Raw genomic sequence first — 72,089 nt, 5'->3', positions numbered from 1 at the left:
AGCTTGATTAGACTGTTGCGCAGCCCCATTGGATTGTGGGTGATATGCCAAGAAGAAGTAAAGCTGGATCCCATTTGAGCACAAAAGGAACGCCAAAATCTGGAAACAAACTGGCTACCCCGGTCCGACACTATCTCCTTGGGTTATCCATGTAAACGGAAGACCTCCCGGGCAAAAATCGAAGCAAGCTCCTTAGCCGTAGGCAGCTTCATCAAGGGAATGCAATGTGACATTTTAAAAAAACGGTCAACCACCATAAGGATAACAGTATTGCCATTGGAAACAGGAAGCTCAACAATGAAGAACATGGAAATATGTGTCCAAGGAAGCTCAACATTAGCAATAGGTTGAAGAAGACCCACAGGAAGACGTCGAGGAGTCTTATTCTGAGCAGAAACTGAGCAGGAGGCAACATATGCAGCAATATCAGAATGAAGACCTGGCCACCAGAATTGTCGAGTGACAGACCAAATCATTTGGTTCTTGCCTGGGTGACCTGCAGCTTTAGTAAGTGGTAAGTATGCGAAAGTTTAGTTTGAAGATTCTCAGGAACAAAACACTTACCACTAGGTTTTTCAGGAGGTGCATTGGTTTGTGCAGCCAGGATCTCCTCCCCCAAGGGAGAAGTCAAATTAGTACGTATGGTAGGCAAAATATGGTCAGGAGGTATAACAGGAGTATGCACAGACTCCTTGGACAGAGGCGAAAATTGTCAAGAGAGGGCATCAGCCCTAGCATTCTTACTAACAGGCAGGTAGGAGACCACATAATTAAACCGAGACAAAAATAGCGCCCATCTGGCCTGTTGGGGCGACAAATGTTTTGCTTCAGATGGATAAGTTAAATAATTGTGGTCAGTAAGAATGAGCACTGGCACACTAGTAACCTTGAGAAGATGCCTCCATTCCTTGAGTGCGAAAATTATGGCCAGTAATTACCTGTCGCCAATTTCATAATTGCACTACACTGGAGACAATTTCTTAGAGAAGAAATCACACGGATGCAAGGAACCGCCAGGCGTAAGACGTTGAGACAAGAGGGCACCTACTCTAGTCTCAGACGCATCAACCTCAAGAACGAAAGGCAGGACAGGGTTAGGATGAGCCAGAAATGGAGCAGCAGCAAAGGCAGTCTTAAGACTATCAAAGGCCTTAATGGCAGTAGGTGACCAATGGAGTGGATCATTCTCTTTACGGGTCATGTCTGTGATAGGTTTGACCAAGGAAGAAAAGTTTTTAATAAACTTTCTATAGTAATTGGCGAACCCCAAAAATGTTTAATAGACCGGAGACCTACTGGGCGAGGCCAATGCAGAACAGCAGATAACTTGTCAGGATCCATGGAGAAGCCTGCAACGGAGATAACATAACCTAGGAGGTTACTTGAGTCTGATGGAACTCACATTTCTTGAGTTTACAAAACAGGCCGTTCTCACGTAGTCTCTTAAGAACCTGTGTAACATCAGAACGATGAGCCTCAAGTGTGGGTGAGTGTATAAGGATGTCGTCTAAGTACACCACAACACACTGTTGCAACATATCTCGTAGGACATCATTAATAAATTCCTGGAAAACAGCAGGAGCATTACATAGGCCAAAGGGCATTACAAGAAACTCATAATGCCCGCTCCTGGTGTTAAATGCTGTTTTCCATTCGTGACCCTCCTTAATCCTAACGAGATTGTACGCTCCTCTCAAATCAAGTTTAGTAAAGACTGTAGCTCCCTTGAGGTGGTCAACGGGTTCCGTAATGAGCGGAATAGGGTAAGCATTCTTAATGGTAAGACGATTAAGACCCCTATAATCGATACATGGTCTTAACTCGCCACCCTTTTTCTTCACAAAGAAGAAGCCAGCCCCTGCAGGAGAGCAGGATTTGCGGATGATTCCCTGTGACAGAGCATCGGCAACATACTCCTCCATAACACAATTCTCTGCTACAGACAGAGGGTACACCCGGCCCTGAGGAGAAATGGCTCTGTGTTGCAGGTCTATGGCACAATCGTAAGACCGGTGAGGAGGCAACTTACCAGCACGCACCTTGTCAAACACGTCTAGGAACTCTCGGTACTCCTCTGGCAATTAAGATACCGAAGAAGTGCACAAGACTTTAACTGGTTTCCGAAGACAAGTGGAAATACATTGTGGGTACCACGACAAAATTTCGGACCTGCGCCAGTCAAGACTAGGATTGTGCTTTTGGAGCCAGGGATAACCCAGAACAACCGGAGAATGCAGAGAGTTTATCACCTGGAACTGGAGGGTTTCAAAATGGAGAGCCCCAACAGCCATAGATAACGGATCAGTTTCGTGAGTAACAAGTGCGGGCTGAAGGGGTCTGCCATCAATGGCCTCAATAGCAAGCGGAACGGACCGAGGCAAGACAGGAATGGAGTGCTTTGATACAAAAGCACTGTCAATGAAATAGCCTGCAGCACTGGAGTCAACAAGAGCCTGAGTGACTATGGAGGAGACCACCCAGGAAAGGACAACCATGACAAAAGGTTTCTCCTTAAGCAGTTCTGGGAACGAGGATAAACCACCCAAGGTCTGCCCCCAACAGGACCTTAAGTGTGAGTGTTTCCCGGCCATGTAGGACAAGACTTCAAAAGGTGGCCCTGTAACCCAAAATAGAGGCAGAGCCCCTCCCTCCTCTTAAAGGCTTTCTCCACCGCGGAGAGACGTGTAAATCCCAACTGCATTGGCTCAGCAGTACCTGGTGACTCGGGACCAGGAGGCATGAGAGGAGAGGGAGGCATGGGTGGGAATGAACACGTAGGAGACAACGGAACAGGAGGCTTCCGCAAGCGCTCCTTAAAAGAGGGCCTTTCTCTGAGTCTGATGTCAATTAGGATAAAAAAAGACACCAATGCCTCGAGGTCTTCTGGTAAATCTCTGGCAGAAACTTCATCTTTAATCGCATCAGAGAGCCCATGAAAGAAGGCGGCAACAAGGGCTTCATTGTTCCAACCTACCTTTGCGGCAAGCGTACGGAACTCAATAGCATACCGAGCAACAGATCTTGTACCTTGCTGAATGGACATGAGTCGTTTAGCAGCAGAGGAAGAGCGAGCCAGAACATCATATCCCCTCGAAAGGAGGCCACAAATTCAGGGTAATTTGAAATCACAGGTTTATTAGTCTCCCACTAGGGATTAGCCCAGGCAAGAGCTGTGTCAGAGAGTAACGAGATGAGAAATCCCACCTTAGCTCTGTCAGAGGGAAACGCCTGAGGTAACATCTCAAAGTAAATGCCCACCTGGTTCAAAAACCCTTTGCACTGAATAGGATCGCCTCCATATCGCTGAGGTAGAGGTGCAGAACCGGACATGCTCCTGGTAGGCATAGGTGCAGCAGCGGAAACAGGAGCAGTCATAACTTGCGGGACAATTTGGTCCAAATGTGCAGTGCGAGTCAGCAGGGTTTGCAGGGCTAGTGCAAATTGATCCAAGCGGTGATCCTGTTCATCCATCCTGGAAATGATGGCAGGTAAACGTGGATTATTAGCACCATCAGGATTCATGGCCTTTGCGTAATGTCATGGTGCCAGGAATCAGACTGAGACGAGAAGTGCAAAAACAATCACACATTTATTTATAGCAAAAAATAATAAAAAGTCCACAAGTCAAAAAAAAAGCCAGGAGTCAAAACCAGAGCTGGTAGTCAGACAAGCCGAGTCAGGAGCCAAAGCGAATAGTCAGACGAGCCAGAATCATGAACAAGGAAAACAGCAGAGTCATGAACAAGCCAGGGATCAGGAACCAGGAAGGATGTCAGGCAGCCAGGTAAAACACAGGAACTCTCACAAACAGGTCTGAGACAACTCAAAGGCAAAGCATACTAAACAGAGGCCCTTTAAATAATAAGTGATGACATCACAATTCTGAGACTGCATCCTGTCTCACATGGATGATGCACACCAGTCTGGCCATAAAAGGAAGTGTAGGAAATGAGCAGCATCCCCCACAATGCACCATAGTCAGGAAGAGAGGTGAGTAAAATGGCTGCCAACAGCACATAGCAAACAACAGGGAAAAAAAACCCTGACACAGTGTAAAGATGCAGATAATTACCAACTGGCTTCTCTAATGGGTACAAATAATAGAACAGTTTTAAAGAAAGCTGATATCTGGAAAGTATATACCACTCTCAGAAGTGAGTTTTCCAATGTCTGCAAAGAAGAACTAGTCAAACAATTCAGCCCGGCCTTTGGCTCTAAACATAAAAAAGTGAATATAAGTTATCATAGGAAAAATGTACTTTATGAAGGTGAGAAGGTGATGTGATGATAGTGGGGGGGGGGGTGATGTCACTGGAAGGGGGCGTGGCCTGGGGGCAATTATAATCTGCATCACAGTTATCAAGCTGAATGTGTTATGCAGTCTGTTACTTCTATGCTCTGCAATAAAATCGAGTTGTACCTTCCATTCTGTGTCCTGCATTCCATGACATGGTGTCAGAAATACGTACCTACGCTTTTCTGATTAATGACAATGTCAAAATTTACAAAAACACAGAAAAGTTATAGGAATTGCAGATGCTGAGGTCTCACTGAAGTTACAGTTGGAGGCTGAATTGATGTTAGATGGGACTATTAGGGTGGCCCACCAGAGTGAACTGGTAAAGAAGCAAAGTGCTGACATGAGGTCTGAGAGTATTGTCGATGAAGTGCAGCAGTTAAGGAGAGCTGCAGGTGACAGGCATAGTGTAAGCAGTAGACCAAGGGAAGCAGATAGGCCCAGAAGTGGTTGGGTGCAGCAGACTCATTGTACACAGTATAACCGTACCCATGAAGTGAATGTTATATGCTCAGCTAAAGACAAAAGATGTAGTAAGTGCAACTGGATGGGTCATTTTGAACTGGTGTGTAAAACTGAGTCTATTAAAGAGATGCAGGTGGACAATGACTAAGAAACTCAAGAGGTGTACTTTTTATGGTCTGTTGTAGAACAGTCCGGTTAAGACAAATATTGGTGGGTTACCCTTTCAGTGATGAGAGCCAAGGTTGCCTTTAAGATTAACACAGGAGCAGATATTACAGTTATGTCCCTGGCAGCATTCATGAAACTGCCTCAACAGCCTCAGCTGGTGAAAGTCACGACGCAGGTTCACAGTCCTGGAGGCTGCATCGATTGTGTGGGAAAATTTCCTGCTAGCTGAGAGTACAAGCAGAAGAAATTCACCATGTGGGTACATATAATCAGAGGGCAGTGTGTTAACAACCTATTGAGCAGGAAAGCAGACTGTAGTCTGGGCCTTGTCACCAGAGTAAACTAGATTATGGTAGACATGTTTGGGTCTGTAGAACTGCGAGCCTGTCCGAATATCACTTAAAGCTAATCCAGTCCCATACAGTATTACTACTTCTCGAAGAATTTCATTCCCACTCATGCCTCAAGTGGAGAAGGAACTCCTGCAAATGAAGAACATGGGTGTTATTGAAGAAGTGGCTGAAGCAACTGACTGGTGTGCTCCCATTGTGCCCATTGCAAAGAAGAACGGGAAGGTACGCATCTGCGTAAATTTGAAATGGCTGAATGAGGCTGTGAAAAAAAAGAGATATGTGCTGCCGACTCTTGGAGACATAGCTCTGAAATTGGCTGGGGCAAAATTATTTTCAATACTTTATGCTTCCAGCAGCTTCTTACAGATACCTCTAGACCTGAAGTGCCACAAACTGACTACCTTCATTTCACCGGTAGTTCAGTTTTGCTTCTGCAGACTCCCCTTTGGGATATCCTCTGTCCCTGAAATTTTTCAAAGAGAAATTAGTTCCCTCCTGAGGGATCACGAGGGCACGGTAGTTGTCATGGATGATATCCTGGTGTATGGGTCCACCCTGGAAGAACATGATAAGTGGTTGAATTGTGTTCTGCACACCATCAGAGAGTCCGGGCTGAAATTCAATAAAGAAAAATGCCATTTTAGAAAATCTGAATTATGCTATTTTGGGCACATCATTAATGGAGATGATATCAAGCCGGGCCCTATCAAAATCCTTGCTATTGAACAGATAAAAAGTACTTCAGATGTACATGAGCTGAGACAAGTATTGTGCCTTGTAAATTATGTGGGCAAGTTCCTACCAGATTTGTCTACAGTGTTACACCCTATCACTGAATTGTTGAAAAAAGATGTTGTCTGGGTCTGGGGACCACCTCAAGAAGAAGCCTTTACATGGGTCAAGTCCCTGCTGGGGTCTGCCCTGGTGCTGGGGTTGTATGACCCTTCCAAAAGGACTGTGGTTAGTGCTGATGCAAGCAGTTATGGGTTAGGGGCTGCTCTCCTGCAGTTAGATGAGAATAAACTACAGCCCATCGCTTACTGCTCCCGTACACTGATGACTGCATAATCAAAATACGTCCAAATTGAGAAAGAATGCTTGGCTGCAGTTTGGGCCTGTGAGCACTTCCAACATTACCTAGTGGGTTTGGAGAAGTTGAGTCTAAAAAGTGACTATAAACCATTAGTTCCTCTAATTAATTCCTATGATATTGACAAGACACCTCTAAGATGTTAGAGACTTCTGCCGAAGCTGCTCAGGTTCAATGTTCAGGCACTGCATGTGCGGGGCATACAACTGGTAGTGGCAGATACACTGTCCATGCTCCCGATGGCCGCTGCTGAAAGGTCTTTGACTGAGTCAGATGTAAAAGTGTATGTGTATTTAGTTCTGGCATCTAAATCCATCTCTTCGAGGAAGTTAATGCAGATAAGACGGGAGACACGCATTGACACAGATCTTCAAGAAGTTATCAAGTATATCAAGGGAGGTTGGCCCAAGAGCCAGACAGCCTGGATGTCATTGAACTCCTACCAGTCAGAAAGGGCAAAGACTGCATTCTTATACTTGTCAGCATGCGGCAGGAATTACTAAGCAGAATTCATGATGACAACTTGGGCAATACAAAGTGCAGGGAAAGGGCAGCTACTGCGGTTTCGTGGCCTGGGATCAGTACCGACATTGCAGGATATGTGTCAAAATGTTCCTTTTGCCGGGAACGCCAGCCCACTCAGAGAAGAGAGACCTTAATTTCCACCTCACTGCCTGCAGGTCCATGGCAGAAGATTGCCGCAGATTTGTGCGAACTCTATGGGAAGAAATACTTGGTCGTGATCGACTATTATTCCAGGTATTTGGAGATCACAGTCACTAGTCTGGCGGTCATCACCCGCTTTAAAAGTTTGTTTGCCCGGTGGAGCATACCGATGGAGCTAATGTTTGCTTCCAACGAGTTCAGTTCCTTCAGCAGTGAATATGACTTCATTCATTCTATGTCAAGTCTGCATTACTCGCAGGCTAATGGAATGGCCAAAAGGGCAGTTCAAACCACCAAGTTCATTTTAAAGCAATCTGAGCCCTACCTAGCTCTCCTAGCCTATAGGACAACCCCCATCCAAGCCACAGGTTACAGTCCAGCACAGCTGATGCTTGGACGACAGATCTGCGCCACTCTATCTTCTGTGGGTGTGTTCCTGTCAGCTGCCCCTGTTCAATGGGAGGAGGTCCTTAGGAGGGATGAAGAGGCATAACGGGACTATTGATTCTTTTACGACAGAAAACACTATGTGAGGCCTTTGCAGGAGCTAAATGTGGACCAGAGTGTCAGAGTTAAACTGGATGATGAAAAGAAATTGAAAACACCAGCCACTGTAATAGGACGCTCCTCAGAACCCACATACCCCTAATCTAACCCAAACCCCCCTTAAATAAACCTAACACTAAGCCCCTGAAGATCTCCCTACCTTGTCTTCACCACGCCGGGTTCACCGATCGATCCAGAAGAGCTCCTCCGATGTCTTGATCCAAGCCCAAGCGGGGGGCTGAAGATGTCCATGATCCAACGGAAGTCTTCATCCAAGCGGGAGCTGAAGAGGTCCATGATCGGGCTGAAGTCTTCATCCAAGCGAGAGCTGAAGAGGTCCATGATCGGGCTGAAGTCTTCTATCAAGCGGCATCTTCAATCTTCTTTCTTCCGGATCCATGTTCATCCCGCCGACGCGGAACATCCATCTTCACCGACGACTTCCCGATGAATAACAGTTCCTTTAAGGGACGTCATCCAAGATGGCGTCCCTCGAATTCCGATTGGCTGATAGGATTTTATTAGCCAATCGGAATTAAGGTAAGAAAATTCTGATTGGCTGATGGAATCAGCCAATCAGAATCAAGTTCAATCCCATTGGCTGATCCGATCAGCCAATCAGATTGAGCTCGCATTCTATTGGCTGATCGGAACAGCCAATAGAATGCGAGCTCAATCTGATTGGCTGATCGGATCAGCCAATCGGATTGAACTTGATTCTGATTGGCTGATTCCATCAGCCAATCAGAATTTTCCTACCTTATTTCCGATTGGCTGATAGAATCCTATCAGCCAATCGGAATTCGAGGGATGCCATCTTGGATGACGTCCCTTAAAGGAACCGTCATTCGTCGGGAAGTCGTCGGTGAAGATGGATGTTCCGCGTCGGCGGGATGAACATGGATCCGGAAGAAAGAAGATTGAAGATGCCGCTTGATAGAAGACTTCAGCCGGATCATGGACCTCTTCAGCTCCCGCTTGGATGAAGACTTCAGCAGGATCATGGACATCTTCAGCCCCCACTTGGGCTTGGATCAAGACATCGGAGGCTCTTCTGGATCGATCGGTGGACCCGGCGTGGTGAAGATAATGTAGGAAGATCTTCAGGGGCTTAGTGTTAGGTTTATTTAAGGGGGGTTTGGGTTAGATAAGGGGTATGTGGGTGGTGGGTTGTAATGTTGGGGGGGTATTGTATGTTTTTTTTTTACAGGCAAAAGAGCTGAATTCTTTGGGGCATGCTTCGCAAAGGGCCCTTTTCAGGGCTGGTAAGGTAAAAGAGCTTTTCTATTTTAATTTTAGAATAGGGTAGGGCATTTTTTTATTTTGGGGGTCTTTCTTATTTTATTAGGGGGCTTAGAGTAGGTGTAATTAGTTTAACATTGTTGTAATATTTTTCTAATGTTTGTAAATATTTTTTAATTTTTTGTAACTTAGTTCTTTTTTATTTTTTTGTACTTTAGTTAGTTTATTTCATTGTATTTGTTTGTAAGTATTGTATTTAATTAATTTATTGATAGTGTAGTGTTAGGTTTAATTGTAGATAATTGTAGGTATTTAATTTAATTTATTTATTGATAGTGTAGTGTTAGGTTTAATTGTAGATAATTGTAGGTATTTTATTTAATTTATTTATTGATAGTGTAGTGTTAGGTTTAATTGTAACTTAGGTTAGGATTTATTTTACAGGTAATTGTAATTATTTTAACTAGGTAACTATTAAATAGTTATTAACTATTTAATAGCTATTGTACCTGGTTAAAATAATTACAAATTTGCCTGTAAAATAAATATTAATCCTAAAATAGCTACAATATAATTATAATTTATATTGTAGCTATATTAGGGTTTATTTTACAGGTAAGTATTTAGCTTTAAATAGGAATAATTTATTTAATAAGAGTTAATTTATTTCGTTAGATTTAAATTATATTTAACTTAGGGGGGTGTTAGGGTTAGACTTAGCTTTAGGGGTTAATACATTTATTAGAGTAGCGGTGAGATCCATTTGGCAGATTAGGGGTTAATTATTGTAGGTAGGTGGAGGCGACGTTGGGGGGGCAGATTAGGGGTTAATAAATATAATATAGGGGTCGGCGGTGATAGGGGCAGCAGATTAGGGGTACATAGGGATAACGTAGGTTGCGGCGGTGTACGGAGCAGCAGATTAGGGGTTAATAATAATATGCAGGTGTCAGCGATAGCGGGGGCAGCAGATTAGGGGTTAAGAAATATAACATAGGGGTCGGCGGTGTTAGGGGCAGCAGATTAGGGGTACATAGGGATAACGTAGTTTGCGGCGGTGTACAGAGCGGCAGATTAGGGGTTAATAATAATATGCAGGGGTCAGCGATAGCGGGGGCGGCAGATTAGGGGTTAATAAGCATAAGGTTAGGGGTGTGTAGACTCGGGGTACATGTTAGGGTGTTAGGTGCAGACTTACTTAGGAAGTGTTTCCCCATAGGAAACAATGGGGCTGCGTTAGGAGCTTAACACTGCTTTTTTGCAGGTGTTAGGTTTTTTTTCAGCTCAAACAGCCCCATTGTTTTCTATGGGGGAATCGTGCACGAGCACAATTTTGAAGCTGGCCGCGTCCGTAAGCAACGCTGGTATTTAGAGTTGCAGTGGCGGTAAATATGCTCTACGCTCCCTTTTTTGGAGCCTAACGCAGCCCTTCTGTGAACTCTAAATACCAGCGGTATTTAAAAGGTGCGGGGGAAAAAAAGCATGCGTAGCTAACGCACCCTTTGGCCGCAGAACTCTAAATCTAGCCGAAAGGAAGTAAAGAACACAATTATATGTTCTTCTCTATTAATCATTGTCATTCCTAGATATCTTGTTGTTTTTCAGAGAAATATTGTTTGTGCAAAGTAAATAACAAATGTTAGTTACAATAGTGTCTTGGTGTAACTACAGAACAAACTTTCAAGACTAAAAGGTCTGTTATAATGTATGAGGTACAGTTATTAAGGGTATACAATTAAGTAACTGATTAATACAACACTTATATTTAGCAACAGCTACTATTATATTAAATTGTAAAATAATATATACATCAAACTCTAAAACTAATATTTTTTAAAGTCTTTAATTAGAGTACATTGGGTAAGAGTTTGGAAATGTTTCAAGCATCCTTGCACAAAAAATGAATCAAACTATTAAAATATTATAAGATATTAAAGATGTTCTTTTTCGATGATTTCAGAAATAAACATACACTTATCTTCTGCTCTGTACTTTGCTGTTCAGCATGCAACATAACAATATAGGCTCAGAGTATTGTATGTGCTATAAGAAGTTAATGTGTATTATGAATAATTAACATAAGTTTATTTGTGCAGGAAAAAAGTGTAGAGTCAGATAGGCTTGCAGCGTCATAAGGGTTAAAGGGACACTAAACCCAAATTATTTATTTCATGATTCAGATAGAGAATGTAATTTTTTTTTTTTTTTTTTTATGTAGTTAAATTTAGGCTAATCATCACATTAATGAACACAAACATTTTATTTTCCTACAATGCTTGGAGTTTTTGATTTTCAGTATAACCCCCCCCCCCTTGTTTCCCCCCCCCCCCCCATGCGAAGAGAAAACATAACAAAAAAAAAAACCCAAAAAAAAAACCAAAAAAAAAAAAAAAAAAAAAACCAAACAAAAACAAAAAAAAAAATTACCATCACTTTCTTCCTCCTGAAGCTTTACCAGTTCCCTAATAGAACAATTTCTGTATTTCTAAAGGGGAAGATTATATAATCTATTTCTGCAGCCGGAAAGATTTTTAAGAAGGCAGCCCATTTATCAAAGAACCTTTTAATGTCTTGTTCATTATTTATATCCGCGTTTCTCTGGTCTAAAATGCATTGTTTTTTCATGCAGTTTTTAATTTCAGTAATACTTGGCATTGCATGACTTTTCCACTTCTTACAGATTAAATACCTGGTAGCAAGAATAGCGGAGATTATTATTTTTTCATCAGTTTTCTTACCAGGCTCTTCCTTAAGGCAGAGTATTATCTGATATATTGTCAAAGAGACATAGCCTATCTTAAGCACCTTTTTTAGCCAGTATTCGAGCCTAGCCCAGATATTTTTAATCTTTGGACAATACCAAAACATATGTATTAAATCAGCTGCCTGATACGAACATTTAGGACATTTATTAAACCCTACATTCACACATTTGAAACCTCTCTCGGGGGTAAAATATGCCCCATGAAGGAGCTTAACATGTGCCTCCCTCCAAGTTGCAGAGAGCGTTACTTGTGCAATTTTTTTAATTGACAATTGAATAGTTTTAGACTCAATATTACGCTGAGGGATTGCTGTATTCCAGTAGAGGGCAATCTTTGCCAGTACCGGTTCTCCTTTATTTGTACCCAGAAGATGATAACATGGTGCAATTGACATATGACCATTTCTTGTTAGAGCAAGCCAATCATCGAGTTTACCTAGTCCCCATTCCCAACCAGCTTTCTTAACTAGGTCCTGTGCAAAATGCCTTAATTGCAAATACGCAAAGAAGTCTTTATTGGGCAAATCAAAATCTCTTTTTAATTCCTGGAATGTTTTGATATATTTTCTCTCTTTATCAATTATTTGGTATACCTTGGTTAACCCCCGATTATGCCATTTCCTAAAGACTTCAGAATGCAATCCTGATTGAAAAATAGGGTTACCTATTATAGGCAAAAGACAGGTAGCACTATTATTAATTGAAAGAAAGGTTACTATCTTGTGCCAAGCTTTAAGTGGGTTAAGAATTGTTTTAAATCGTTTAATTTCTGAGGGGATTTCTTTAGGTACTAAGTGTATTAATGCAGATAGAGAATATGGGTAGCAAACACTGGTCTCGAGATAATTATTCAAGACATAGTTATTAGATGAGATCCAGTCTGTTACGACACGAGCCAGAAAGGAGAGGTTATATAGCCTTATGTCTGGTAAGGCAAGACCACCATCCTTTCTTGGTATGGAAAGTTTCATAAGAGATATCTTTGACCTCTTATTCTGCCATAAGAACTGTATAAGTGAAGTATTGATTGAACGTATATCCTTACCTAATAGAATTATTGGTGTATTTTGAAGTATATATAAAAGTTTTGGAAGAAGAGCCATTTTAAAAAGGGCAATCCTTCCAGAAAGTGATATTGGGAGATTTTGCCATAACAAAAGCTTTTCTTTGATCATTTTTACTACTGGGGGTATATTCAATGTATAGAGATCTACGGACCTTGTCGTAATATGAATCCCTAGATATTTAAAAGAATCTTTTACTTGGCGAAAAGGAGTTTTTAATATTGAAGTTTTATTTTTCCTGAGCCACACTATCTCTGATTTTGTCATATTTACTTTGTATCCAGAGAATGTACCAAATTGTTCCAAGATCTGAAGAAGTTTTGGTAAGTTCAGTTTGGTGTTAGCCAAATAAAGCAGCAGATCATCAGCATACAGACCGATTTTTATTTCGCAGTTACGAATTTTTATACCATCCAAATGATGGCGTATTTTAATTGCCAGAGGTTCAATGGAAATATTAAATAAGAGCGGGGAAAGAGGACAGCCCTGCCTTGTTCCTCTACCTAACAAGATAGAGGGGGAAATGTTGTTATTCACTATCAATCTTGTAGATGGGTGTTTATATAGATTTTCGATAAATTCAAGAAAATTACCTCTGATGCCAAATTGTCTTAACGATGTTTTGATATGTTCGTAAAATATTGAATCAAAGGCTTTTTCAGCATCTAAGGAAATAATAGCAAGGTCAGGTATGTCCTCCCCCCCGCTAGTTAAATTAGATAGTACCTCAAAATATTCTGTCACCAATAGGGCTTCCCTAATTTTTGAGGCTGAGTTGCGGTTATTTAGAAAACCTGCTTGATCAGTATGTATAATTTCTGAGAGGGGTCTTTGAAGTCTAGATGCTAGAATTGCAGTAAGAATTTTGTAATCTGAATTTAACAGTGCAATTGGTCTGTAGGATTCCTTGTATTCAGGGTTTTTTCCGCCTTTTAATATCAAAGTTGTGTAAGAATTGGTAAATGAAGAGGGGATCATTTTACCACTAATAAAGAAGCTGTTAAAGAGCGTGCAAAGATGTGGGGTGGCTTCACCAATCAGGATCTTATAGAATTCACTAGGCAAGCCATCTGGACCTGCTGCTTTATTTGAGGCAAGCTTGGATATTACTTTCTCTATTTCTTCTATGGAAATAGGGACATTGAGGCTATCAGCCATTTCTGATGTGACAGTAGGATACGTGATATCTCTCCAAAAGTCATCAGATGTATGCGTATCACTTGTTTTAAATGAATATAATTCCTGGTAATATTCATTAAATGCAGCTAGTATGTCTTCGGCTTTAGAAAGCTGAAGACCTTTATTATACAATTTGTCTATGATTGGTTGCTTTTTCTCATTTTTTATTAATTTGGCCAGCATCTTACCTGATTTATTACCATATTTATATAGCTTAGCCTGCATTTTTAATTCCTTTTGAGTTTCTTGCAGTAAAACAAAAGTATCCCTTTCATTTTTTGCTTTAACGTATTTTGCCCAATTTAAGGGGGTTTTGTCAAGCAGATAATGATTATAAGTGTTAGTTAAACATTGGCATGATTCTCTTTCTCTAGATCGAATTTTCTTATGCAGGGCTGAGCTATATGAAATTATTTCGCCTCTCATTACTGCTTTTGCAGTGTCCCAAAATACTTCAGGGCGGTTTAAATAGTCTTTATTAAAATGTACAAATTCCTTATATCTATTTATAAGCCAGTTCTTGAATTTTACCTCAGTCGTCAGATAGTAGGGAAAAAAGAAACGTGTTGCAGCAGAATACAAATGTGAAAGCTGAAACTCAAGTACAATCGGTGCATGATCTGAAAGAAATATTGGTCCTATATCTGTTTTTACCCCTCTCATCACCATACGTTCATCAATTAGAAAAATGTCGATTCTGGAGAGCGTCTTATGCGCCTTGGAAAGACAGGTAAAATTTTGAGTAGAAGGATTTTGCTGTCTCCAGATATCCCGCAGTGCTAAGTTCTGCATTATTTTTTTAAACATCTTACCCTCTAGATTATCTTTTTTTTGTTTTAACTGTTTGACATTATGTCTTAGCCTATCGATCGGGCATTGTGGTGCCATATTGTAATCTCCTCCCATAATTAAAGAGCCTTCCGTGAAGGATAATAATTTGGTCTGCAAAGTGTTCCAAAATTTTGGATCAAATACATTAGGGCCGTATGTATTACATAATGTATACATCTTCTGGGCAATCTTTATTTTCAGTAGTACATATCTCCCCCCGATGTCAGCCTCAAAATGTGTGACTTCGGTATCAATTTTCTTTCCTATTAGAATTGCTACCCCCCTTTTCCTCTTAACACTAGGTGCAAAATAGATTTCTTTTACCCATGTTGATTTAAGTTTTAAAGATTCTTCAGCTGATAAATGGGTTTCTTGAATAAAACCTATGTCAGTCTGGATCTTTCGCAGGTGATTAAGGATTGCTTTTCTCTTTATAGGGGTAGATATACCACCTACATTCCAAGATACTATTTTACAATTTTTATTCAGCATATTCATTTATACATTAAGGAGGGAGAAAGAGAAGAGAGAAAGAGAAAAAAAAATAAATAAATAAATAAAAAAAAATAATAAAAAAAAAAAAAAAAAAAAATAATAATAATAAAATAAAATAAAATAATAATAATAATTTAAAATTAGACACCTAAATTTTCTCTGCACAGGTGGGGGTTGGGTCCTAGGACTCACGTCTAGAAGAGACACGGTCTTTCCCATAAGCAAAAACCTATAGCTTACACTCAGTCTAATAATCAGATATTCAATATTGCTGTTATTAAGCTTAGGAACCCAGTGTGTTATAGAAGCTCTCAGCCAGTTGAGCTTCTTCAAAGAAGTGTGTGACTTCCCCAACTTTAACCTTTAATTTGTAGGGGTACATTATGGTTGCCTGGTACCCTTTTTGTATCAGTTTGGAACAAATAGGAGCAAGCTCCCTTCTCCTTGCTGCAGTGTCAGCGGAGAAATCTTGAAACATAAGGATTGTAGCGTCTCCAGCCTTAACAGGCTGTTGTTTGCGATAATGCTGGAATAAGGTAAGTTTGTCTTGAAAATTTAATATTCTAGCGATAACAGGCCTAGGCCTAGTTCTATCTTTATTGCCTGAGCGAGGTAGACCAAGTCTGTGCGCTCTCTCCACTGGGATGGGATATAGGGTAGATGGCATCTTTAAAATTGTAGGCAAGGTTTCTGATATAAAATTAACAAGATTGTCATATTGTTGTTCTTCCGGAAGGCCTATAATTCTTATATTATTTCTTCTAGAACGATTTTCTAGATCTTCTAATCTGTTTTGAATTTTCTGTACATTATTATTTATACCTTCTAGATTAGAACTATGCGTTATTGTTAGATCTTCCAGGTCCGAAACTCTTTGTTCGGCTTCCTGCAGCCTATTAGAGAATTGACGAACCTCTTGTGTCAGAGAAAGAAAATCTTGTTTGATTTCAGCTCTAAGAGCCTCAAATTTAGGAGAGAGCGCATCAGATATACTAGCGACTAAGCTGTGAATATTGGTTACTTCTTGTACAACTGGTACATTTAACATAGTTGGTTGCGCTTCTGTGGGAGGCTCCTGATTACCCTTCAATTTTCTGTCTCTCTGTCTTGCTGCCATGGCTGGAGAAATATTCCGGGGTGAGGTGTGAAGGAATTTATCCATGTGCCAGAAAAGAAAAGAGAATTAAAAAAAATTGAAGTGAGGCAATTTATCTAAGTGAAGATCAATACAGGGAGTGAACTTAATTTTAGAGTTAAGTTTGAGAAGGTGAAGCATTCTCAAATAGACAAGTGAGGATAGGGATGTGCACTATTGTGACCAAGTGAGGGAAAAGAAAAGGGGAGAGAGAAAAAAAAAAAAAAAAAAGGAAAGAAAGGAAAAATAATAAACTGTGAATTAAATCGTGTTATTTAGATCCAGCCAGGGATGCAGAGATCAGGGACGTTATTAATGTTAGGCAATTTTATGCCAGTTTGTTAATTGTCTTACTGTTGCTAATCTTCAAAAGACACAATAAAGGAAATGGTATCTCTGAAAGCAGCAACAGCAATTTCTTAATTAGATTTATATCCAAGAAAATATTATTCCAGCAATTATATACAGTATATTTTATGGGTAAGCAAACATATTCACAGTGACCTAGTTATATCCTGGTTCAGTCAGTTTCATTTGTATTTTATTTTCAGAGAAGTTAAAATATCTCTTCTTTAAAGAAAATTTATAAGGTAGTTTTAACTAATGATCTTTATATTTCTATATAAACTTTCTCCCTGTCCAATAGTAAGGGATAGTATTTTATTTTCAGGGAACGTAGGAGATTTATTCTTAGGAAAGAGTTATTAGATAATATAACTGAGGATCTTTTATCTCTATATAGCCCTTCCCTCCAAGCAGTAATAATGGGTAATATATCCTGAAAAAGGTTATAGTAAATTTCTCTGGTATTGAATTATTAATTCCTTATTCACACTCAATAACCTTTGATTTTTTTTTTTCCTCCCCTTCTCCCCTCCCTTCTCTCTCCCCTGAGAATGTTTCACTTTTTAGAGGAGAAAGTACAATGTCTTTTTACATACTATGCACATTTTACACATTTTTAAGCATTAACATTTTTGCCTAGATTTGCTCAATACATTGATATGACAAAAATTGTAGCGACAAGTAATATAGTTAAATAAAATTAAATGCGCCAAACAAATCATATGCAGAAAAAAGAATCATATAAGGAGCCAATGAAAAAAAAAAAAAAAAAAAAAAGTTCCTTTATATAGTTAATAAAGTTCAGCCAGTTCTTGTATGTATGCAGCTCGTCACCTTACCTGGGTCATTCTATGCATCAGCGTTCAACTAATAGCCAGGTAGGTGGGCGGAAAGAGCCTTCAATATGAGAAAATGCCAAAATTGCTGATACCTATTAGAGGGGTTAATTATACAGCCATCTTCCATAGCATTTTTACCAGGATCCATACAGTGTTCCCCAGGACATGCAGCTCTGGTTGGTATCCCCCAAAAAAAGGTGAAGAGAGAAAAACATGCTCCCAGATTGAGCACCTCCTAATTTAGCGCTTACCCACAGCGTCTCGAGGAACCAGAGCAGAGATATGCAGAGGCGCTGCACAGGGAGATCTCAGCGGCAACTGCCAGGCTAGCTACACACAGCCCCGACCTCCCACGCAGCACCGGTGGGGGAGGGGGGATTCTCCAGCAAGCTTTCAGTCCGGCACCGAGCAGAGCCGCTTCGAGTACTTATCGCTCCCTGCTTGAAGATGCGGCTCCGCCACCACACTTCAGCTCAGTCTCACGGATGATTTCTGTCTCCCTCGCAACTTCGGTGGGGGAGAGGAAGGTATGTGGGGGGTCCGCCGCGCTGCTGTGGGTACTCAGGGCAGGAGTCAGGAAAAAAACATCAGGTCCTTTGTTAGTGCAGCAGTGTTGATATATGTAAATAGCCTTATCCTCCCACGCAGCACCGGTGGGGGAGGAAAGGGTATGGAGAGAATCTGCTGTTATCCTGCAGGTAATTAGGGCCAGATTCAAGGCAGTTTATCAGTATAGCAGAGAGAGTGTATAAAGATAGCCTCAACCTCCCACGCAGCACCGGTGGGGGAGGGAGGCACTCTGTTCCTCTTTGAAGTTATATCACAAGTTCTAATATATATAAAAAGAGGAAGCCCAAGGTATAGGCTTTTTGCAAGCTGACTAATAATGTCAGCACAGTGGGATGTCTGTCCACTGTCTGGTTCCAGGAGCGTTGATACAGGCTATCCAAGAAGCTACCCAGGTCCCTGGGTTTGGCACGAGAAACTCCACCAGCAGCTGCAGGACTGGAAGGTAATCACACACAGGTGTGTGCAGTTAGCTCCTCCTCCGGAAACCACTCTAGAGAATGTAATTTTAAGCAACTTTCTAATTTACTCCTATTATCAATTTTTTTTTGTTCTCTTGCTATCTTTATTTAAAAAAGCAGGAATGTGATGCATAGGAGTCGGCCAGTTTTGGTTGAGAAACTGGGTTATGCTTGCTTATTGGTGGGTAAATGTAAGCCTCCAATAAGCAAGTGCTATCCATGGTGCTGAACCTAAAATGGACTGGCTACTAAGTTTTACATTCCTGCTTTTAAAATAAATATAGCAAGAGAACAAAGAAAAATTGATAATAGGAGTAAATTTGAAAGTTGATTAGAATGTCATGCTGTATCTGAATCATGAAAGAAAAAAATTGGGTTCAGTGTCCCATTAAGGCTGGCAGGGAGAGGGATAGAGGAATGGGAGTTGCTGTGAGTTTGCCACAATGTTGCAGGGACAGGGAGTGGCTTACCTTTTATCCTGATGAATCTGGAATTCCTGTTCCTCTTTCCTCCAGGACAAGAAGCTGTCAAGTTGCCCTCCCTCCCTGTTTGATGGCGGCATGAGTAATGTCGTCAGTAGGCATGGGGCTATGGTGAGATAGGGATAGACGTTCTAGTCTACATATGCCCATAGCAGTAATTTTGACCTCCCTCCAATGACTAGCTGGCTTGAGTGGCCTGGTGGTCAAGGAGCCTTCTGGTTGGTAGGTCCTTTAGCCCTTTAACTGCAGGAGGTTACGGCCAGGAGCATACGGAGATGGTGAACGGGGAGAGTGATGGCCAGGCTGATGAGGACAGGACCGATTACTTAAGTTAACTGGAGTGCCCCTCCCTCTGGGGTAGGTAGGCCAGAAGAACTCAAAAACCCTGGTAACATCTCCATCTGAGCAGGGTTCCTCTGCTGTTGTCTAGATCTGGCTGCTGACCTCTTCAGTCCGTGGTCGTCTTATCATCTCATTTGCCACCATCTAAATGATAGTCTCTGTTGGTTTTATATATATATATATATATATATATATATATATATATATATATATATATATATATATATATATATATGAAACAAAGAAACTATGGGTTGTGTTAAGCACTGGGAAATGTCATAGGAGAGACAAAATAAAATGATAAGTTAATCAAACTATAAAAAAACAAGTTAGGCGAGACAGAGTGAGTGAACATAGAACAAACTGATAAAAAACAAAAACAAACACAAAAATTGACGTGATTGAATGAGGTGAGTGACCACAATGTCAGTCCAATAAGCTCCTAATAAAACAAACAAGGATGGATGGGTTATTAATAGATACTATTTTGTATCACACAGCTGGAGTCTCTGTAATAGTGTCAATTCAATAAGCTACTAGTAGGTTGGAGTATAAATCCAAAATCGCTAGTGTCTGAAAGTAATACTGAAACATACAGCTAGTCTACCAGGCGATCCCTTCTGTTGAGACTACTTACAAACTGTACCCCCAATCATATGAGGTAATGAGACGCTGTTGTATTTTGTCTTAGGCTGTGTGCGCTGACGGGCGGGTAAACGAACACACCCCCTCTTGATTGATCTCCCTGTTCTAAAATCACGCTACTTTGTTGGCATTCAATTTCTCCGTGAAAGAATCTCAGGCGAACTCTCCTCCCTCAAGCTCCAGATCGTGCTCCAGGTTACATAAAGAGTAAGGGGAGAAGCGTAGAGATAGTGTAATACAGTTTTTATTAAAACATATACACAGTGCATGGTTAGAAACACTTACAATATTGGAACTTAATGATATGAGGTAACGTAACAACATATATATAGTCGATGTAGGATATCAGCTCCAGACGATATACTGAGTATACACCAGCCAAATCAAAAACAGCCAGATATTTAAAAACCGCTCAATGCTTTTGAAATTCACAGTGAAGAGTCTTTTTTCAATATGACCTGATGATGTACTACTTGTACATACAAACACCTGACATGTTTCGAAGGGTAATACAAATATGTTCCTTCTTCCTCAGAGGTAATATCTCTGAGGAAGAAGGAACATATCTGTATTACCCTTCGAAACGTATTGTATATGTATTACACTATCTCTACGCTTCTCCCCTTACTCTTTATGTAAACTGGAGCACGATCTGGAGCTTGAGGGAGGAGAGTTCACCTGAGATTCGTTCACGGAGAAAGTGAATGCCAACAAGGTAGCGTGATTGGAGAACAGGGAGATCAATCAAGATGGGGTGTGTTCGTTTACCCACCCATCAGCGCACACAGCCTAAGACAAAATACAACAGGGTCTCATTACCTCATATGATTGGGGGTACAGCTTGTAAGTAGTCTCAACAGAAGGGATCGCCTGGTAGACTAGCTGTATGTTTCAGTGCTACTTTCAGACACTAGCAATTCTGGATTTATACTCCAACCTACTAGTAGCTTATTGAATTGATACTATTACAGAGACTCCAGCTGTGTGATACAAAATAGTATCTATTAATAACCCATCCATCCTTGTTTGTTTTATTAGGAGCTTATTGGACTAACATTGTGGTCACTCACCCTCTCATTCAATCACGTCAATTTTTGTGTTTGTTTTTTATCAGTTTGTTCTACGTTCACTCACTCTGTCTCGCCTAACTTGTTTTTTTATAGTTTGATTAACTTATCATTTTATTTTGTCTCTCCTATGACATTTCCTAGTGCTTAACACACCCCATAGTTTCTTTGTTTTATTGTTTCCTTTGTTAAAGACTGATTGAAAAAGGCATTCTCGCCTTTGGGTGTTTGTTTTTTTAGCTGCAGGGATTTTTCGTAGGTGTTTCATTGTTATGGTTTTCCTCTTGTGTTTCAGCGTGTGGATTTCAGAAGTAACTTACCTTTTTAAACTCCAGTCATTTAGGTTCAAGTCATTTTAAACTTAAGACATTTTATACTTAGGTCACTTTATTATATTATATATATATTGGATTGATTCACACGCATTTAGTAGTATTATCAACTTTTTCAGTATGATCGAATAGAGATTTATATACTATCACTGTCATTTTTATTATACATTCATTATTATATTTAATATATACCTGTTTTTTCACCCTCCTATACAGAAGCTGACCCCGTTGCTAGTCATAGGGGTATTTTACTCTGCTTGTACAGGGAGTGCAGAATTATAAGGCAAGTTGTATTTTTGAGGATTCATTTTTTTATTGAACAACAACCATGTTCTCAATGAACCCAAAAAACTCATTAATATCAAAGCTGAATAGTTTTGGAAGTAGTTTTTAGTTTGTTTTTAGTTATAGCTATTTTAGGGGGATATCTGTGTGTGCAGGTGACTATTACTGTGCATAATTATTAGGCAACTTAACAAAAAACAAATATATACCCATTTCAATTATTTCTTTTTACCAGTGAAACCAATATAACATCTCAACATTCACAAATATACATTTCTGACATTCAAAAACAAAACAAAAACAAATCAGTGACCAATATAGCCACCTTTCTTTGCAAGGACACTCAAAAGCCTGCCATCCATGGATTCTGTCAGTGTTTTGATCTGTTCACCATCAACATTGCGTGCAGCAGCAACCACAGCCTCCCAGACACTGTTCAAAGAGGTGTACTGTTTTCCCTCCTTGTAAATCTCACATTTGATGATGGACCACAGGTTCTCAATGGGGTTCAGATCAGGTGAACAAGGAGGCCATGTCATTAGATTTTCTTCTTTTATACCCTTTCTTGCCAGCCACGCTGTGGAGTACTTGGACGCGTGTGATGGAGCATTGTCCTGCATGAAAATCATGTTTTTCTTGAAGGATGCAGACTTCTTCCTGTACCACTGCTTGAATAAGGTGTCTTCCAGAAACTGGCAGTAGGACTGGGAGTTGGGCTTGACTCCATCCTCAACCCGAAAGGGTTACCAGCCCAAACCAGTACTCCACCTCCACCTTGCTGGCGTCTGAGTCGGACTGGAGCTCTCTGCCCTTTACCAATCCAGCCACGGGCCCATCCATTTGGCCCATCAAGACTCACTCTCATTTCATCAGTCCATAAAACCTTAGAAAAATCAGTCTTGAGATATTTCTTGGCCCAGTCTTGACGTTTCAGCTTGTGTGTCTTGTTCAGTGGTGGTCGTCTTTCAGCCTTTCTTACCTTGGCCATGTCTCTGAGTATTGCACACCTTGTGCTTTTGGGCACTCCAGTGATGTTGCAGCTCTGAAATATGGCCAAACTGGTGGCAAGTGGCATCTTGGCAGCTGCACGCTTGACTTTTCTCAGTTCATGGGCAGTTATTTTGCGCCTTGGTTTTTCCACACGCTTCTTGCGACCCTGTTGACTATTTTGAATGAAACGCTTGTTTGTTCGATGATCACGCTTCAGAAGCTTTGCAATTTTAAGAGTGCTGCATCCCTCTGCAAGATATCTCACTATTTTTGACTTTTCTGAGCCTGTCAAGTCCTTCTTTTGACCCATTTTGCCAAAGGAAAGGAAGTTGCCTAATAATTATGCACACCTGATATAGGGTGTTGATGTCATTAGACCACACCCCTTCTCATTACAGAGATGAAGATCACCTAATATGCTTAATTGGTAGTAGGCTTTCGAGCCTATACAGCTTGGAGTAAGACAACATGCATAAAGAGGATGATGTGGTCAAAATACTAATTTGCCTAATAATTCTGCACTCCCTGTATATATATATATATAATATATATATATATATATATATATATATATATATATATATATATATATATATATATATATTTGTTAATAAAAGGAGACCAGTGATGGTTCAATTATTCCCAACAAAGTGTCTGTTGTTATTTATGGGGAGAGTTTAGAGTGTAGAGTGTTAAGTTTCATTAGAATGATTAAAGGAGTTAATGGTTTATCCCCCCCCCCCTTTTGACCTGTTACCTCTGGTAGCGACCTGGTAAGCCTTTAATCCCATATGACTATATTACAGTTTGTTTAATATACTGTCAACAGTTTAAGGGAAAAAAATATGCTGAAATTTGTAGGTTCTGTAATATTAAGTTCTGTGTGTGCACACAGAGAGAAAGATGGGGGGGGGGGTCATAACTGCTTGTTAGAGCTCTCTTGGCATATAACTGAACTGAAGCATGAATTAAAACGAACAAGAGTGAGACAGAGATTTGGATTATGATCTGAAGGGAAAAACAGTTGATTAGATCAGAACTGAGAGCAGATTGTAACTAGATAGAGGTCTAGATACTAATGGGATGTGTGAAAGACAAAGAGCTAGATTACAAGTGTCACGCTAACTATAGTGCGCGGATTGCCTGGTATTTCGGGGCTGGACTGTAATGTTAAGTCAGGATCAGACTGATATGCTACAGGAAAGTTCTTCTCTGTGAAAGGCACATGTTGAGCAAAAAAGAGGCTGTTTCTTGGGTGGTAACTAGCCATAGAGCAATGCTATTGTTTGTTCCCAGGTTGAGCGCTTGTCTCTTTTAATTTATACAAATTATGACTCTTAGGGAAGTCTCCCTAAGTGTGATGCAGGAATCCAGACGTGGACCCGTTGCTCAGTGTGCTTAGGGGGATATGGCTGCACCTCACTGACGTGGCCCACAATAGGCCGAAACGTACATTTGGGGTTTTGCCGTTTCCCTTGTTCAAAGAGGGATTGCCTGGTATTTCAGGGGCTGGACTGGACTGTTAAAGGGACACTGAACCCAAATTTTTCCTTTTCGTGATTCAGATAGAGCATGACATTTTAAGCAACTTTCTAATTTACTCCTATTATCAAATTTTCTTCATTGTCTTGGTATCTTTTTTTGAAATGCAAAAAAGTAAGTTTAGATGCCGGCCCATTTTTGGTGAACAACCTGGGTTGTTTTTGCTGATTGGTGGATAAATGTATCCGCCAATAAAAAGGTGCTGCCCAGTGGTCTGAACCTAAAAAAATATTAGATTCATTCTTTTTCAAATAAAGATAGCAAGAGAACGAAGAAAAATTGCTAATTGGAGTAAATTAGAAAGTTGCTTAAAATTGCATGCTATATCTGAATCACAAAAGAAAACATTTGGGTTCAGTTTCCCTTTAAGTCAGGATCAGACTGATATGCTATAGGAAAGTTCTCTGTGAAAGGCACATGTTGAGCAAAAAGAGGCTGATTCTTGGGTGGTAACTAGCCATAGAACAAGCTATTATGCTATTGTTCATTCCCAGGTTTAGCACCTCTCTCTTTTAATTTATGCAAATTATTACTCTTAGGGAAGTCTCCCTAAGTGTGATGCATAAATCCAGACATGGACCCGTTGCTCAGTGTGCCTAGAGGGATATGGCTGCAGCTCACTGACAAGGCCCACAATAGGCGGAAACGATTGTCTGAGGTCGCTTCTCAGGTCTTTGGCTGGGATCAAGTGCAGTTTTTTGTGCTTGGTCTTGGTTGAAAGATTTGCTGCCCGGAGACCTGCTCCTTCGGCCTGGGGTCCTTTCCCTTCAGGTTTTGGGCTCCTGCTGCTATTGGGGGGTGGCTACTCCTTAGGCGTAGAGCAACTGGGTAGTAGGGTCGTCCCCTTGGCCTTGTGGCATCGTTCCTGGACTTCAGCCACATGCTGCTTTTGGGGGGGTGCTCTGAAATCCAGCCTAAAGAGGCAATAGGACAATTATGGCTACCAATGTGCCAAACGTTCCCCATACACTTCAGGTGTTGATTTCTGAGGACTTCCGAGAGAAGATTGGTTTGGCTCATGTCCAACAGGTTGTTTTGGAGGGTGTTTTGAAGATGCCAAGAGCAAGTTTGCATTGTGTTCAGTCTTTCCCTTCAAGAGGGATTTTTGATGTGGCTTTCACCGATGAGCATAATTTACAGACCTGCTATCAATGGACTATTGATATGGCTGCTGCTCCAGAGTTGGTGGGCATGAGATTTGTTGCCTGTGTACAGAGGGAGAGAAGAATCCCAGTGACAGTACATATGTACAACCCTTGGGTTACTGATGTGGAAATTCATCTGTTTCTTTGTATCTACTTTGATGATGTTCAAGGAGGTAGCAAGCTGAAGAATCAATTTGGGACTTTCAATGGAAAGCGCAGGTTCTCAGTGCGGTTTGTGCCAGATGAATTAGGTATTGGTGGAAAGAAACACCCTCCACAGACTTTCGGTGGAAATAGAGGTTTCCTATACTATGATCACATGACTCTATTTTGCCGTAGTTGCAACAGGTGCCAGATGTCGAAATTGCGGTAAGGAGGATCATCTTGTTGCCCACTGTAGTAAACGTCGGACCTGCGACCAGTGTGGTTCTTCAAATCATCTGTGCAGGATGTGTCCTTTGATGATGTTGCAGGGGCTTGATAGAGTGAAGCTTTCCTATGCTGATGTTGCAAAAAAAAACATCTTCAGTTGCGGTTGAGCCATCTGTGAATGAGGAGGAGGTCTCTGATGAGGCATTGATCTCTATATTACCTCTTTTGTGCAAGAAAACTGCAGTTGGGGTCCCTGTCAGAGAGGTGTCTGATGCTCCTGTGGTGGTTCCTGTGGCTGAGAAGGTGGAGGAAGCCCAATCTAATCTTCAGGAGGTGGATCTTGCTACATCTAATGTGATAGCTGCTTCCGATGTTCTTGAGGCCATGTTGCCCAATTCTTTGGATGATACTGTTGCTTTTCCTGGGACAGAGAATATTTCCTTCACTGAGTCATCTTGTGATCCTGCTCCTGATGCTGTTCTTGGTGAAGGGGAGAACATTGATTGGTCTGCTGTTGTGTCCTCTGGTTCTGAGGAGGATATGGACACTGCAGGGAAAAAATCTGCCTCCAAGCGGAAAAAAGGTGCGGATTCTGATGGATGGGAGAGTCCTGATTTGGATCTACCAGTAGTTAAGAGTGCATATCCAGATACTGCAAGTGATGCTGTCTCTTTAATTTCAGAGTTTCCTTCTGTCTCTACTAAAGACGTTCCCTCTGACTCAAGCCAGTGTATAGGTGACTTTTCTGATGCCTCTTCTGCTGGTTATCTAGATAAAAGAGATGTGAACCAACATGCTGAAGTTACTGGTTATGAGGCTGGCAAGGGGGAGCCTAGGAGGTCGGCATGTCACAGAGGCAGATTTAAAGGATCTCCTTTGAGTCCTAAGAAAAATAAAGAAAAGAAGAAGTCCTGATGTTAATTTTGTTTTTTGTTTGTTTGTTTTTCTTTTAAAAAATTGTAATGTTTCTGACCATTGCTACCCTTAATGTCAGGTGTATGAAAACTATAGCAAGGAGAGTTGCATTTTTTAAGTTATTATCTGTATGTTCTGCTAATATTTTTTGTTTGCAGGAATGTGGTCTCTCTGAACATCCTAAATGTGCTGACTGGGAATATGGTCCTAAAGTATGGTCTTGTTCTTCTGATAGGAATGGGGGGGTGGGAGTTTTGTTTAAGGGGTTTTGTTTTTCTATCTATGTAGTTCATATTGTCCCAGGTCGTGTTCTTTTGGTTAGTTTTAGTTTTTGTGGTACGGTTTTTCATTTGTATAATGTATATGCTTCTCCAAATAGGGTAGAACGTTTGCTTAATTTTGAAACATTAAAGTTTTTTCTGCCAGGTCGAGAGCCAACTTTTTTGGTTGGGGATTTTAATTGTATTATTAAGAATGGGGACATAGAGGGTGGGAGTGATTGTAGGGTGGATAGCTAAGGGAAGTTTTTAGTTGATCTGCTTAAATCTTTCGGTTTGAAGGATGCCTTTGGGTCTGTTTCATTTTCAGGGGAGGGTTTTACTTTCTTTAGTGATAGTGGTGGGATAAAATCTCAAATTGATTTTTGTTTTTTATCTAAATTTCTATGTGTTAATGATTTTTCTTTAAAGCGGATGCCCTTTACGGATCATGCCCTTTTGATGTGTAAGGTGAATTGTTATTTGAAGATCAAGTATGGTAAGGGTGTTTGGAAACTGAATGTGGATTTGTTAGAAGATGAGAAGATTGAGGGTCAGTTTGTTTGGATGTATGAAAGGTGGCGTGAAAGAAACTGTGATTTTAGTAATGTGCTTATGTGGTGGGAATGGTTGAAGGTGGAAATAAAGAGGTTTTTTTATTAAGAAAGGCTGTGAGAAAGCTAGAATGGAAAGGGAGTTGTATCATAAATGGTATCTGAGGTTGCTGTATTTGTATGAATTGAGAAATTGTGGTATTGATGTGCATGAGGAAATTGCTGAAGCAAGAAAGATAATTAAAAAGTGTATGCATGAAAAAGGAAAGAAAATTGTTTTTATGGCAAGATTGGTGAAAATGGAAAAGGATGAGTCTTGTAGTCAATATTTTTTAAGAAAGCTTTTGAAGGAAAGTCTGGTTTTGTTAGTGTTTTTGACAAGCTTGAGTGTGAAATGAATGGTACGGATGGTGTTTTGCGTGAAGTTCATGAGTTTTACAGTGAGCTGTATAAAGAAAAAAACAAGAGATGTTTTATTGGAAAATTAGTTGTTGGAAGACATTGAGGTTAAGTTAGAAAAATATGATAATGATGTGTTAGAAAGGGATCTAAGTTTGGATGAGATTGCAAAGGTTGTTAGGAGTTTTAAGAATGGGAAGGTACCTGGTTGTGATGGTTTGCCTGTTGAATTGTATACTTGTTTTTGGAATTTGATTGGAGTGGATATGTTGGATATTTGTAAGTTTGTTTTTAGAATCAATGTTTTGCCTGTTTCAATGAGGAAAGGTTTGATTGTTTTGTTATTTAAAAAGGGTGATAAGAGAGATTTGAGGAATTGGAGGCCGATTATGTTGTTGAATGTTGACTATAAGGTTATTGCAAAGGTATTGGCAAATAGAATACGTGGAGTGATTGGTAAGGTTGTGGGTGAAGAGCAAGTGTGTGCTGTTCCTGGGCATCAGATTTCTGAAAGTTTGTTGTTACTACGTGATGTACTGTGGTATGTGAGGGAGAGGATGAGGTCTGTTGCTGTTGCTATTGTGGATTTTGAAAAAGCGTAGGATAGGGTTTTTCTGGTAAGATTATTGGATGGTTTAAATGTTTGTATTGTGATATTGTGAGTCAAGTTCAGGTTAATGGTTTTTTGACTGAGGAATTTTGTGTTAAATCTGGAGTGCGTCAAGGATGTCCTTTGTCTCCTGTGTTATTTGTATGTGTCATTGAGCCATTGTTAACTAGTTTGAGGAAAGATAAATTAGTTAGAGGTGTGAGTGTTCCTGGAAGTAATGGAAGGTGTTTAAAAGTGATTGGGTATATGGATGATGTCAGTGTGACATGTGAGACTCAGGCTGGTTTAAGGAGGGTGAAAACTTTAGTTGAATGTGTTTGTATGGCAAGTGGTTTCAGAGTTAATTGGAATAAGTGTAAAGTTAAAGTTTTTGGTAATGATAGGGAAATTGATTCCTGTGGATGGCCTGTGACTGACGGTGAAATTGAGGTGTTGCGTGTGAAATTTGATGTGGATTTGAAAGGCTTGGAAAGTTGGGAGAATGTTTTTGATAAAGTGAGTAGAAAACTTCAGTTTTGGTCTTTAAGGACTTTATCCTTGGAAGGAAAAATGTTAGTTATTAAATCGGTTTTGATCCCTATTATGTTATATTTGGCATTAGTTTTTCAGCCTCCTTAGAGGATTTTTCGGAGAATTTTGAGAGTGTTGTTTTCTTTTTTCTGGAGTTCTGGTATGGAGCTTTTGAAAAGATATGTTGTTGTTAAGAGTAAGAATGTTGGTGGTAAGGGTTTTCCAAATGTGGAGAGATTTCTGGCTGTGAAATATGTTAGTACGTGTGTGGTTCTGAGTGGTAAGGATAGCATGGCTGGTTGTATGGTAAAGTATGCTTGTGGAAATGTTTTAAGACGATATGGTTTGTTTGAGATTGATAGAAAGAAACCGGTATGATTTGCTGTTCCTTGGTTTTATGTAAGGGTGGAATGTTGGATTAAAAAATATGGTTTGGAGAATGTTGGTAGGGAGATGTGGTGTGCAAACAGAATGGTGTTGAAAATGTTGGAGAAGAAGGAAGGTCTTGAGTTGATTGGGGGTTTGAATGAAAATGAATGTGTGTTGGTATGGAAAAATGTGTGTAATAAGTATTTGATGAATAGGCAGAAAGATATTAGTTGGATGAGTGTGCATAAGTGTTTGCCAATGAGGGATTTTCAGAGAATGCGTTGTTTAGTGACTTCAGAAGTGTGTCCTAGAGATGGTTGTTGTCAAAGTGAGAGTGTTATTCATTTGTTTTGGAATTGTGAGTATGCTAGGGATGTTTGGAGAAGTTTGAAAAGGATGATTAAGGGTCTGACTGGAGTGTAGTTTTTTACTTTTAATATGATGATTTATGGTTTGTGTGGAAGTGGTGTGGAAAAGGAGAAAGCAAGATTGATATGGTTGTTGGCATGTTGTGTGAAGGAGGTGTTGTGGGATGTGCGTAATATTTACATTTTTAAGAAAGAGGTAGTTACTGTAGGTAATTGTGTGGGTATGATCCGTGGGAAGTTGTTTTTGTATTTTTCTTTTGATAGGAGGCGATATGGGGAATTCGATTCTGAAGGCATCTGGAAGACAAAGAAGTGGAAAGATTTGATTATTTAGTTTTTTTTTTCTCCAGTTTGTTTTTTGTCTGTATTTGAAATATGTTTAATTTTATTTTGTGTGATTATTTAAGTTTTATGTTTGCATTTTGATTTTTTTCTGATGACAAAAATTTGAGTCAATATTTCAGTTGTTTTGTAACAAGAGATATTTTGTTTGCATTTGTTATTATGATTTTATTTTGTATATATGAATATATGATTATTTTTCTAATAAAAGAATTACCAAACATACGTCTGGGGTTTTGCCGTTTCCCTTGTTCAGAGAGGGATTACCAGGTATTTTGTGGCTGGACTGTACTGTTAAGTCAGGATCAGACTGATATGCTACAGGAAAGTTCTTCTCTGTGAAAGGCAAATGTTGAGCAAAAAGAGGCTGCTTCTTGAGTGGTAACTAGCCATAGAACAAGCTATTATGCTAGTGTTTATTCCCAGGTTGAGCGCTTGTCTCTTTTAATTTATGCAAATTATGACTCTTAGGGAAGTCTCCCTAAGTGTGATGCAGGAATCCAGACATAGACCCGTTGCTCAGTGTGCCTAGAAGGATATGGCTGCACCTCAATGACGTGGCCCACAATAGGCTGAAACGTGGTAACTAGCCATAGAACAAGCTGTTATGCTATTGTTCGTTCCCAGGTTGAGCGCTTCTGTCTTTTAATTTATACATTCCTTATCAAAATTCAAAACATGAATTTTTGTCTTGTTTTCACAAAATAAATATCCAAACATACGCAGCACAAAATTTGTCAGCATTAATTTGTTTCATTTTAATAGTTAAAATACTTACTTGTAGAGCAATAGAGAGCCACATTAACCCGCTTCTTTTCTTCACAGATCACTGCCAGTGCAAATAGGACACTTAGGATGACGTCTTCCAGGGTCTATGCTAAAGTCCAGTGAGCTAAAGGTACATATAAAGCTATAGCTGAACTTTTGCTTTAGCTCTGAAACATTTATATTAATTTAAAAGGACACTCAAGTCAAAAATAAACTTTTATGATTCAGATAGAGCAAGCAATTTAAAACAACTTTTCAATATTCTTCCATTAACAAAATGTGAAGTCTTTTTATGTTTATACTTTTTAAATCACCAGCTCCTTCTGAGCATGTGCTAGAATTTACAACAGAATATATACGTATATGCATTTGTGATTGGCAAATGGCTGTCACATGATACAGGTGGAGGGGAAATAGACCTAACTTTAAAATTAAAATACTATCACAGTAAAAAAACGGACGTCTCCGTTAAAAAAGAGCTAGGTTGCCACCATATAAAAACATATAGTAAAAATAAAATTAGGCCTTGATATAAAAGCAATTGGAACTTATAAGAACTTCACTCAGTCCAAGATAGATTTCCAAGGTTAGAGTTCCAAAGTAGAATATTTAGTGTTAGATTGCAGGCAACCGCAAGCTTACCTCCAAACTGTGTATACTAAACGGTCTCTGCAAGTAAAATTACCGCCGTAGCGGGATGACGTCACCTTTATGGGCACTGTCCTGGATCAACCGCCGTTACTTCCAGCAACAAAGTATCTGCACTTAAGTGCCTGTCAGCACGCAAGATACCTTATAGAGGGTGGTGTGTGGACGAGAACAGATTGTTAGCTTTCCAAAGATCTTGAAAAAGCCCTGTATAGGGAGAAACGCGTTGATGTGTTGCAACTCTTGAGATTGTTATTACATTTGTAGCTGGAACTATTACTTTGGATTTGATCACCGTTGGGATCAGCTATCTTATGCACGAGTGATTATTTGATGCCTGTAAAGCCCGCTGAAAAAGACTGACAGAATTGGAAATAAGGTCATCAAGGTCTAACAGGTTACCACAGGACAGATTATTCCATTTCACAGCGATACCATTGATTCTCTGCATCTGGAGAATGGAAAGCTAACAATCTGTTCTCGTCCACACACCACCCTCTATAAGGTATCTTGCGTGCTGACAGGCACTTAAGTGCAGATACTTTGTTGCTGGAAGTTAAAGTCTACAATTGGAGCCGCTACGCTAAAAGACCAATCAGGCGGTTTGATCCAGGACAGAGCCCATAAAGGTGACGTCATCCCGCTACGGCGGTAATTTTACTTGCAGAAACCGTTTAGTATACACAGTTTGGAGGTAAGCTTGCGGTTGCCTGCAATCTAACACTAAATATTCTACTTTGGAACTCTCACCTTCGAAATCTATCTTGGACTTAGTCAAGTTCTTATAAGTTCCAATTGGTTTTAAATCAAGGCCTAATTTTATTTTTACTATATGTTTTTATATGGTGGCAACCTAGCTCTTTTTTAACGGAGACTTCCGTTTTTTACTGTGATAGTATTTTAATTAGACAGGGATTTATAGTATTAAGCTGTATTGTGTATTAAATTTGGCATAGCCATATTTATATTGATTTACTGGTCAGTCTTTATTTTTGAATCTACATTTGCACGCAGTGGTATAACTAACCACACTTTAATTAAAGGGATACACCTGTTATATAGATATTTTTAATTGTTGTATTCACTTATGAATAGACACCGCTCATTATCACATTTACACTGCAGTAATCTGCCTATTCACTTTTAGATTTGCATCACCTTAAGCTACAGCGCTCCTGTTTTCATTCATTTATTTGTACAGTTGCAAGGTCACATCTGACATTAGGGTCTCAAATAGCAATATCCTTAGAGCACATCATCATAATCCTGCTAATAGTATCCTCAGCAAGAATCATCATACCACTAACTTAAGTACACTCAAGTACCTCAGGCACCATGCAATCCTTAGCGCTAAAGCCCTTCACAGAAGCTAACATTGGGCAGGAGACCACAACCTCTGGTCACTCTAAACTGCATCTTTTTAGTACGCCCTTGCCAGAGGTAAATGTCCTGGGCATGAAAGGCTTGATCCAGATTGAAAGCGGTTATGAAAATGCATGTACTGAAATTGTTTCTAATTCATGCTCACATTGTTGTGATTGCCAAACATTTATAGCAAGTGATTGCTGCACTTCATTTTTAGATGTTGGATTTCTGATCTCACTGTTCCTTAAGATCTCCTTAGCTGTATGGGATACAACGTTAATTTACATATACATATTTAAATTTGCATCCTGCCCAATGCAGAAGGACAATACAAAAGTAATGATGAATAGAACTTTAATGAATCTAGACCATTTACAAAAATACAACTCTAAAATGTTGTTTGTGGCCATTGTAAAGTGTCTTGCACATAAGCAATCTATTAGAATTAATTTTAAATTGTCTTGGAATACTTGCAAGGATATCATAAAGGCTAGTTTGGGACTTTATCAAGTGCTTTTAGATAAATTAATTAAAATATGTATATAAAACTATATATAATGTATGCAGGAATTACAAAGTAAATCTAGGTTCTAATACATGGAGGGAATAAAAAGAGGTATAAGGGATAATGAGAGGCGAATTAAAACAAATGTTATAAAATGTAAGAAGGAAACAATGAAGCAATGATATGTATATAAAGTATAATCAACTGAAAAGAGGGATGATTCCCTCACAAATTAGGGATCAGAAAATATTAACTCCCATTCCTTACACGTTTGTGAGGAAGGTTGCAAATTGTTTATATTTATTTGTATTTGATATTTAAATATATTGATTTTACAGGCAATTGCACTGGCCTGTGCATTGCTATAACAACATATGTTCACATTTTCAAAGTGAACATTTTATAAGTGATTCACTAGCAATAGAATTATACAAGAACTGCACTCACTACTCAACACAGTGCTGCTTATTAAGACAACATGCTGCCTATTAACATCTGCTGAAGAATTGCACACTGCATCAAGCTAACCCTATTCTCTCTCCTCTGCTTTCAGGTATGTGAATAGAGACCCTGTCAATCTGCAACTATTCACTGCTCTCTGGTGTTTTTTACTCTTGTGTAACTCTCTTCTGGTACGTGAATAGAGATCCTGTCAATCTGCAACTATTCACTGCTCTCTGGTGTTTTTTACTCTCCTGTAACTCTCTTCTGGTACGGGAATAGAGACCCTGTCAATCTGCAACTATTCATTGCTCTCTGGTGTTTTTTACTCTCCTGTAACTCTCTTCTGGTACGTGAATAGAGACCCTGTCAATCTGCAACTATTCACTGCTCTCTGGTGTTTTTTACTCTCCTGCAACTCTCTTCTGGTACGTGAATAGAGACCCTGTCAATCTGCAACTATTCTCTGCTCTCTGGTGTCTTTTACTCTCCTGTAACTCTCTTCTGGTATGTGAATAGAGACCCTGTCAATCGGCAACTATTCACTGCACTCTGGTGTTTTTTACTCTCCTGTAACTCTCTTCTGATACGTGAATAGAGACCCTGTCAATCTGCAACTATTCACTGCTCTCTGGTGTTTTTTACTCTCCTGTAACTCTCTTCTGGTTCGTGAATAGAGACCCTGTCAATCTGCAACTATTCACTGCTCTCTGGTGTTTTTTTTCTCTCCTGTAACTCTCTTCTGGTATGTGAATAGAGACCCTGTCAATCTACAACTATTCACTGCTCTCTGGTGTTTTTTACTCTCCTGTAACTCTCTTCTGGTGCATGAATATTTACATAGAGCAAATTATTTTAGTTTGTTAATTTAGTCCTACATCTGTTGTACTGTTATCCAATGTGTTATTTCTAATGTTCATTTAATTGCCATGTGATGTTCAATCCTTATCAATACTTGCTATTATTCTAAAATGTATAGCTGTGTTATTCCATAGTATTAACCTCCCCCAAATTTTATTGTCTGTTTACTTAACATCTTACCCTGACCAGACCAGAATCTAACTTTCTAATTGGCCTTTCCAATTGTCTTTGATTAGCAATCAACTAAATTTAGTGGACTCAGCTGACTGCCCTCCTCTCCACTTCAGCCACAGTCCTAGGTCTGGTAATAGACAAGGAGGTGGTGTAGGTATTTTACTTTCCTCTCGTTCCACCTTTCAACAAATACATCCCATCTCTTCCCTCACATTTTCCTCATTCGAAACCCACATGATTCGCTTATTCTCTCCTCTTTCTATATGCGTCGCAGTCATATACCGTCCTCCTGGCTCCTCAACTCAATTTCTAGATCACTTGGCTGCATAGCTACCTTATTTCCTTTCCTCAGACACCCCTTCCCTCATTCTTGGTGACTTCAACATCCCTCTTGACAATCCCACTGCCTCCTTTGCAAAACAACTTCTGCAACTCACTTCCTCTTTTGGTTTGTCACAATGGACTGATTCTCCCACTCACAAAGATGGTCACTCCCTTGACCTGATCTTTAGCTATCGATGCACCCTCTCAAACTTCACAAACTCCCCCTTTCCTCTTTCTGACCACCATCTCCTTACTTGCAACATATCATCCCTCCCTACAACTCTCCCTCCTTCTGCTCCTCACACCAAACTTCACAGAAGCATTACGTCATTAGATCAACAACAGCTCTCTAATTCCCTCAAAACCTCTCCTCTCATCCTTCTCCTCATTTTCATGCCCTGACCAATCTATCTGCCACTATAATTCCACCCTTACATCCGTCCTTGACAATCTCACCCCTCTTACCATAGCTCGGAAATCAAACACTCATCCTCAGCCCTGGCATACTCCTCTGACACGATACCTACGCAGATGTTCCCGTACTGCTGAGCGGCACTGGAGAAAATCTAGGAGTTCAGCTACAACACTACAAATGTATCTTGAACTCCTACTACTCTGCCCTTAATTTCCATAAGCAACACTGCTTCTCTACTCTTATCTCTAATCTTTCTTCAAACCCAAAACGTTTGTTCTCCACTTTCAATACTCTCCTCCGCCCTCCCCCACCTCCTAATACAACTTCTCTGTCAGCTCAAGACTTTGCCAACCACTTCAATAACAAAATCAACTCCATCAGAAATGAAATCAGCTCTCACATAATTCCATTCTCTCACCCCCTCAAATGCTCTCAATCAACCACAACCCACATAACCTTAAACTTAGCTGATTCTCCCCTGTTACTGAGGAAGAAGTTTTGGAACTTAAACTGCACTCTCACCTCACTACCTGTCCCCTTGACCCTATCCCCTCACAGCTACTCCCCTCCCTCTCTGCCACCCTTACCCCTATACTCACACACACTTTCAACCTCTCCTTCAGCACCAGTATATTTCCCTCATTGCTGAAACATGCACTGGTCACACTTATCCTCAAAAAACCTTCCCTTGATCCTACCTCCCCATCCAAGTACCGCCCTATTTCCCTCCTCCCTCTTGCATCAAAGCTTCTTGAAAAACTAGCTTATGCACCCTGAAAAACTAGCTTATGCACGCCTATCCCATTTCCTTACAATAAACTCCCACCTTGACCCATTGCAATCTGGATTTCGTCCCCATCACTCCACAGAAACAACAATTGTTAAGGTTACCAACGACCTACTTACAGCAAAATCAAAAGGCCACTTCTCTCTGCTTATTCTCCTTGATCTGTCCACAGCCTTTGACACTGTTGACCACCCTCTCTTGCTCCAAACCCTCCAATCCTTCGGCATATGTGACACAGCCCTCTCGTGGCTCTCTTCCTACCTGTCAAACCGTACCTTTAGTGTAGCGTTCTCTGGGGCCTTCTCTGCCCCGTCACCACTTTCTGTTGGAGTACCGCAAGGCTCTGTCCTCGGTCCCCTTCTCTTCTCAATCTACACGTCATCACTAGATTCCCTAATAAAGTCCCATGGTTTACAATATCATTTGTATGCCGATGACACCCAAATCTATTTCTCTGCACCAGACCTTTCTCCTTCCTTGCTAACCCATGTCACTAACTGTCTTTCTCACATCTCCAACTGGATGTCCTCTCACTACCTCAAGCTAAATCTCTCCAAAACTGAGCTCCTTATTTTCCCCCCTTCTTAAAAACTCTCCACCCCCAATCTCTCTATAACTGTCGACAACTCCATCATTACCCCTACCCCGCATGCCCGATGTCTCTGGGTCACATTTGACTCAGATCTTTCTTTCACTCCTCACATTCAGTCTTTGGCTAAAGCCTGCCACTTTCACCTTAAAAAACATCTCTAAAATTAGACACTTCCTTACACAAGACACAACTAAGATTTTAATCCACTCTCTCATCCTCTCTCACCTCGATTACTGCAACTCTGTCCTCTCTGGTCTCCCCACCTACCGCCTAGCTCCTTTACAATCCTTAATGAATGCCTCTGCCAGACTCATCTTCCTTACAAGTCGCTCTTCATCTGCTGCACTTCTCTGCCAATCCCGTCACTGGCTTCCTCTTGCCTCTTGGATCAAACACAAAATTCTCACTCTGACATACAAACCCTCAACTACACTGCTCCCCCCTATATCTCAGACCTTGTCTCCAGATACTCTCCCTCCTGTCCCCTTCGCTCTGCTCACGACCTCCTACTCTCCTCCTCTCTTGTCACCTCATCACACTCCCATTTACAGGACTTCTCCAGACTGTCTCCCATCTTGTGGAACTCTCTGCCTCGCTCCACAAGACTCTCTTCTAGTTTTAAAAGCTTCAAGTGCTCCCTAAAGACTCTACTGTTCATGGATGCATACAACCTACGCTAACCTTTCTTTATACCAGTTCCTCTCCTCCATTGCTATCCCCTGAACCCCCCTAGCATGTAAGCTTAAGAGTCCAGCTGTTTGTTGATCACCTTCTCAAGAGCTGACTACAACTGTGCAACTCTTCGCAGGGCCCTCTACCCATTTGATCCCTATAACTGTTTTTTTGTACTCCGCCTTCGTTAATAGCGCTGCGGAATCTGTTGGCGCTCTACAAATAACCGATAATAATAATAATAATAGTGCAATTGTGGTACTGTGTATGTTTCTATAAGTATAGGAGAAGAATGGTTCATTCGTTTTGCTCCAAGATACTATCAAATTCCAACCACAAAAATTATTCAGCCATATACTAATTAATGCAGGTTTCTGCAGAATGCAAAGTAAAATAAATATTAAAAAGCTCAGAGTCATAGCTTTGAATGCTGGTGTTTAATATTCCCAACTGAGCATTCCATGTTTACCTTGCCCAGCTCATTGCAGTATATCACCTCTGAAAAGTGTATGCATTTTCCTTTAATAAGATCTTTTGGGATCTGTATCAGTACATGAAGGTTGGATTGAAAGGAGTTAGGAGCCTACATTATAGCCAACTAGCAATATAAGCTTATGTTATAAACCAGTTCAGACTCATATACTGAAAAAGGAAGGGCTGTTGGGTTGGCTATAAAGGGGCTCCCAGAAGCAGTGTTCATATATTGGGTGGCTAGATTAAGTTTGCTTAAATTGTTAATGTGATTCATGCAGTTATTGGAAAACAACATTATAGTATATTTTAAACACTATCAGACTGCACAGAAAAGCATTACTCTGAGAAGCCCTGGTTAGATATGAGGAATTAGGGCAAGCATGACAATAGGTAAACCCCTTTGTTATGGGGTATGGGGTGAAGATGAGCTACAATGGTTTCAATCAAGAACAAATAAATAATTTGACAATGCTGAAACCATAAATAAGGTAGGAGTCTCTGGGTAGGAGGAAGGGCACCTTGGAGGAGAACATCATGATCTGTGTAAACATTTCTTGAGGGAAATAATTGACAATGGGACTGCCTATGAGTGGGTTGAGAGAATAATTCAGTGGCAGCACAATATTATGGTTAGCTCTATTTGAATTGAATATAGTCGGGAGTTATTTGTGATGATGTACTGTTAGTAAAGGGTTTGATTTGTTACACATTATGCTGTGTTGAGTTAATTTACTTGGTAACAATATGACACTGGCATTTACATTTAATTTACTAATGACAATTAGGTATACATCACATTTCTTAATAATACCTTTATCACTTTAAGCATTATTTCATAAGTGTAACAATGATACTGGCTCTCTAAATATTAAAGAATATAGCAAGAATATGTGTTTAAAAGGTTTAAACTGTGTTGTGCATCTCAATGGGTAAACAAAATAAACTGCATATGAGAAAATCAGATTTGCTGTTATTGTTTGTAAATCACACATACAATAAGCACATCTATAGCTAAAGGCAATGTTAATGCCTCAAAGATAAGGTTTATAGAGTACAACTTCCAGTCTTACTGTATTTTGACTAACGGTTTTAACACCAATCTGTCATCTTCAACAAACATAAATATGAATGATAGTTGCTATGTTTTGCTTTAACCTTTATTTATACTCTTGGCATTTAAAACGACATTAATGCTTTGCAGTGACAAAGAAAAAAATGTTTCTTCATTGAATAAATATGTAACAATCTTTATCTTTATGGCAATGAATTCTTAATAACATCTGTGTGTGACTGAGGGTATCAGCTGCTAGACCATTAGCATAGCTCACGGGATAATGTGCAGTTGTCAAATTTGACAATAATTATTCATAATTTTATGTTTATAGACATGCTAAAGTTGCCATAAAACAGAATTTGTTTATATACTATTTTGCACGTGCTTACTCTGCAGCTTTACAAATAGCAAATAAACTAAAACTGTGGTGCTCCCTCAACCTACAAATTACCACAAAACACATTTGTTATATGTTAAAAGCTAATTATCAATAATTAACCCTGTTATCAAAATGCAATAATTTGTCCCTTTCTCAACAGCTAAATATTAGATGTGCGCATATAAAAAAAAAAATCCAGATGAATCATTCATTATAAAAAAAAATGTTAATTTGTTTCATCTAATATTCATTAAATGAATTGTTTGGAATTTAACAAAAATGTGTTAGCCTGCTATTCCCTATGGAGATGTCTTTAGGGATGAAGAGGAACAGCTGGGTAGCAACTGACACTTAATAAAGCGAAGTAGTATCTAGAACTGCTGCTACAAGCCATGGAATAAGAACATAAGTGTAGCTTACATTCTTTTAGGCTGATACAGAAACGAATACTCAGATATGATGTCTGAGGAAGGAGGTAATACTCCGAAACGTCACACCTTGTGGGATTAAAAGATACCCTTTATTTAAATACCGCCGCTTCTGGCTTGTGTTTCTTTTCATGGTTATTGAGCTACTAACGACTGGAATACTGAGGGTGTCACCACTGGAGAGCGTTTGGAGATGTTTGGAAGTTTCTAATATTAAAGACAGCAAAACCTGAGGAGTGTGTGCAACACACAAACTGCTGGATCCATACTCTGTGAGGCGATCAATTATATACACCATCTGCTTACCTCATACCGATTGAGGTTTTTGAAAGTAAGTGCAGATCTGATTGGGTGCAGGAATACCTTCTGTTGGAAGTTTACTATTCATTGGCACTAAGAACTCTTTTAAGAATGTTTTAAAAAGGCTTTAATTATGTTTCATTTTATTTTTCATATAAATATTTCTTTCTTATAATAGCATATTCTTTGTGTACTGATATTGTACGGTTTTATATGGGAGGAATAAAATAAAAACAGCCATTTTCCGCTGAAAAATTAATCCACAACCAAATAAATAAGTTTTTTTATAATTGAAAAGAAAAAAACTTAAAACATAAGCAGAGGAATCAAAATGAAACAGCTGCCTGAAGACCTTTTCTACCAAAAACTGCTTCCGAAGAGGCAAATACATCAAATCGGTATAATTTAGTAAATGTATGCAAAGAAAACCATGTCGCTGCTTTGCAAATCTGATCAACTGAAGCTTCATTCTTAAAAGCCCATGAAGTGGAGACTGATCTAGTAGAATGAGCTGTGATTCTCTGAGGCGGGCCTGACCCGACTCCACATAAGCCTTATGAATCAAAAGCTTTAACCAAGATGCCAAGGAAATAGCAGAAGCTTTATAAAATTTCCTAGAACCAGAAAAGACAACAAATAGACTAGAAGTCTTCCTGAAATCTTTAGTAGATTCAACATAATATTTCAAAGCTCTTACAACATCCAGAGAATGTAAGGATCTCTCCCTATTAATGTTGTTAGAATTCTCAACTTTAGGTAAACATTTTAATGAAGTTCGAAAAACTGCCTTATCTTGATGAAAAATCAGAAAAGGTGACTCACAAAAAAGAGCAGATGATTCAGAAACTCTTCAAGCAGAAGAGATAGCCAAAAGGAACAACACTTTCCAAGAAAGTAGTTTAATATCCAAAGAATGCATAGACTTAAAAGGAGGAGCCTGTAAAGCTCCCAGGACCAAATTAAGACTCCAAGGAGGAGAGATTGATTTAATGACAGGCTTGATACGGACCAAAGCCTGAACAAAACAGTGAATATCAGGAAGTTTAGCAATCTTTCTGTGAAATAAAACAGAAAGAGCAGAGATTTGTCCCTTCAAGGAACTTGCAGACAAATCTTTATCCAAACCATCCTGAAGAAACTGTAAAATTCTAGGAATTCTAAAAAGAAAGCCAGGAGAATTTGTGAAAAGAACACCATGAAATATAAGTCTTCCAAATAATAATAAATCTTCCTAGAAACAGATTTATGAGCCTGTAACATAGTATCAATCACTGAGTCAGGGAAACCTCTACGACTAAGCACTATGCGTTCAATTTCCATACCTTCAAATTTAATGATTTGAGATCCTGATTGAAAAAATGGTCCTTGAGACAGAAGATCTGGTCTTAAAGGAAGTGGCCATGGTTGACAACTGGACATCCGGACAAGGTCCACATACAAGAACCTGTGAGGCCATGTTGGTGCATCCACTGACTCCGCCTGAGGATCCCTGGACCTGGACAGGTACCTGGGAAGTTTCTTGTTCAGATGGGAAGCCATCATATCTATTTATGGAAGACCCCACATCTGAACAATCTGAAAAAACACATCTGGATGGAGTGACCACTCCCCCGGATGTAAAGTCTGATGGCTGAGATAATGCACTTCCCAATTGTCTACACCTGGGATATGTACCGCAGAAATTAGACCAGAGCTGGATTCCACCCAAGCAAGTATCCAAGATACTTCTTTCATAGCTAGGGGACTGCGAGTCCCACCCTGATGATTGATATATGCCGCAGTTGTGACATTGTCCGTCTTATAACAAATGAATGGTTCTCTCTTCAATAGAGGCCAAACCTGAAGAGCCCTAAAAATAGCACAGAGTTCTAAAATATTGATTGGTAACCTCACCTCTTGAGATTTCAAAACCTCTTGTGCTGTCAGAGATCCCCAGACAGCTCCCCAACCTGAAAGACTTGCATCTGTTGTGATTACAGTCCAGGTTGGATGAACAAAGGAGGCCCCTTGAACTATACGATGGTGGTCTAACCACCAAGTCAGAGAGAGTCGAACATTGGGATTTAAAGATATTAATTGTGATATCTTTGTATAATCCCTGCACCATTGATTCAGCATACAAAGCTGGAGAGGTCTCATATGAAAACGAGCAAAGGGGATCGCGTCCAATTCTGCAGTCATGAGACCTAAAACTTCCATGCACAAAGCCACTGAAGGGAATGACTGAGACTGAAGGTTCCGACAAGCTGAAACTAATTTTTTCGTCTCTTGTCTGTTAGAGACAGAGTCATGGACACTGAATCTATCTGAAAACCTAAAAAGGTGACCCTTGTCTGAGGAATCAAGGAACTTTTTGGTAAATTGATCCTCCAACCATGTCTTTGAAGAAACAACACTAGTTGATTCATGTGAGATTCTGCAGAATATATAGACTGAGCTAGTACCAAGATATTGTCCAAATAAGGAAACACCGCAATACCCTGTTCTCTGATTATAGAGAGTAGGGCACCGAGAACCTTTGAAAAAAAAATTGGAGCTGTTGCTAGGCCAGATGGAAGAGCAACAAATTGGTAATGCTTGTCTAGAAAAGAGAATCTCAGAAACCGATAGTGATCTGGATGAATCGGAATGTGAAGATATGCATCCTGTAAGTCTATTTTGAACATATAATGACCTTGCTGAACAAAAGGCAGAATAGTCCTTATAGTCACCATTTTAAAAGTTGGCACTCTTACAAAACGGTTCAAACTTTTCAGACCCAGAACTGGTCTGAATGAATTTTCTTTCTTTGGGATAATTAATAGATTTGAATAAAACCCCAGACCCTGTTCCTGAAACGGAACTGGTATAATTACCCCTGAAAGTTCTAGATCTGAAACACACTTCAGAAAAGCCTGAGCCTTCACTGGATTTGCTGAAATGCGTGAGAGAAAAAATCTTCTCACAGGAGGTCTCATTCTGAATCCTATTCGAAACCCTTGAGAGACAATGCTCTGAATCCAATGATTTTGGACAGAATCTGCCCAAATGTTCTGGAACAATTTTAATCTGCCCCCACCAGCTGAACTGGAATGAGGGCCACACCATCATGCAGACTTGGGGATTGGCTTTGGTTTAAAAGGCTTAGATTTATTCCAACATGAAGAAGGCTTCCAATTGAAACCAATCTCCTTGGGGGAAGGATTTGGTTTCTGTTCCTTATTCTGTCAAAAGGAACGTAAACGATTAGAAGCTTTAGATTCACCTTTAGATCTTTTATCCTGAGGTAAAAAAAAAAACTCCCTTACCCCCAGTGACAGTTGAAATAATGGAATCCAACTGAGAACAAAAAAAAGTGTTACCTTGGAAAGAAAGAGATAGTAATCCAGACTTAGATACCATGTCAGCATTCCAATATTTGAGGCACAAAGCTCTTCTAGCTAAAATAGCTAAAGACATAGATTTAACATAAATTTTGATGATATCAAAAATAGCATCACAGATAAAATGATTAGCATGTTGAAGCAAGCGAACAATGCGAGAAAAATCAGAATCTGTTTCCTGTTGCGCTAAGCTTTCCAACCAGAAGGTTGATGCTGCTGCAACATCAGCTATAGAAATTGTAGGCCTGAGATGATAGCCAGAAAATAAATAAGCTTTCCTTAGATAAGATTCAAGTTTCCTATCTAAAGGATCCTTAAAGGAAGTACTATCTTCTATAGGGATAGTAGTACATTTGGCAAGAGTAGAAATAGTCTGATCAAATTTGGGGATTTTTTCCCAAAACTCCAATCTGGCTGCTGGTAAAGGATACAACTTTTTAAACCTAGAAGAAGAAATAAAAGAAGCACCAGGCCTATTCCATTCCTTTGAAATCATATCAGAAATAGCATCAGGAACTGGAAAAACCTCTAGAGGAACCACAGGAGGTTTATAAACAGAATATAAACGTTTACTAGTTTTAATATGAAGAGGACTAGTTTCCTCAATATCCAAAGTAATTAACACTTCTTTCAACAAAGAACAAATATACTCCATCTTAAAGAGATAAGTAGATTTGTCAGTGTCAATATCTGAGGTAGGATCTTCTAAATCAGAAAGATCCTCATCAGTGGAGTATAATTCAGTATGTTTTCGGACATCGGACATCATCTTTATGAGAAGTTTTAAAAGACCTTTTACGTTTATTAGAAGGCGGAATGGCAGACAAAGCCTTCTGAATCGCTTCAGCAATAAAATCTTTTATATTCACAGGGATATCATGTACATTAGATGTTGGAGGAACAACAGGCATAGTACTAGTACTGATGGATACATTCTCTGCATGTAAAAGCTTATCATGACAACTGTTACATTCTACAGCTGGAGATATTATCTTTGGTAGAACTGTTATCAGGCAGCAGGAATCCAACAGTGGTTTCTGAGACAGTATCAGATTGAGACATCTTGCAAATGTAAGAGAAAAAAAACAACATATAAAGCAAAATTATCAATTTCCTTATATGGCAGTTCTAGGAATGGGAAAAAAATGCAAACAGCATAGCCCTCTGAGCATAGAAAATCTCAAAAGGCATATAGGAAGTGGGGTTTAAATAATAAAATTATTTGGCGCCTACGCAAAACAATTTTTTTTTTGCGCTAACAACATCCAAAAAATGAAGCAACTCGCCTCATAGCAGACGCAACCTTGTGCAAGGAAACCTGGCGTCAACTAAGACGCCGGAAATGTTCAATTTGCATCACCAAACGTACCTTTGCGCCAAAATATTCTTGCGGCAACAATGACGCAATAAACATCAGCATTTTGCGGCCTCTCGAGCCTAAATTTTGCCCGAAAAAATTAATGAAAACAGTCAATTTTGAAGAAAAGACTGTAACCCCAGATAAGAAAAAATAACTTCCTGAATATGTTTTTCCCAATTTTGAAACTGATAGTCTGCAAAAGGAAATTTACATAAACCTGACTCATGGCAAATATAAGTACAATACATATATTTAAAACTTTACATTAATACATAAAGTGCCAAACCATAGCTGAGAGTGTCTTTAAGAAATAAAAACATACTTACCAAAAGACACCCATCTACATATAGCAGATAGGCAAACCAGTACTGAAACAGTTATCAGTAGAGGTAATGGAATATGAGAGTATATAGTCGATCTGAAAAGGGAGGTAGGAGATAAATCTCTATAACTGATAACAGAGAACCTATGAAAAGATTTCCCGCAAGGTAAGCATAAAATTCAATAGGTGATACTCCCGCGAGATAAGCATAAAATTCAATAGGTGATACTCCCTTCACATCCCTTTGATATTCACTGTTCTCTGAGAGGAATCAGGCTTCAAAATGCTGAGAAGCGCATATCACAGAAGAAAATCCAGCACAAACTTACTTCACCACCTCCATAGGAGGCAAAGTTTGTAAAACTGAATTGTGGGTGTGGTGAGGGGTGTATTTATAGGCATTTTGAGATTTGGTAAACTTTGCCCCTCCTAGTAGGATTGTATATTCCTTACGTCACTAGCCCATGGACTCTTGCCAATTACATGAAAGAAATATAGAATTATATAGTTAATAATAAAATTTGCATTTTTTCTATGTGAAGAACATAGGAATGTAAAATATGCGTAACACACTTAGGACTTCGTGCTTTAGGTCTAACGCTGTGTCAGTCGGGTTACCGTAAGGAGAAGTATTGAAATATGAAATACTAGTCCTAAAGCCCGTTCACACGGGCCATTTTTTGCAGTACAGTGGTCCCACCCCTTGCATTCTCTCCCTCCCACTCTCTTTTGCTTTCTCTCTCTCCCCCTTCTCTTTTGCGCTCTCTCCTCCCCTCTCTTTTGAGCTCTCTATCGCCCCCCTCTCTTTTGCACTCTCTCTTTCCCCTCTCTTTTGCACTCTCTCTCTCCCCCCTCTTTTGCGTTCTCTCTCTCCCTCTCTGTCTCCTCTCTCTCTCTCTCTCTCTCTCTCTCTCTCTCCCCCCTCTCTCATTCTCTCCCCCCCCCTCTCTCTCTCTCTCTCTCTACACTCCTCTCTCTCTCTCTCTCTCTCCCCCTCTCTCCCCCTCTCTCTCTCCATCTCCCCTCTCTCTCTCTCTCTCTCTCTCTCCCCCCTCTCTCATTCTCTCTCCCTCTCTCTCTCTCCCCCCTCAAGGCATTCATACTATGCCACGCCCCTTTCATGGGCCTCCATGACAGGCCACGCCCCCTTCACACTCGGTCACGCCCACTTCTTCTTGTGCAGTCTGCAGATCAGGTAGGGAATCTAAGGCCAGGTGTGTTTGTCCTCGTGCTGTCTCTACTGCGCATGAAAGCTTCGGACAAACACACTTGGCCTTTTATAGTATAGGATAAAATAAAAATAAAATAAAAAAAATATTATAAATATTGTAAAATATATATATATATATTCTATGGATTATTTTTTACAGTATCTATAATAATTTATCATATTTATTATTAATATTTAAATAATGTGCCTTAATATAACTATGTTTTCATGAGCACTTATCCGACAACGTGTTAGACCTAAAGCGTTAAACTCGAAAAGCTTTATGCATATTTTACATTCCTATGTTCTTCCCATAAAAAAGGTGATTTTATTATTAAATATATATTTTTTATATATATATATATATATATATATATATGATAATGTTGATGTTAAATATATAACTACACCTATATATCTATAGGAATAGTCATAGAGGTATAGGAATATATATATATATATATATATATATATATATATATATATATATATGCATTTACAATACAAATAATATATATATATATATAAAAAAAAAAATACAAAACAAATAGAATGTCAGGGGATAACTCCACTGACAAGCCCCACTAGCGCTTTTTACAGGGAAACCTAGAATACTAGAAGAATTCACACCTAATACTAATAGAAAAATTATAGAAAAATAGTTACAAATGATAACTGCTTGTCCTTAATATAAGAGAGGTTCCTCAAACCTCTCTAAACACAGATAAAAACACAGAAAGGAGCTGGATGGCACTATACAAAAAGTACTATACCAAATTAATACATATTTAACCTAATACAACATGACATGCATATATTAAAATATATATATATTATTTAACACATTATTTGACACATAGGCCTCTAGTTATTAAGGTCTGGCGGACCTGATCCGAAACACTGCGGATCAGGTCCGCCAGACCTCGCTGAATACGGCGAGCAATATGCTCGCCGTATTCAGCATTGCACCAGCAGCTCACAAGAGCTGCTGGTGCAACGCCGCCCCCTGCAGACTCGCGGCCAATCAACCCGATCATACTCGATCGGGTTGATTTCCAGCGATGTCTGTCCGCCTGCTCTGAGCTCAGGTTATGGAGCAGTGGTGTTTGTGACCGCTGCTTTATAACTGCTGTTTCTGGAGAGTCTGAAGAAGCTTGATAACTAGAGGCCATAAAGTCCAAAAAAAGTATACGTGTAAGGAATTGCTTGAAAAAGAGAATGGTGATCACTGTATAAAGTCGATTCAGATTCACCCCCACCCAGATGTAAACTTACTTCAAATGCCCTCAATCTATATGAGGTAAGAGAGATTGTATCGGTAAAAACACTTGGCACCTTTCAGAGTATGGAACTAGATGGCCGGATTGTGAAGGCTCTTTCGTTATAATCAAAAGAGACAATCGCTAGCAGTCTGTAATGCCTCTGTCACCTGAATTCGTAGTTATGATGAATCTCTTAACACAGGCATAAAAGAGAGAAAACCGAAAAAAGGCTCATTTTATTGAAACCAAATCTATATATATTTTAAGCACTTGTGGTAGTCCCACTCACATTCCAAACCCTCAATATTATGAGGTATAAAAACAGCATGTAATAAAGTTGAAACAATTCAGCAATAACAGCAGCAAATAATCCATATAGAAAAACCCAAGATCCAAAAGTACACTCTAGATAAAAAGAGGTATAAAGCCTCTATAACCTTAACCTTATGCGTTTCGAAGGGTAATATTGAATAAACTCCCTTCTTCCTCAGATGTTTATGTGCAGTGGTAACTGGTAACTTTTAAATACCGCTGGAGGCACTGATACAGGTCACCTCATGGGCGTGGATTCCTAGTTTCCGGAAGTGCAACGTGAGTGACCTCACTGGCATAGGCGTAATGATGCGTGTTAGAAGAAACAGATAACACTGACGCCTGAAGGTCGAACTAAGCAACCTGTTGCTAAGGACGCTATTTAATGGTCTTTGAGAGATGTACTCTCCACCAGTCCGTATAGCACTATCGGAAAACAGGAAGTTCAGATTACTTCATACTAAAAAATATGTTCCAATATGTTTTAAATAATATAATAATAATTGTTATATTAAATATTAAATATTATTACACACAAATATTTAAAATAGACCAACTAAATAAATAATTCAAAACATATATTCATATAAAACACATATATTTGTACAAATAGCTTAAATTCATCATGAGTCTTAAAAATAAACCCATTAAAATACTTATTCAAATCCTCTTAATATATATAAGGGACAGGGAGAAGTATTGTTCTATATAGGAAAGAAAGCTGAGGTAGGACAAAAGGAGAATATTTTATATATATATATATATATATATATATATATTTATATTTATAGCCATATAGCGCTTAGCAGTCAAATTTATGGTCATATATCATATAGCTTTGAACCCTTATAAATATTTTTTATTAATATTTATGTGAATAATTTTATCCGATAGAGTTTATGTAAGTGTAACAGTATATTCTAATGTATTTGTATTATGTTTGGTGCAACTTTTATTTTATACCTAACCCTTTATGTAAGGTCTTCAGTTGCACTAACTGGAAGCGCATTAAATTAAATGGCACTCTCACGTTTACTTTAAACTTGTAATGTGAGCACAAATTACCGTACCCACAATATTCTTATGTCGTGCGTGAGCTAAGGTTAGCGTGCCACTTGTAATATAGCCCTAAATTGTATGTAAATATATATATATATATATATATATATATATATATATATATATATACAGTATATATATACAGTACTGAGCAAAAGTCTTAGGCCACCATTAGAATTCTTGTTTTAGCAATGGTTTAATGGCCATATACAATTATTTGTGCTTATTTACCCAATAAGGAAAGATAGTCTTACTATGTAGTTGGATTCAATGAGATCTATTTATTTTTAGAATTATAAATACATACAATAACATTTAAAACAATAGAAATTAATTCTTAAAACAAATCTAACTGGTTGGCCAACCATGCAGTGTGAATAAAATTATATAATATGTTTTCCAATCCCTGTTACTTAGTGTATTATACAAACATATCTGTATATTTGAATTTTTGAATTTTGGTTTAATTGCAGATATTTTTTATGGATTTGACATAGTGGACTTGTGAAGAAATATGGTATCCACAAAGAATATTCGCAATATTTATTCTTAATTACCATATTTACCATATTCGTTTGTTTAAAGTTGAACATACATAATTAAAATAGCGTCAATGGTATCAACATTAGTAACAAATAATAAAAGTGAAACAAAAATAAAGTGATACAGTAAAAATTGCATAATAAGTTATGAAAGATAAAGTCTTTCTGCCGTGATCGTTAGAGAAATTGTTAATTGCTTTTTGTTAAAAGCGCTCTTGTTAAGTCCTCCATAGGGATAGTATGTGTGGGCATGCTGCAACACGTTTTTTTCTAATTGGTATATATGTTGCAATTATAAGTCACTGTTAAGTAGTTTTGGTTTTTTGCCCTTCACATTAACTGAAGTTAAAACATATTATATCATTTTATTCACACTGTATGGTTGGTCAACCAGTTAGATTTGTTTTAAGAATCAATTTCTATTGTTTTAAATTTTATTGTATGTATTTATAATTCTAAAAATAAATAGATCTCATTGAATCCAACTACATAGTAAGACTATCTTTCCTTATTGGGTAATCAAGCACAAGCGCTTAAGAGTCTCATCCAATCCAGATTTTACCCCCACTTTGAAGTTTGTGAGATTACTTCTTTGAGACTCCCTAGCTTTAACCCCCACAGCGCATAGTTTATTAACCCAACACACCACTACATATATAATTATTTATCAGTCTCTTTATTAGAATACAACCAGAAAATACAGGATACTTGTATGCAGTATTAAAAACAGAAGCTAATCTAAAAAATAGCTTCTATAGGCTAAAGTGGGAAATGTAATGGACCATAATTAATGTCATTGCAAACACCTGTATTTGTCCTACTATTTAATGTCAAAATGACTGCTGTGAAAAGGTCTATTACACCAGGTCTGCGCAAGACATTCTTGAGCATTACATACACGTTATATGAGTTTAATTCATTGGAAGCTTGCTAATTAAACCAAGTTTCAATCACATTGTTCCATTCAAAATGCCTGAGATCACAGAATTTGACAGACATAAAATCATACGTTTGCATCAGGAAGGCCACTCTCAATGGGAAAATAGCAAACTGGATACTCAAGATGTAATATTCAAGATGTTGTAAAGAAATTTGAAGAAACAGGAAAGGTCAAGGACAAAAAAAGAACTGGAAGGCTAAGAAAACTTTCAAAATCTGATGAGAAGTTTCTTAGAGTTTCTCCTTTGAGAGATCGGAAGAAGTCCAGCAAGGACTTGGCTCCACATCTAGCAGCTTCATTGGGATACCAAGTTGACCCTTCTACAGTTCTAAGAAGCTTGATCAGGAATTGTCTTTGTGGAAGGGTAGCAGCCAAAAAAAACCCACTTTTTTCAATAGGGGAACAGGGTGAAAGGCTAAGATATGCTAAAATATGCGAAAGCTCACAAATATTGGAATAAAGATCAGTGGAAAAGAGTATTATGGAATGATGAATCCAATTTTTAAATTTATGGGTCAAATCGTCGACAATATGTGAGAATAAAAGTTGGAGAGATATGGAAGAATGAGTGCATGCAGCGTTCAGTGAAACATGGTGGAGGGTCTGTTTCTTGTTTAGGGCAGTATGGGATCACATGGACAGAGAAACAAATAAAAGACAACCTAAATCTAAAGAAGAACTCAGGGAAGTGCTGAAAGAAGTCTGGTGTAATATACCAGAAGATTACTTCAGAAAACTTCAGGAAAGTCTCACCAAAATAGTTCAAGATGTGCTTAGTGCCAAGGGAGGTGATACTAAATACAGATTTTTGCCTGAAGAAGCCATTTTGTTCTGATTTTTTTTTATATTTTGTTTATATATTTCCTGAATTTTCTGTTTGTATTTTAATAAAGAGACAGAAAAATAAATATGGACGTCATTAAAACTTTGCTAAAACAACAAATCTTATGGTGACTTAAAGGGACACTAAACCCAATTTTTTCTTTCATGATTCAGATAGAGCATGCAATTTTAAGCAACGTTCAAATTTACTTCCATTATCATTTTTTTTTCGTTCTTGCTATCTTTATTTAAAAAGCAGAAATGTATGTATAGGAGCCGGCCCATTTTTGGTTGAGAACCTGGGTTATGCTTGATTATTGTTGGCTAAATGTCAGTCACCAATAACAAAGCGCTATGCATGGTGCTGAACCTAAAATGGGCTGGCTGCTAAGCTTTAAATTCTTTTTTTTTTTTTAAATAAAGATGGCAAGAGAATGATTAAAAATTGATAATAGGAGTAAATTAGAAAGTTGCTTAAAATTCCATACTCTATCTGAAGCATAAAATAAAAAATGTGGGTTTAGTATCCCTTTAAGACTTTTACACAGTACTGTATGTATATATATATATATATATATATATATATATATATATATATATATATATATATATATATATAATACAAATCTGCAGCACGACCCACCAACAGTCACCTGCCTGGGTGCAATGATACAAAGCAATATCCAAGGAAAAGATTGCACTCACAGGGCTTCTTAAACAAGTAGTCAATATACTTTTAATGAAATGTTTTCAGGGATCTTATCCCCTTCATCAGCACGATGAAGGGGGCAAGATCCCAAAAACATTTCATTAAAAGTATATTGATTACTTGTTTAAGAAGCCCTGTGAGTGCAATCTTTTCCATGGATATATATATATAAATATAGGTATAGATATTTACAGATATACATAGGAATGTCTATTTAAAAATACTAAGATCATATTCCCCTGTTTGAAGAACATTTGAATATTTAAACACTTTAATAAATATCGGCTAGATTTAGAGTTCTGCGGCCAAAGGGGTGCGTTAGCTACGCATGCTTTTTTTCCCCCGCACCTTTTAAATACTGCTGGTATTTAGAGTTCACAGAATGGCTGCGTTAGGCTCCAAAAAAGGGAGCGTAGAGCATATTTACCGCCACTGCAACTCTCGATACCAGCGTTGCTTACGGACGCAGCCAGCTTAAAAAACGTGCTTGTGCACGAATCCCCCATAGGAAACAATGGGGCTGTTTGAGCTGAAAAAAAAACCTAACACCTGCAAAAAAGCAGCGTTAAGCTCCTAACGCAGCCCCATTGTTTCCTATGGGGAAACACTTCCTAAGTCTGCACCTAACACTCTAACATGTACCCCGAGTCTAAACACCCCTAACCTTACACTTATTAACCCCTAATCTGCCGACCCTGCTATCGCTGACCCCTGCATATTATTATTAACCCCTAATCTGCCGCTCCGTACAACACCCGCAACCTACATTATAACTATCTGCTGCCCCTAACACCGCCGACCCCTATATTATATTTATTAACCCCTAATCTGCCACCCCCACTATCGCTGACCCATGCATATTATTATTAACCCCTAATTTGCCGCTCCGTACACCGCCGCAACCTACATTATCCCTATGTACCCCTAATCTGCTGCCCCTAACACCGCCGACCCCTATATTATATTTATTAACCCCTAATCTGCCGCCCCCAACGTCGCCTCCACCTAGCTACAATAATTAACCCCTAATCTGCCGACCGGATCTCACCACTACTCTAATAAATGTATTAACCCCTAAAGCTAAGTCTAACCCTAACCCTAACACTAACACCCCCCTAACTTAAATATAATTTAAATCTAACGAAATAAATTAACTCTTATTAAATAAATTATTCCTATTTAAAACTGTAAAATAAATCCTAATATATATACAATATAAATTATAATTATATTGTAGCTATTTTAGGATTAATATTTATTTTACAGGCAACTTTGTAATTATTTTAACCAGGTACAGTAGCTATTAAATAGTTAATAACTATTTAATAGTTACCTAGTTAAAATAATTACAAAATTACCTGTAAAATAAATCCTAACCTAAGTTACAATTAAGCCTAACACTACACTATCAATAAATTAATTAAATAAAATACCTACAATTATCTACAATTAAACCTAACACTACACTATCAATAAATTAATTAAATACAATACCTACAAATAAATACAATGAAATAAACTAACTAAAGTACAAAAAATAAAAAAGAACTAAGTTACAAAAAATAAAAAAAATATTTACAAACATTAGAAAAATATTACAACAATTTTAAACTAATTACACCTACTCTAAGCCCCCTAATAAAATAACAAAGACCCCCAAAATAAAAAAATGCCCTACCCTATTCTAAAATTAAAATAGAAAAGCTCTTTTACCTTACCAGCCCTTAAAAGGGCCATTTGCGGGGCATGCCCCAAAGAATTCAGCTGTTTTGCCTGGAAAAAAAAACATACAATACCCCCCCCCCCAACATTACAACCCACCACCCAACGCTGGTTTTGACGGCTACCGCCAAACTCTAAATCTAGCCGTATGAATTTTGCATATATATGATTTTACAAGTTTTCAGCTACTTGACTGCAAAGGGCTCTAATGAATGATTAAAAATTGTTAATAGGAGTAAATTAGAAATTTGCTTAAAATTCCATACTCTATCTGAAGCATAAAATTAAAAATGTGGGTTTAGTATCCCTTTAAGACTTTTACACAGTACTGTATGTGTATATATATATATATATATATATATATATATATAATACAAATCTGCAGCACGACCCACCTGCCTGGGTGCAATGATACAAAGCAATATCCAAGGAAAAGATTGCACTCACAGGGCTTCTTAAACAAGTAGTCAATATACTTTTAATGAAACGTTTTCAGGGATCTTATCCCCTTCATCAGCACGATGAAGGGGACAAGATCCCAAAAAACGTTTCATTAAAAGTATATTGATTACTTGTTTAAGAAGCCCTGTGAGTGCAATCTTTTCCTTGGATATATATATATATATATATATAAATATAGGTATAGATATTTACAGATATACATAGGAATGTCTATTTAAAAATACTAAGATCATATTCCCCTGTGTGAAGAACATTTGAATGTTTAAACACTTTAATAAATATGAATTTTGCATATATATGGTTTTACAAGTTTTCAGCTACTTGACTGCAAAGGGCTCTAATGAACTTATACATGTATACATATGTATTTATGTGTTTATATGTGGATATATGTCTGTAAATACATATATACACACACAAAATGTCCAAATTTGGCCCAAAGTGTCAATATTTTGTGTGGCCAACATTATTTTCCAGCACTGCCTTAACCCTCTTGTGCATGGAGTTCACCAGAGCTTCACAGGTTGCCACTAGAGTCCTCTTCCACTCCTCCATGATGACATCATGGAGCTGGTGGATGTTAGAGACATTGCGCTCCTCTACCTTCCGTTTGAGGATGCCCCACAGATGCTCAATAGGGTTTAGGTCTGGAGACATGCTTGGCCAGTCCATCACCTTTACCCTCAGCTTCTTTAGCAAGGCAGTGGACGTCTTGGGAGTGTGTTTGGGGTGGTTATCATGTTGGAAATCTGCCCTGCGGCTCAGTCTCCGAAGGGAGGGTATCATGCTCTGCTTCAGTATATGTTGGCATTCATGGTTCCCTTAATGAAATGCAGCTCTCCAGTGCCAGCAGCACTCATGCAGGCCCAGTCCATGACACTCCCATCACCATGCTTGACTGTAGGCAAGACACACTTGTCTTTGTACTCCTCACCTGGTTGCCGCCACACATGCTTGACACCATCTGAACCAAATAAGTTTATCTTGGTCTCATTGGACCACAGGACATGGTTCCAGTAATCCATGTCCTTAGTCTGCTTGTCTTCAGCAAACTGTTTGCAGGCTTTCTTGTGCATCATCTTTAAAAGAGGCTTCCTTCTGGGACGACAGCCATGCAGACTAATTTGATGCAGTGTGCGGCGTATGGTCTGAGCACTGACAGCCTGAGCCCCCACCCCTTTAACCTCTGAAGCAATGCTAGCAGCACTCATACGTCTATTTCCCAAAGACAACCTCTGTATATGACACTGAGCACGTGCACTCAACTTCTTTGGTCGACCATGGCGAGGCCTGTTCTGAGTGGAACCTGTCCTGTAAAACCACTGTATGGTCTTGCCCTCCATGCTGCAGCTCAGTTTTAGGGTCTTGGCAATCTTCTTATAGCCTAAGCCATCTTAATGTAGAGCAACAATTCTTTTTTTCAGATCCTCAAATAGTTCTTTGCCATGAGGTGCCATGTTCAACTTCCAGTGACCAGTATGAGAGAGTATGAGAGCGATAACACCAAATTTAACACACCTGCTCCCAATTCACACTTGAGACCTTGTAACACTAACGAGTCACATGACAACGGGGAGGGAAAATGGCTAATTGGGCCCAATTTGGACATTTCCACTTAGGGGTGTACTAACTTTTGTTGCCAACTGTTTAGACATTAATGGCTGTGTGTTGAGTTATTTTGAGGGGACAGAAAATGCACACTGTTATACAGGTTGTATACTCAATACTTTACATTGTAGCAAAGTGTCATTTCACATGAAAAGATATAATAAAATATTTACAAAAATTTGAGGGGTATACTCACTTTTAGTAGGGTATCGAAAAGCGCCTAACTAAAGGCTATGGGAAGTGGGTCTTGACAAAGAAAGACTGACTGACAATGTTATATCTGTCAATAGTCAAACATATTTATTCATTAACAATAAATCTCATACAATTAAGCTAAAATCATGGATCCATGTTACAAATACTAAAAACAATAGATAAAACAATCTGGTGTAGGAATATGGTATAGTATGTATATAATGGATAGAAAATAGGTTATATTGTGGTTGTTAAATCACATTAATAGATCTCTGTGTTAAATCTACTGGTGTAGTAGAGAGATAAGACAAAATTTGACCTTTCTGGCAAAAATTCAAAATGCTATGTGTGAAGGAAAAAGGGCACTGCACACCAACACCAAAACCTCATCACAACTGTGAAGCATGGTGAAGGCAGCATCATGCTTTGGGGCAGCTTTGCTGTCTCATGACCAAGACACCTTGCACTCATTTAGGGAACAATGAATGAAAATTATATCAAGACATTTTACTAGAGAATGTCAGCTAGCCAAATTAGCGCTCCAGAGGGAGCATTAAGTACAGATCAAATTGTAATCTTGCCCTCTATGAGCATTCAATAACATTGACATTAAACTAAGCCACCGCAATTGTGCCACACTGTCAGTTCGTACTGTACCAAATGTGATATTACAAGTAAACACATTCTGCACAATGAGAACATACAGTTTGGTGCAATTTCAGATGCTCAATATTTTCAATGTTGTCATTTTTTAAAAACACGTGGAGTTGCATGGACAGTTGGCCAGATTACAAATCTAAAATTACCGTGAGTGAAAACACACCGCTAGTTATATGGTTTTTACGATTCATTATTTCATCCTATTTTATAGGTAAGTTTTTATTTATTTTAACCCCTTAAGGACCACAGCACTTTTCCATTTTCTGACCGTTTGGAACCAAGGCTATTTTTACATTTAAATTTATGTTTAGCTGTAATTTTTTTTCTCTTACTCATTTACTGTACCCACACATATTATATACCGTTTTTCTCACCATTAAATGGACTTTCTGAAGTTAACATTATTTTCATCATATCTTTAATTATATTTTATATATAATTTACTAGAATTTTTTTTATAAAATATGATGAAAAAATGGAAAAAAACACACTTTTTCTAACTTTGACCCCCAAAATCTGTAACACATCTACAACCACCAAAATACACCCACGCTAAATAGTTTTTAAATTTTGTCCTGAGTTTAGAAATATCCAATGTTTACATGTTCTTTGTTTTTTTTGCAAGTTATATGGCAATAAGTACAAGTAGCTATTTCCAAACCTTTTTTTTCCTCAAAATTAGTGATACATTGTAACACTGATATCTGTTAGGAATTCCTGAATATCCCTTGACATGTATATATTTTTTTTTAGAAGACAACTCAAAGGGGTCAATTTATGAAGCAGCGGATGCTGCTTCTGACCCTCTCCGCTTCAGTTCCGACTGAAGTGGAAGTTAAGAAGCAGCGGTCCTTAACTAGTCCGCCACCTCTGAGGTGGCGGACAGCAATCAGCCCGATCGAATACGATCGGGTTGATAGACACCCCCTGCTGGTGTCCTGCCAATTGGCCACAAATTTGCAGGGAGCGGTATTGCACCAGCAGTTCACCAGACAGCGTATGCTATCGGCATTTATCGATGTGCGGCGGACATGATTCACTATAATGGATCATGTCTGTCTGCACCTACATAAATAGACCTAAAAGCATTGATCTAGGCCCATTTTGGTATATTTCATGTCACCATTTCACCGCCAAATGCGATCAAATAAAAAAAAAATGGTTCACTTTTTCACAAACTTTTTCACAAACTTTAGGTTTCACAGAAATTAGGGCACAAATGGTTGTAAATGCTTCTCTGGGATCCCCTTTGTTCAGAAATAGCAGACTTATATGGCTTTGGCATTGCTTTTTGGTAATTAGAAGGCCGATAAATGATGCCGCACACCACACGTGTATTATGCCCAACAGTGAAGGGGTTAATTAGGGAGCATGTAGGGAGCTTGTAGGGTTAATTTTAGCTTTAGTGTAGTGTAGTAGACAACCCAAAGTATTGATCTAGGCCCATTTTGATATATTTTATGCCACCATTTCACCGCCAAATTCGATCAAATTTCACTAACTTTGGGTTACTCACTGAAATTATTTACAAACAGCTTGTGCAATTATGGCACCAATTGTTGTAAATGCTTCTCTGGGATCCCCTTTGTTCAGAAATAGCAGACATATATGGTTTTGGCATTGCTTTTTAGTAATTAGAAGGCCGCTAAATGCCGCTGCGCACCACACTTGTATTATGCCCAGCAGTGACGGGGTTAATTAGGTAGTTTGTAGGGAGCTTGAAGGGTTAATTTTTAGCTTTAGTGTAGAGATCAGCCTCCCACCTGACACATCTCACCCCCTAATCCCTCCCAAACAGCTCTCTTCCCTCCCCCACCCCACAATTGTTCCTGCCACCTTAAGTACTGGCAGAAAGTCTGCCAGTAATAGGGATGGGCGAATGTGTAAATTTTCGAATTTCGAATTTCGAACGAATGTTATTACCGAAATTCGAATTCTAAATCCGAATGTCGATAAGAACGAATATTCTTAAAAATTCGAAAATTGAATGTTATTTACAGTTTTCGAATGTCACTTTCAAATTCGAATGTTTATAATTATATCGAATGTCCACATTCGAAATTTCGAAATTAACATTCTATTTAACAAATACTATTCAGAAGTTCAATAGTTCATGTGGTAGGGCGGGAATCTAGTAAATTGATACATAATAGATACAAATATATCATTTCGAATGTTTCCATATACAATATTGCATAATTTGAATATTACATTTAAAGAAAGCATTAGAAATACTATAACAAACATATAAATTCGATTTTTTCAAATTCGAATATTGCATAATTCGAATATTACATTTAAAAAAAAAAGCATTAGAAATACTATTACAATCTAAATTTGATTTTTTCGAATTCGAATACACGTATTGCATAATTCGAATATTACATTTAAAGAAAAAGCATTAGAAATACTATTACAATCTAAATTCAAATTTTTCGAATTCGAATACACGTATTGCATAATTTGAATATTACATTTAAAGAAAAAGCATTAGAAATACTATTACAATCTAAATTCAAATTTTTCTAATTTGAATATTGCATAATTCGAAAATTACATTTAAAGAAAAAGCATTAGAAATACTATTACAATCTAAATTCGAATTTTTCGAAAAGAATATTTTCGAATGTAATCGTAAAATTTGAAACCGAACATTCCAAAATCGAATGTTAGAATGTTATGTAAACATTCAAAATTCGATTCGAACGAACGAACGAATGTGTTAAAATGCGTGCCGTTTTTCGAATGTTGCGAAACATTCGCCCATCCCTAGTACTAAAATGAAAAGATTTTCTTTTTTTTAGAAATACTATTACAATCTAAATTCGAATTTTTCGAATTCGAATACACGTATTGCATAATTCGAATATTACATTTAAAGAAAAAGCATTAGAAATACTATTACAATCTAAATTCAAATTTTTCGATTCGAATACACGTATTGCATAATTTGAATATTACATTTAAAGAAAAAGCATTAGAAATACTATTACATTCTAAATTCGAATTTTTCGAATTCGAATACACGTACTGCATAATTCGAATATTACATTTAAAGAAAAAGCATTAGAAATACTATTACAATCTAAATTCAAAATTTTCGAAAAGAATATTTTCGAATGTAATCGTAAAATTCGAAACCGAACATTCGAAAATCGAATGTTAGAATGTTATGTAAACATTCGAAATTCGATTCGAACGAACGAATGTGTTAAAATTCGTGCTGTTTTTTCGAATGTTGCGAAACATTCGCCCATCCCTAGTACTAAAATGAAAAGATTTTTTTTTTTTAAATATATTCTGCTGTGTAGGTTCCCCCCTTAGCCCCCAACCTCCCTGATCCCCTCAAAGAGCTCTCTAACCCTCCCCCCACTAACTATTTGCCACAATTTGGCGTATTGGCAGCTGTCTGCCAGTACCCACTTTGAAATTAAATGGGGCTTTTTAAAAAAAAGAAAAAAAAAAAAGCAGACTTTTTCTGTGGTGTAGCTGCCCCCCCTCCATACCCTACCCCCTCCCCCTCCCAGACCTATTTAGAAAAAATGATTTCCCCCCTCCTCTCCCACCCACTCCCACCACCCACAAGAGTGTAGTTTATCGGTGTAAATTTAGTTTGTAATGTATTTGTGTTGTGTTTTGTGCAACTTTTTTGTTTTGGAAAACACTATACGAGAGCTCTTAGATCGCGATATTGATTGATGTGGAAAGGACTATTGCGGTAGCATGAGACACAGCATGAGAACTAGTGCAGCAAAAGTGGTAAACCATTTCTTTTGTAACACTCTACACCCGCCACTTTTTACACCTTGAAAAAACTAAAAGACCCTTTATTTCGGGGGTATTTGGGGCATTTTTAGAAAATTAACCAGAGATCTGATATCTGGTTAATTTTCTGAGCACTAATTGCTACCGCAAGCTCGCCGTAGCAATAACCAGTCACTCATAATGGCTGGTTATTTATAGCGTACCTGCAAATGGGCAAATTTGCCCAATTGCGGGGGCAGGATAAATTAGCACTCCACTATATTTTAAAGGTAAAATAAGATAAATTTGCTGTTTACCGCTCAGCTCACTAAACTGGCCTCATAATGATTGTGAGAAAGTTTTGGAAAGGATTTGGTTGTCTGTTCAACAAAATAAATACATATATAAATAGTTTTCAGTGTTTGAAAGAATATATAAAAGGATGTGCTATTTATTTGTATTTTATTTTTCTCACCAGACAGCTGACTACTCTAGTGTGCCACCATCTGTTCTTCACAACCTTTCAACAAACGCTGTTTGACACAATTAATGATTCTTTTTTATTGCCAACTAGATTCCTTTTCTCAGCTAATACAACATTTTTAGTGGTACCTTAATTCAATGATAGCAGATTGTTTTAAAGCACCTTAAATATGTAATATATGCTTGTTAGATCTAAATATGGTGTTGTGGGGATGCATATAATCCTTGTATTAAAGCTGGTTTTGTCTATTTCCTCATCTGTCCTTGTCCTAAGACAGGGCCTATAAGAATTTTTTGCAGGTAAATATGCACTAGTTACTACATCTATATACTGCACCCTTAATCTTTACTACCTCTTCACCAGTGTTTATTCTAGTAGTAATCAAATAATCATATTGGGGGGGGGGGGGGTGATTTGTCAACATTTTAAAATTTAAGGAAAAGAGACCAAAATTGTTAAAATTTTCAGTAGGAATAAGTTTATGTTCCTTTTTGTACAAAAATGTGTGTGGTTTAACAGGCATCTGCATGTTTTTTCCTTCTAATACTAAAACTACAGTGTAAAACTGCAGGACTAAGTTATCTGTTCATGGCTCTCAGATCTGCCTGCAGCTATATATTAAAAGCTAGCAGCCCCTCTAGCCTTGTGGCCCATGATTACACAGTTTAATTTAATTCATATTGTATATAGTGCTATCTGGCTTATATGTGTGTGTATGAAATGTTTTTTTTCTCTAAAGTTCACATTCTTTGTCAGTGACAGTTAAAGGGATGGTGGGGTGCACCCACATATTTACTATAACGGCTACTTCTGTCGAGAACATGATGCATTGGCTCTGTGTTTAACAGCTGACTTCAGCATTTACTTGAGACACCTGCTTCCAGCTTGGTGACAAAATACAAGTTTCAAAGCCCCCTTACTTGAAACTAGATAAAGATTTATCTTCTCTGTCTGCAGATTTGCTTCACAGACAATGCTGCTTTGGAGTCCTTGCAGGGCAGGCTGGCTCATTTGAGCCTGCTTAGTGCAATGAAGAACCCTTCAGTCATTTACGATGTACATGTTTGTTCTGGGTGATTGACAGGCGCAAGAGCAGGGCACTGTGTTGCACAAAAAGTAATGTGCAGTAGTACATCTGTCCTCTGGATAATACATGAGGATCTTAGTGTATGGGTGACTGCTTCACACAATCTGTATCTACCCTAGCATTACCTGCTGTCTCCTATACTGACAGTGCCATTCAAGCAGCGAGATTAACCACCTACTACATTCAATGATTCAAACTGCTCATGTGGTAAATAGGCATTAAAGGCATTAAATCTGGTAGGAACCTCTCATAAATACATCAGATGTAAAGTGCTAGCTGAGGATTCTAAGGATTTGAAATATATATATATATATATATATATATATATATATATATATATATATTTCTTTTTAACAATCAGCATTGATTTTAGTTCCATTTTTTTGGTATATTTGCTTAAATTAAGATACATTACAATTCACTCACTCATATACTTTTCTTATTATAGAAACATCATTATAGCTAATGAAACAGAAAAATACTAAAACCGAGAATTACTTAGTTCAGGCTATATGCAGAGTTCTCAGTAGATTAGCTTGTACTATAATCTAGGGAGTATTCTAAACGTAGGTAGGCTCATTTAGAAAGAAAAAAAAGCCTAAATTTTAGTAGAACAATCAGATTAATCTGTTTCTATTGGCACAAATAACTCTATATGTAAATGATAAATTAATAGGTAACAGATTTTTGCATAAAAACATCCTTTAAAAAATGTATGGGTACTTTTTACATTAAAATAAATAATTCCAAAATAAGAATTTAAAAAGCAGGCTGTTGTTAAATGCTATTTGATTGATACATCTGTGTTTTTTTTTCTATGCATTCAATTCAATTTACTAAATTTTTGAAAGAGTAAATTAAGTTTGAGAGCTCTTGCAAGCCTACAATTGCAAGTTAAGCAGAGTTCTTAAGACCACTGCTTTTTAAGCAATTCCCACCCCAGAAGTGGACTGGTATGTGCAGGATGATTGATGAGGCTGTTTGCTAGAGAGAAGTAGGGGGAGTTGAACAAGTAAATACTTGTGCATTAATAGTTGTGGGTGGTGGATGCCTTTTTAGCACTGAATTCATATGGACACATTTCCAGCTGATTAAACTTTTCATTGTTGATCCATTTCACACCCCTGTGCTAGAGCTGTTTTAGGGCTCGTTCCCACTGAGCCATTAAAAAGGGAGCCGTTTTATCTGCTAGAAATATAATACTTAGTAACTGGAAAAATAAACAAAAAACTAAATTTGAAGAATGGAAAAGCTATATTAAGGAACTTGAAGTACGGAAATTTCTAAGAAAGTAGCTTATATTTATACGCACCCTTCCTGAAGATTCCCAAAAGCAGCTATTATATCCCTATAGAAATATGGATATCTCAATCAATTTAAACATAGAGGGAGGGACAACATAGAGATGTGTGTTTTTTTTTTTTTTATTGTTTTTTGTGGGTGTTATCTGGGTTTGTTTTATGCCGTTTAAATATACTCCAACAGCGTGTAAAAATATATTACAGGTATCAGTTTTCCAGAGAGATTCCTTTTTAAGGGCTCTCCTCTTTATTAAAATCATAGACGATTATAGATCCTTCTGATCAGTTATGTATTCATATATTCATCCAATCTGGATTCATTTGTTTTTACTATACCTGTATATTGATATGATCATATTATTTGTTTACCCTGCATGGTGTGCTGGAAGAACAAATGTTACTTTTGTATTCTATTCATTCTGTTGGAATATTAATAAAAATTAATTAAAAAAAAAAAAAAAATGGAGCCAGAAGCTATTAGAGTTTCCAAGGGCTAAAAGTAGTTTACTACTTAATTTTAGTACCAGGTTTACATTGAGTTGTTTTGCGCATCTTGTGCGTAATCTGTTGGCGCTTTATAAATACCTAATGATGATGATGATTTCTCTTTGATTGTATGTGCAAGTTAATGTTCTGTTAATGCTTACATCCAATGTCAGATTTCTTAAAAATCACGCCATAACAAGTTTATTCCCACAGCAATATAATAAACTAAACATGCCTTTTGAAACCAACTGAAAAAAAAATAGAAATGTTTCTGCACACAAAGGTTTTAAGCTTAATTAAAACTTTTTTTACCCCTCAAAAAAGGTCTAATTATCAGTCACAGGCTATGACCCAAAAGTAATATAATTATTAATAAACTAAATGTGCAGTTTAAAACTAACTGCAATAAAATAGACATGTTTCTGCACACAGAGGGTTAAAAGTTTAACTAAAACGTTTTTACCCCCCCCCCCAAAAAAAAGGGCAGCAAGCCTACCTATCAGTCACAGGCTATGCCCCCAAAGCACTATAACAAATTATACATGCAGTTTAAACTAGCTACAAGAAAATAAAACTGTTTTGCATACAAAGGGTTAACTTTTAATTATTTTTTCTTACCCCCCCCAAAAAAAAAAGCCAGCTCTCCTGCCTGTCAAGCACTGGCTATGCCCCCTTAGCAATATACTTATTAATAAACTAAACTTGGAGTTAACAGCAAGAAAGTAGAAATGTTTCTGCACACAAATGGTTAAAGCTTAATTGCAACTTTTTTAACACCCCCAAAAAGCCAGTTGGTCTACCTTTCAGTCACAGTTTTTGCCCCACAGCAATTAATACACTAAATGTGCAGTTTAAAATTAACTTCTATAAAATAGAAATGTTTCTGCACAAAAAGGGTTTAAGTAAGTTTAATTAAAAAATTGTAACATAGCAATATAATTAATAAACTACATGTGCAGTTAACTGCAACAAAATAGAAATGTTTCTGCGTACAAAGGGTTAAACTTAAATTAAATTTTGTTTAACACTCAAAAAAACCAGCAGGCCTGCCTATCTGTCACAGGCTATGACCTCCACTAAAATATGCAGTTTAAAACTAACTGCAAGAAAATATGTTTATGCGCACAGAGTTAAACTTTAATTACCCCCCCACCCCAGATAAAAGCTGCAGGCCTACGTAACTATCAGTCACAGCTATGCCCCAATTGAAAAATAATATTTAACTACAAATCTTCATCACTAAAATAAAAAATAATTCCCTGGTCACCAGAGTGAAAAATAACTATGCAGTGAGTGTTCTTTTTTATACGGCACTGCAAGAAAAATCTGATTCTGCAATATAAACCCACACAGCAAACTGACACAGGCACACACCACTAAGCTGCTAAGAATCTGAAATAAAATGTCTAGAAGATGACTAGAAGATGACTAATATCTTCCTATGCTAGGTTAATAGTGATTTGGAAAAGTCTGTTTGTTATCTAATGCCTGACTTGCTGGCTCTCACATCTCACATTTTTTTTTTTAATGGTTTGGAAAAACAAACATCTATGAGCCCTGACAAAAAAAACACAATAAAATGATACTACTCTAAACTCTAAATGCTTATTTACATATATATTTATGTGTTAATATGTGAATATACACATATTAACACATAAATGAATATGTATATCAGCATATCCATATATAATTGATTGCTGCTCATTGTTGCACAACCTACCCCCTTAGCTGGCGCTGAAGTTCTGATGCCGTCTGTAACGGCATCAGAACGAGGCTCCCATAGGAGCCCATGGAAGTGCACTCTCATAGTTTTATGGTACTGTCAGTTAATTACTGTTACCCTGTCATTCAGAAGAGGGATCACATTTGTAATGGTGCTAAGATCCCTTGCAAAGCATAGTGCTCTGTAAAAGTCACTTAGTACATAGAGAATTGTAATTTATATGGCAATTACCTGCTACCTAAAGGGGCATGAGATCCCCACATGGGATAACCGCCTCTTTCATGTGAGGGTATTGTGTGTGTCTGTGTGTCTTGAATGTCGTCTGTAGTGGATAAATATTCTTTGTTGCCCACTGCCCAACATACAAGAAATATATAAGGCAGACGATTGCCATAAATCACCTACTAGGGAATGGGGCATGATAACCCACAAAAGATGTTTTTTTTCTCTTTTTAAACTGAAATCTCATAACTTTCTGTGATTTATAGGGGGGATATGGGCTCTACATAATAGGGACAAGTAATCACCATTACCACAATGATCACCTGAAAATTAGAGGGGGTGAGACCTGCAATTTAAAAGGTATTCCCTATTTCATGGGAGAAGTAGCATTCTCTTGAAGTTAATAAATGAGAATTTTGTCTTCCAACAACATCTGCAATGTGATGAAGCTTTTTTTTGACAGCCAGGGGTTTAAGCAATAGTTGGTAAAGGAAAATATATTCACCCTGAAAATCTGTCAGAGAAATAAGCTACATTGATTACCAACAAGCAGCTATGTAAACTTGTGTTAAAAGTTAAAATGATTAATATATAAATTAGTTTTAAAGAAATCTCAAGCTGAGCAAAAGGGGAGATACTTACTTTTAGAAAAAAATTGTAGCTACTAAATGCCTTAATAATTATAGTAAAATACAATTAAACAAGTTTTCGTGAAGAGAAAAGCTTTCTGGTTTATACAGAACATTTTTAGCAATGAAAAGGAAAATGCAAAAGGGTATTTTTGTCTCCAGCTGTGTCTTCAAATCAGTGTAAGGCAAAAAACATGCAGAGCTGCCAACATCTTAAGTTTGGTAATCTATCCACTAAAATCAATTCTCCACAGTGCTTGAAGAGTTCATTTAAAAATAGTCTCCCATTAAGAAATTCTATGCAGTAAAAGTGCTGCATTATTTTCATATGAACAGTGGCAATGTTAAAGTGTAGCATTATTATCACTATTACAAGATGTTTGAGATTTTAAACACATGAGCCTCGATCGCAATCTATTGGCTGAGGCCTCAGGCTGAAAAAAGAAGGTTTTCTCACATACGGCTTTACGGCTCTCTCACATACGCAAATGTGCTTTCAGATACTCTCTAAAAGCCCTATTTTTACTATGGAGCCGAAAAGTTCTCTATGATATCAATTAATTTTTTTCGTCACTTTTGAAATTTTTTTCAAGGCTTTTCAAATTCAAATCCTAAATGTAATTGATAAAGTCATAAAAAGGGCATTTTGGACATCTTTACAGCATTATCAAGACTTGGAAACAGTCTATTATCTTGCACATATGCAAAACACTCTCAAATGACCACAAGAGACGTTGTAGAGCTCTATTAACATATATGGTTTCATTAAAACTCTATCACTATTGTATAGGATATATACTACAGACAGGGCATTCATTTACATATGTATAGGTTCATTTACATATGTATATGTTTTGAGTATATGATATCCTGTAGAGCTGGATGATCTACAGGAAAAGTCACATATGGAACCCAACATTTTTTTTTATATTTGATTATAAGTGCCTGATTATCAAAAACTTGCCAGCATGGAGAGTACTCTCACCAAGTCTTTGTGGGTTTTTTTAAGCATTATTTGCAGTAAAGGTGTCAAGAAAAAAATAGCCTTTTTAAAAGTCTTTGAGGGTCCTCGCTGTAGTGATGAGACATATATCATCTTGCTAGAGCAGAGAGGTTTAGATCATCAGGCCCTAAGTCACACTCACACTGTTGTGATTGTAACTATCAGTACTTGGGTCTTCTAAAAACCCGGTTTTAAAACATGATGTTTCAAATTGTGACCTTCATAGGAACCTATGGCAATCTGTTTCCATGAGCTCCCCTGCTAAACCATATGAATACCTACTGTATGTTGGCATGATGGACATACTGGGCAAACAAATTCTGAATACTCCAAAAAGGAAACAGTGCTTTAACAAACAAAATAAATAAATAGTATAAGAAAAAATCCTTGTCAATTTTTAATAGTGTTCATATACCAATAGAAAAGTGGTGCCTAGTTTGCCCATAATACCAATATGCAATTGGCTTTCAGATAGTTTTACAGTGGTGAGGATGCAAATGTATTGCACTATGAAAGTTATAATATTGCAAAAAAAATTTATTTAGTTAATCAGTGGTGAGGATAGATTTGGATTACACCAGGTTAATGTCACAAATGTAAATGGATATTTGCTTTGCACAGTGAACAAAGGGGTTACCAGAATATACCTTTACTGTAACCTCGAAAGGTATGAATGGGCTATTGTATCTGACAGTTTCAGATGACCACCCTGCTTCTATTTTGAGAACAAGTACTCAATTCAAAAAAGGTCTTCTTGGTTGTTTTTCTTTTGAAAAGGATTTAATGACTACAGATTTTTAATAAAAAATCTATTTTGTGTTGTTATCACTTGAGAAACTCGAGAACCGTTTCAAGCTGAAAGAAAAAAAAAATGAATTTTTGGAGCAAATTGTTGACCGTTTGTAATTGATCCCATAGTTCTTGAACATACAAGGCAAAGGTAATTTTAGTTATGACTTAAAAAGATTTCAAACAGAAATTTAATTTTATTTAGTATTTAATAGACATGTACATTTGTGTCCAATGCACTAAGCTCCCTATTAGCATGGCCCTGTGTTCTGTCATGAAAAGTCGGGATTAGTGTGGCTTCCCCAGCACACTTGAGGTAAGTATAAAACTACAGGTGACACTTTTTCACCAGCAGCAAAGGAACATTTACATTCATGTAAATGTTACTGAATATCCAGTATTCATTTTGTTCTAAACTAAACAAATACTGAATAGAGCAGCATACAAATATTGTGAAAACTAGTATTTAACCACTAGGTTGTGGAGGACAACAATGTGTAGCCCTCCTGGGAACTCCCCCAATGCAGCAGGGAAAAGAGTCTCTTTCAACATTGCTACACAGGGACATGGTGGCATGATAGGGGCAGAGAAATCTCTTTTTGATGATACAGGGGATAATGATGATACAGGGGATAATGTAGAGACACTGGGGCACGTGTTTCTGGCGAGCTTGCAGGCTTGCCAGAAACAGTAGTTATGAAGCAGTGGTGACAAAGACTCTGAGCAGGCGGACAGACATCGCCGGAAATCAACCCGATTGAGTACGATTGGGTTGATTGACACCCCCTGCTGGCGGCCTATTGGCCGCGAGTCTGCAGGGGGCGGCATTGCACCAGCAGCTCTTGTGAGCTGCTGGTGAAATGCTGAATACGGTGAGCTTATTGCTCACCGTATTCAGTGATGTCTGTCGGACCTGATCCGCACTGTCGGATCAGGTCAGACAGACCTTGATAAATAGAGGCCACTTTAAGTAAAGAGTGGGGTAAGAATTACTAAAAAAAAGATTGCTAGGAACATGCTACAGGCCCCCCAACATTACTGACATGGAGGAAACTCAACCTCTAAGGCAAATAGTAAAAGCTGCTAACAATAACTCTGCTGTAATTATGGGAGATTTTACCTACCCCAAATAAACTGGGATAGTGAAACTAGCAATACAGCGAAGGGTGATATATTTTTAAATGTTCTCAAAGATAACTTCATGTTACAATTAATAAAGGTTCCAACAAGGAATACAGCTATATTGGATTTAGTGCTATCACACAATACATAAATAATATCAGATATAAAAGTAAAAAACAGTTGGATAACAGTGATCATAAGCTTTCCACTTTCCACTAAGCAGTGTTACAAGGGTTCAACCAATACTTTAAATTTTAAGAAAGCAAAATTAAATTATTTAAGGAAATAAATAGCATACATTGGGACAACATATTCTCAAATAAAAACACAGAGGATAAATGGATAACATTTAAAACTTTGTTAAACAAATATACACACCAACACACACCACATGGTAAAATATTTAAATCCAAGCCAATGTGGCTAAATAAAATGTGTTTGTGGTCAAAATTAGTAATTTATTCAAAATAATGCAGACTTAACAATTTAAAATTTATAAGGAATGTAACAAAGCATGCAAAAAAGCAATCAAAATAGCCAAAACTGAAAAACGAAAGATTAATTTCAAAGGATTATAAGTCAGACCCTAAAAAGTTTTCTTAAAGGGACACTGAACCCAAAATTTTTCTTTTGTAATTCAGATAGAGTGTGCAATTTTAAGCAACTTTCTAATTTACTCCTATTATCAAATTTTCTTCGTTCTCTTGCTATCTTTATTTGAAAAAGAAGGCATCTAAGCTTTTTTGGGGTTCAGAACTCCGGACAGCACTTTTTTATTGGTGGATGAATTTATCCACCAATCAGCAAGGACAACCCAGGTTGTTCACCAAAATGGGCCGGCATCTAAACTTACATTCTTGCATTTCAAATAAAGATACTAAGAGAATGAAGAAAATTTGATAATAGGAGTAAATGAGAAAGTTGCTTAAAATTTCATGCTCAATCTGAATCACGAAAGAAAATTTTTGGGTACAGTGTCCCTTTAAGTATTAAAAAGGCAAAAAATATATCTTAGAAAGAAAATATAAGTAAATTAAAATGTGAGGAGAGTAACATGATTAATAGTGACAGGGAGAAAGCTGAGGTACTAAACCAGTTATTTTTTTATCAGTATACACAAAAGAGGAACCAATGGGAGATAAAATGAAACAAACTAGAACATACAAGCCTATATCAATAACTGGGTTATCTCTACAAGGATATTAGAAAAAAACTGGATAATATTAAAGTAAATAAAACTCTAGGTCCAGATGGAATACCCCCAAGGGTTTTAAATGAATTTAGCACTATTATCGTCAAACCTCTGCTCTTCATTTTTTAAGACTCATTATCCTCAGAAATAGTACTCCAAGACTGGCATAGTGCTGATCCAGGAAGCTACAGATCAGTTAGTTTGACATTGGTAGAGGGCAAGATACTTCAAGGGATTATCATTATTGTATTGATGAGTATAATAATGCAAACAAGATTATGAGTTCAAATCAGCATGGTTTTATGAGAAAGAGATCATATCAAATGAATCTAATTAGATTCTATGAGGAAGTAAGTAAAAAAATATAAATAAAGGGGAATCAGTTGACGTTATATACTTGGATTTAGCAAAGGGTTTTGATACAGTGCCACATGAGATTATTGCACAAAATTAAGGGACTGGGACATATCTGAAAATGTTAGCCCATGGATAAATAACTTATAGAGACAGACAAACCAAGTAAAACCAACAATCGGTTAAACAGGGCTTCCGGTGGGCGGGAGAAGTGGCGCACGGCGAGTGCGTCTGTAGAGAGAGGATCTTTCCATGCCTAGCCCTTCTTGCCGTTTGGGGTATGTATACACCAGAAACACTGACCAGAATCAGTGAGGAAAGGCTTAGGTCACCCTAGAAGATTTTCCCTCAACAGAGAGATTGTTAAAGCGCACAAAACATCCACCAGTGCTGCGTTACCATGGATGGATGCTCAGACACCTCCTGAGAGATCCTGGGACTGGGTTGAAGGGACAAATACAGTGCCCTAAGTGAGTATTGGCACCAGCAATTTTAAAGTCCTGTGACTTACACTGGAGAGCGTGTGCCCCCTCGATCCTACAAGGCTAAGTAAGTGTTATCGGTGACCGTAGCCTGCTGCCCCCTGGATAGGGACGAAAAAATGTGAGTAAACCAAGTGCGATCTGACGAGGGTTTGGTCTTAAATATCCTAAGGGGGCGCGGTAATATAAGGTGAAAGATAAAGCTTAGTGAAGAAGATAGAAGGGTCTGAAGATTTCAAGGGCCAAAAATACGGTAGTATACAAGGATATAGGAAGAAGGTGAAGAGAAAAAAAGCTTACTGTTTATTTTCCCCCCTTTATGTTTCCAAGTGGGGAGATATCCCCATGATATATGCACCCTGAAGATATCAGGAAAGTGAGGAAACCCTATGCAAGCTTGTGGGAGACTTTTTCTATAAACAGGGCTAAATCCATTTTTTTTTTTTTTTGAATCTTTACTTTTTCACCTAGTGCTCTAGAATATAAGGGAATATCTTGAAAGTCCTTTCTGTATTGGTTTCCATGGAAGGCAAATATAAGGGAATAAAGGACCTGTTGTATAAAACTGTTGTTAAGAAGCTACAGCTCACTAAATTGTTTACATCACTAAGAGATTTTATCTGGAAATACAGATCAGATTGTTGCTGCTTTTTATGTTTTTTTTGTTTTTGTGGACTCTTTTGCCTCCCCTGGTTGTGTAT

Source organism: Bombina bombina, chromosome 4, assembly GCF_027579735.1.
Source record: "Bombina bombina isolate aBomBom1 chromosome 4, aBomBom1.pri, whole genome shotgun sequence".
In the NCBI taxonomy this organism is placed as follows: domain Eukaryota; kingdom Metazoa; phylum Chordata; class Amphibia; order Anura; family Bombinatoridae; genus Bombina; species Bombina bombina.
Note: the sequence above shows the minus strand (reverse complement) of the source record.